The following is a 70,145-nucleotide window of genomic DNA, read 5'->3' on the forward strand; positions in this document are numbered from 1 at the left end:
CTGTGAGCCAACAGTGCTAACCACTGCACCACCGTACCACCCCGAGTTCATGACATTTCATAGTTTTATTTCTTTGTAGGTGCAGAAGTAGACGAATGTGGAAAGTATCAAGCTAATTTACAGTCATGTTGTATTAAGTTTTATGTTTTGAACCAAGTTTTAAGATGTGGTGATTGTCTGCATTTTGTGTCTGAGCAGTGGAAAGTGATCCACCGAGTCATCCACATTGACTGCTGTTGTGCTGACTATGTGAAGAGTCTTGAAAAATTGGACTCAGTGTAGAGAAATGTGAGTTAGCAACTGTAAGATACTGTGACAGTGTTTGACTCCCTCTAGTGGATGTTGTGGAGTATTCTGTTGTCTTTGCTCCAAAGGTTTTTGTACAGAGTTGTGCTGTTTCCTGTCACTGTGGGCCTCAGAGCACAGTAGTACACAGCAGAGTCAGACAGCTGAAGCTTCTGGATCTCCAGAGGAACTGATTTCTCGTTGGCCACAGCATCGATTCTCTCTTTCTGTTTTTCTGCAGGATTACCTGCTGTTGTTGAGACGCGCTGCAGCAGAAGCTTTGGAAAATCATTGGCTTCTTGTTTGTACCAGAACAGAGTTGGACCTGATCTGGTTGTTTCAAATGTACAGTTGAGTGTAACTGTCTCTCCTTCAGCAGCAATGACATCTCCTGTTTCCTGGATCACTTTGTCTTCTCCTTTACACTCTGGGGAAGAACAGAACATGCAGAGGAAGAGATCAATCAATAAAGATGATTGATTAAAGGAGATCATTCAGTAGCTTTACAAAGTTATGGAGCCACTGACTTTACAGTTCAGTAATATGTCAAAGTGTTTGAAGGCTGGCTGCAAAAGGAGAGTTATTCATGTCAGTTTGTTTGCAAGAGATTCAAACATGAAGAGACTCAACGGAGGTTGTTGACTTTTTCTTCACCATGTGATCATTCTGACATGGATTTAAGAACCAAGACAAACGTCCTGTTTTTCTATCATGGAAAGTGTAAAGTTCCACAGATAAACCTCTGCTTATGAAATGTAGAGCAAATATCTTGTTAAAGCAGCAGGTGAACTGAGACACTCATTAGTTGTGAAACTCACCTATGAAGTCAGATAAAAGCAAAAAGAGGTAAAGCAACATGTCTTTGGAGTTGTTGAAGCCAAACAGACAGCAGATGAACAATGTTCTTCCACTGCAGTAGAATCAAGCAACTAAACAGCCTCTCTGCTGCACAGCCCTTCTCCTCAACATCAAGCTGATTGTGCTTTTACTTCCTCAGACATTTCTGCTCTGGAGACACAAAGAATCTGATTGGCTGAGGAGGACTTTAGGGGCGGGGTCAGGTGATCATCTTTATGTCCTCTAATATTTTCTTCCAGCTGTTTGTAGGCTTCATTAATCTCTTTCGTTGCTGCTTGTACAGTTTTCTTTAGAATCCTTGTGAACCTTGAGCTTAAATTAATAAAGTGAGCAAATCAATCCTTTACCTGAGCAATGTTTAGATGAACTTTCTTCCCCTTCCTTATTTGTAGGAATTTCATAAAATCTTTACTTGCTAAATTAAATAGTTTCCAGATCTTGAAAGGACATTAGGTTTTCATTCCTGTCTAGAACTTCAATCTTTCTAATTCCTTCTTCTGAGCCACATTTGAAACCTTAGTCCAGCCTTCCAGGTTTAAATTCTTAATCATGGTTCCATGTGGTGACAGGTTAACAACAGCAATTGACAGAGTTCAGTTCTTCAGTACAAACTATTCAGGACTCTGGAAGTTCAGGTCTCAGTGGACCTATAGCGCCTCCCAGAGGGCAGCAGAGTGAACAGGTGGTGGCCTGGATCAGATGAGTCCTTGATGATGTTTGTGTTCCTCCTTCCTTTGATGACTTTCTGAAAAGTCTGCGACCCCAACGGACTCCAACAGGCAAACTGGTCTTGGTCTATGGTGGGTGGAAGGGAAGATTTGTTGTGCCTTAGGACCAGCCTCTGGAAACACTTCATTACAGTGGCAGTGACAGCCACAGGGCTGTAGTCATTAAGGCTGCTGACTGCTGCTGTCTCAGGGACAGGTACAAAGGTGGGAGGCTTCAATCATTTACTAGAACTTGTGCTAATGTGTCGTCTGATCTGCTCTAATGAATGAGTTCAATGTTCCCATCTACTGTTTGCAGAGGTCTCAGCAGAGTTCAGTAGAAAAACACGTGTAGTTGTTTCTCTGAATTCTGAAGAAGAAGGAGCAGGAAACAATGAGTTTGTTCAACTTTCAGAGCAGCTCTGTGTCTCTGACATTTACTGCTTCATTTTCTGTTGTTTGATTCTGATCAGTCCAAAGAATCTAGACTGGATCATAAGAAACCATTGAGGTTGAACAGTGTGTGACTCCCTCTAGTGGATGTTGTGGAGTATTCTGTTGTCTTTGCTCCAAAGGTTTTTGTACAGAGTTGTGCTGTTTCCTGTCACTGTGGGCTGCAGAGCACAGTAGTACACAGCAGAGTCAGACAGCTGAAGTATCTGGATCTCCAGAGGAACTGATGTCTTGTTGGCCACAGCATCGATTCTCTCTTTCTGTTTTTCTGCAGGATTACCTGCTGCTGTTGAGACGCGCTGCAGCAGAAGCTTTGGAAAATCATTTGTTTCTTGTTTGTACCAGAACAGAGTTGGAGTTGGGTTGCTGGTCTCAAATGTACAGGGGAGTGTAACTATCTCTCCTTCAGCAGCAATGACATCTCCTGTTTCCTGGATCACCTTGTCTTCTCCTTTACACTCTGGGGAAGAACAGAACATGCAGAGGAAGAGATCAGTCAATAAAGATGATTGATTCAAGGAGATCAATCAGTAGCTTTACAGAGTTATGGAGCCAGAGAGTCAGACACACAGACATGTAGAATAGATGTGATTTTCACTGATCATTGTCACTTTGAAGCATAGAAAGTGTTTTTACAAGCTAACAAATGTCAGCACAAATGATCTGCTGTGATTTTCTCTATCATAAACATTCAAAGCTCTGACTGTACAGCTCAGTAATATGTCAAAGTGTTTGAAGAGGAAACATGTTGTGCTTTGTATCTTACCAAAGAAAAGAGCAGCAAGAATCATCCACAGCCAATGTTCCATCTCTACAAGAAGGTTTAAAGCAACTGGAGAAAGTAGCTGATGTTCAACACTGAGTCTGACAATTCTTCTCTTCACAGCAGCAGTTATTATTGACACAATGCTTGAACAGAGAGCACAAGTAGTGCACCGCCTACTTCATAATGTCGCCCTCTAGTGGAGCTAAAAAGTTGAGTTCAGCACTTTGTTGGAAAAAAGGCTTCCAGCAGCTTGTCAGTGAGTCAGCTTGTGTTTTTGTACAGAGTTGTGCTGTTTCCTGTCACTGTGGGCCTCACAGCACAGTAGTACACAGCAGAGTCTGTCACTGCAGCAGAGGAGATCTGCAGATCCATTTGGGTTTGATCCCGACTCACAGTAACAGTCAGTCCAGAGACTGGACCTGATGATATTTCTTGTCCTTTCCCTGTGTGAGAGATGAGAAACTGTGGTTGTTTTCCTGGATGTTGTCGATACCAGTAAAACTCATCACCAGCAGCAGCTTTTTTGGAGTATGTGTAGGACAGAGTAACAGAGCTGCCTTCTGAACTGAACTCTTCATCCTTGACTGGAGTCAGTTGTTCACAGCTGACACCTGAAGAAAGAGAAATCTGTTTTTAATCTGTCACAAAACTCTCAAAAAGTGAGTCACATTTCGAAAATATTGGAATTAAACCTTGTTTTCAAATGCAGATTGTAACATACCTGTTAGAGTAGAGACAAACAGTAGAGACAGTAGATTATAGTCTAATGACAGCATGTTGAATAAAGGGAAAGTTTATGGTCTGTGTATTGAACTCTGCTGAATATGGAAGTTCCTCTCTCTTCTATAGTTCAGTAACAGCTCAGCTCCTCCCTGAATCTCTCCGTCTCCTCTTAGATCTGGATTTTCTCTTCTCTTGTGAGCTTCTCTAACTGATTGGTTTCCTCTGGCTTGGTTGAACAGTGTGTGACTCCCTCTAGTGGATGTTGTGGAGTATTCTGTTGTCTTTGCTCCAAAGGTTTTTGTACAGAGTTGTGCTGTTTCCTGTCATTGTGGGCGTCAGAGCACAGTAGTACACAGCAGAGTCTGTCACTTTAGCTGAGATGATCTTCAGATCTACACGTTTCTCTGTTTTGTCAATGTGAGCTGAGAAATCAGAAAGAGTTGGATGAGTCGATCCTGACTCTGTGATGGAGAGCAGGAACTCTGGTCTGGATCTGTGGTTCTGTCGGTACCACTGGATATTGTCGATAGAACCCTCATATTTACAGGTCAGGCTGATGGTTCTTCCCTCTTCAACAACTTCCTCTGTAGTTTCTGGCTTGATGCTGTTCATGGAGCCCACGGCTGCAAAATGAGAGTTATTCATGTCAGTTAGTCTGCAAGAGATTTAAACATGAAGAGACTCAACGGAGGTTGTTGACTTTTTCTTCACCATGTGATCATTCTGACATGGATTTAAGAACCAAGACAAACGTCCTGTTTTTCTATCATGGAAAGTGTAAAGTTCCACAGATAAACCTCTGCTTATGAAATGTAGAGCAAATATCTTGTTAAAGCAGCAGGTGAACTGAGACACTCATTAGTTGGGAAACTCACCTATGAAGTCAGATAAAAGCAAAAAGAGGTAAAGCAACATGTCTTTGGAGTTGTTGAAGCCAAACAGACAGCAGATGAACAATGTTCTTCCACTGCAGTAGAATCAAGCAACTAAACAGCCTCTCTGCTGCACAGCCCTTCTCCTCAACATCAAGCTGATTGTGCTTTTACTTCCTCAAACATTTCTTCTCTGGAGACACAAAGAATCTGATTGGCTGAGGAGGACTTCAGTGGGCGGGGCCAGAGAAAATCCTTTCTCTGTCTGTCTGATTCTCTGTCTTCCAAAGTTCAGTTCAGACAGTGAGATCATTTCTTCATCCAGAGCAGATTTTCCTCAGAGAAATGTTTGCTGAATATCCAGTCTCACTTCTTCACACAAAGAATCTTATTGGCTGAGGGGGACGTCAGGGGGCGGGGCAAGGTCATCACCTCCGTGTTTTGAACCAACAATGTTGAAGTTCTTTAAGTTCTTTACTGTGATGTACTGTCATCCTTTTTGTCCACTCTGGAGAATCATTGTACCTGTTGGAGGTGAAGTTATCAGAAATCAGTGACATCATCATTTATTGCATTTAGACAATAACTGGGAAACACAGTCAACATCCACACAAGTAAATTATGTTCATGGTTCAAGGTTTTCTTTACTGTCACACTGGTTGAAATTTGTTTTGCAGCAAGTGTTCACACAGAGACAGAATACAGAGGAACAGCATCAACAACAGCATCAACAGTAAATCACAAATTTAGAGCAAGAAAATGGAAATTCACACAAATTACAAATACACAAGTGAGCAGATGTGCCAGGGTCGTTCAAGGAATGCAACCAGAGTGTTAGTGTCCATGAAACAGTAGCATTTGGGATGAGAGAGACATGAAGCCTTTCAGTCCTCAGGTGTCCTGAAATGACGGCCTGAGGACAGCAGCACAAACTCCCTCTGAAGTGGATGGTCCTGACAGTCCAATATAACATAAGGCCTCCAAAGGACCTGCCTGTTATAAATTAACAGAAGCTTTGTCTGACTCCTCCCTGAGATCTTCCTGCTCATTTTACCAAGACTTCCAAGTCTTTTCTGATTGGACAAATTTAGGTTTCCAAACCAAGCAATAATTGAAATACCTTCATGTGAATACTACAATGGATCATGAGAAACCATTGAGGTTGAACAGTGTGCGACTCCCTCTAGTGGATGTTGTGGAGTATTCTGTTGTCTTTGCTCCAAAGGTTTTTGTACAGAGTTGTGCTGTTTCCTGTCACTGTGGGCGTCAGAGCACAGTAGTATTCAGCAGAGTCAGACAGATGAAGCTTCTGGATCTTCAGAGGAACTGATTTCTCTTTGAGCTCAGCATGAAATCTGTCTTTCTGAGAATCTTCAGGATCTTTTGTTCCAGAGAAACGTCGAAGTACAAACTTGGGAAAATCATTTGTTTCTTGTTTGTACCAGAACAAAGTTGGAGATGGGTCACTGCTCTCATATGTACAGGGTAGTGTAACTGTCTCTCCTTCAGCAGCAATGACATCTCCTGTTTCCTGGATCACTCTGTCTTCTCCTTTACACTCTGGGGAAGAACAGAACATGCAGAGGAAGAGATCAATCAATAAAGATGATTGATTCAAGGAGATCAATCAGTAGCTTTACAGAGTTACGGAGCCAGAGAGTCAGACACACAGACATGTAGAATAGATGTGATTTTCACTGATCATTGTCACTTTGAAGCATAGAAAGTGTTTTTACAAGCTAACAAATGTCAGCACAAATGATCTGCTGTGATTTTCTCTATCATAAACATTGAAAGCTCTGACTGTACAGCTCAGTAATATGTCAATGTGTTTGAAGAGGAAACATGTTGTGCTTTGTATCTTACCAAAGAAAAGAGCAGCAAGAATCATCCACAGCCAATGTTCCATCTCTACAAGAAGGTTTAAAGCAACAGGAGAAAGTAGCTGATGTTCAACACTGAGTCTAACAATTCTTCTCTTCACAGCAGCAGTTATTATTGACACAATGCTTGAACAGAGAGCACAAGTAGTGCACCGCCTACTTCATAATGTCGCCCTCTAGTGGAGCTAAAAAGTTGAGTTCAGCACTTTGTTGGAAAAAAGGCTTCCAGCAGCTTGTCAGTGAGTCAGCTTGTGTTTTTGTACAGAGTTGTGCTGTTTCCTGTCACTGTGGGCCTCACAGCACAGTAGTACACAGCAGAGTCTGTCACTGCAGCAGAGGAGATCTGCAGATCCATTTGGGTTTGATCCCGACTCACAGTAACATTCAGTCCAGAGACTGGATCTGATGATAGATCTCCTGATGCCAGATGAGAGATGAGGAACTGTGGTGGTTTTCCTGGATGTTGTCGATACCAGAAGAAATTTTCATTAGTTGCTTTTTTGGAGTATGTGTAGGACAGAGTAACAGAGCTGCCTTCTGAACTGAACTCTTCATCCTTGACTGGAGTCAGTTGTTCACAGCTGACACCTGAAGAAAGAGACAAATGTTGTTAAAGACCATGTTAAAGTGTGATTGGCTGTTCCAGTGGTTTCTAGCAAACAGATCCTCTAAAGTCATTTCTTCTTCCTGCTTTAACCTACCTTTTAGTATGATGAGAACCAAAGGAAACATTCCACAGTAAAGCAGTGAGAGCATCTTACACACAGTATCTGTGTTATGTATGCTTTAGATATTGAATGCATCTGACAGTGGGAGTTGTTGTCTGTCCTGCTCTTTGACAGTGTTGCTCCTCCCTCAGCCTGTTCCTCCTCTCATATCACTGTATGTTGTAGCAGCTGTAACCACAGTGACTCTGATAAAAGAGGAATTAGCAGAATCCATCTGATATGAAGCTGTGGTTTGAATACCACTTCCCTCCTCTTTGAAGAGGAGTCAGATATCTGTGCTCAGGTTTTTGTACAGTCTCTTCTACACTTTGTATCACTGTGTTTCTAGAGCACAGTAGTAGAGAGCTGTGTCTGCCAGGGTTAGTCTGCTTATGGTCAGTGTAGTTGATGTATCTGTTGTTTGGGACTGATATCGTTTATCAGGAATATGTTCACTATCACTGTAGTCTCTTGCTCCTTTCCAGAGAATGAACTGAGGAGCCTGAAAGTCAGAATGATGTTTGTACCAGTGAAGGTAAATATTCCTCAGGTTTGTCTCATATCGACATCTGAGTGTGACAGATTGTCCTTCTGTTCCACTGACTTCAGCTCGTTCAGGAGAGATTGTGTCTCCAGCTATTAGTCCTGGAAAAAGTGGAGAAAATGAAGCCATTAGAGCAACATTGTCCATGAGGCTGAGAGGAGAAGACAGTGGAAAATGTCAGTGTACAGTGTTACTCTGTGGACACAAACAGCTCAACTGGAGCTCACATCATAACTAGATTGTACAGGACGTCATGACAAAGACAGAGGATTGTGAGTTTTCAGCTGTCAAAGTCATAAAATGGCGGCTAAATATCTTGTTAAAGCAGCAGGTGAACTGAGACACTCATTAGTTGGGAAACTCACCTATGAAGTCAGATAAAAGCAAAAAGAGGTAAAGCAACATGTCTTTGGAGTTGTTGAAGCCAAACAGACAGCAGATGAACAATGTTCTTCCACTGCAGTAGAATCAAGCAACTAAACAGCCTCTCTGCTGCACAGCCCTTCTCCTCAACATCAAGCTGATTGTGCTTTTACTTCCTCAGACATTTCTGCTCTGGAGACACAAAGAATCTGATTGGCCGAGGGAGAATTCAGTGGGCGGGGCCAGAGAAAAACCTTAGAGATTCTCTGTCTTCCAAAGTTCAGTTCAGACAGTGAGATCATTTGTTCATCCAGAGCAGCTCTGCCTCAGAGAAATGTTTGCTGAATGTCCAGTCTCACTTCTTCACACCGTTGTTAGACCGAGGTCGGACACACCAGGAGGAAACTTGGTTACCTGAAGCTTTCGTCTTTATTCTGGGACCATGTGGAACATTTTATGGTTCTTTAATTACAGTGCTCATGATAATGTTGATAACATTTTATATCCATAGGCATTTTTCATAGTAGCAGAATTTTTTTTCCATTTAAAAAGAAATCAACGATCTGATGTTATATTTCTTTGTTTCTGAAGAAGATGTTTTTAACTGAGGAGAGGAAAACCAGTCTGAGAGCAAAGGGACTGTAGACTGGATCATCAGAAACCATTGAGGCTGAACAGTGTGTGACTCCCTCTAGTGGATGTTGTGGAGTATTCTGTTGTCTTTGCTCCAAAGGTTTTTGTACAGAGTTGTGCTGTTTCCTGTCACTGTGGGCCTCAGAGCACAGTAGTACACAGCAGAGTCAGACAGCTGAAGCTTCTGGATCTCCAGAGGAACTGATGTCTTGTTGGCCACAGCATCGATTCTTTCTTTCTGTTTTTCTGCAGGATTACCTGCTGTTGTTGAGACGCGCTGCAGCAGAAGTTTTGGAAAATCATTTGCTTCTTGTTTGTACCAGAATAAATAAGAACTTGTGCTACTGCTCTCATATGTACAGGGGAGTGTAACTGTCTCTCCTTCAGCAGCAATGACATCTCCTGTTTCCTGGATCACTCTGTCTTCTCCTTTACACTCTGAGGAAGAACAGAACATGCAGAGGAAGAGATCAATCAATAAAGATGATTGATGCAAGGAGATCAATCAGTAGCTTTACAGAGTTACGGAGCCAGAGAGTCAGACACACAGACATGTAGAATAGATGTGATTTTCACTGATCATTGTCACTTTGAAGCATAGAAAGTGTTTTTACAAGCTAACAAATGTCAGCACAAATGATCTGCTGTGATTTTCTCTATCATAAACATTGAAAGCTCTGACTGTACAGCTCAGTAATATGTCAAAGTGTTTGAAGAGGAAACATGTTGTGCTTTGTATCTTACCAAAGAAAAGAGCAGCAAGAATCATCCACAGCCAATGTTCCATCTCTACAAGAAGGTTTAAAGCAACAGGAGAAAGTAGCTGATGTTCAACACTGAGTCTGACAATTCTTCTCTTCACAGCAGCAGTTATTATTGACACAATGCTTGAACAGAGAGCACAAGTAGTGCACCGCCTACTTCATAATGTCGCCCTCTAGTGGAGCTAAAAAGTTGAGTTCAGCACTTTGTTGGAAAAAAGGCTTCCAGCAGCTTGTCAGTGAGTCAGCTTGTGTTTTTGTACAGAGTTGTGCTGTTTCCTGTCACTGTGGGCCTCACAGCACAGTAGTACACAGCAGAGTCTGTCACTGCAGCAGAGGAGATCTGCAGATCCATTTGGGTTTGATCCCGACTCACAGTAACATTCAGTCCAGAGACTGGATCTGATGATAGTTGTCCTTTCCCTGTGTGAGAGATGAGGAACTGTGGTGGTTTTCCTGGATGTTGTCGATACCAGTAAAACTCATCACCAGCAGCAGCTTTTTTGGAGTATGTGTAGGACAGAGTAACAGAGCTGCCTTCTGAACTGAACTCTTCATCCTTGACTGGAGTCAGTTGTTCACAGCTGACACCTGAAGAAAGAGACATCTGTTTTTAATCTGTCACAAAACTCTCAAAAAGTGAGTCACATTTCGAAAATATTGGAATTAAACCTTGTTTTCAAATGCAGATTGTAACATACCTGTTAGAGTAGAGACAAACAGTAGAGACAGTAGATTATAGTCTAATGACAGCATGTTGAATAAAAGTAAAGTTTATGATCTGTGTTTTGAACTGTGCTGAATATGGAAGTTCCTCTCTCTTCTATAGTTCAGTAACAGCTCAGCTCCTCCCTGAATCTCTCCGTCTCCTCTTAGATCTGGATTTTCTCTTCTCTTGTGAGCTTCTCTAACTGATTGGTTTCCTCTGGCTTGGTTGAACAGTGTGTGACTCCCTCTAGTGGATGTTGTGGAGTATTCTGTTGTCTTTGCTCCAAAGGTTTTTGTACAGAGTTGTGCTGTTTCCTGTCACTGTGGGCCTCACAGCACAGTAGTACACAGCAGAGTCTGTCACTGCAGCAGAGGAGATCTGCAGATCGACACCTTCATTCTCTCCAGAACCTTGTGTCTGACTTCAGAGACTCTTCTGAGGTCTGGTGGTTTTGGATGTAGGGAAACGATGCTGTCGTCTGAACTTTCCTCTCCTAATGACACCACAGCTGAGTAGATAGGATGTCCACACGGCGTCCATCAGCTCCATCAGCTCTGAAAAGCTTCACCCATGATCACGTCTACAAGCTGTGATTGGACAGTTCATATCTTTCATCTCTGCATGAACGATGCATCTACATCTGAAAAAAGAAAAAGCACCATTGTACCTGATGTCCTGCCACTTATTCTGCAACACGACATGGTCATCCATCGTGTTTGGAGGCAGAGGACAGGCACAGGGACAAACACAGGTCCTAGTCTTTGATGGCTGCTGGGGAAACTGAGATTGGTTTGAGGTTCCCTTTTACTCTCAGCTCAACCTGATGCTCTGATAATGAGTTCAGGTTTGATGAGTTTTCATGTTTGATGATGTTGTGAATGCTGCTCTCTGCTGGACAACACGAACACCTTCATGTCACAATGACTCTCAGTTGTTAGAGACAAAGAGATAAATGATTTTCCTTTTAATGAATGTGTTGCACTGAACTATGACACAAAATGCACAGAGAAGAAGGAATTACAAATAAAACGAAGTGTATTTCACATTTTTTCTGTCTTTGTTTTTCTTCACATTGATGCAACACACCTGTCAGTAAGTACCTGTCTAATAAAACCGCTCTGTATTTTGATCTTGTCTCTGTTTTAGGAGCTGACGGCGAATTCATGAAGTTTGAAACGGCTTCGTTTTTCTGATTTACAGTAAAGGAGACAGACACACCCTTCAACATGTTGTAGTGGCTGTGTGTTTGTAGATGATACTGAATTACACCTTTACCACAAAGCCACATGGGTTATCCAGCTGGAGCTGGGCTCAGATCAGAACCTGTGACCAGCTACTGACCGATCACATCACTGGACAGAGGATTTGATCAGGGCGAGATCAGTAAACCGGCATGAGGATCCCGGTTATCCGCAGAACCCCTGGTGTTAGTCTCGGGATCGGTGTTGTCCAGCAGGACCCCTGCTGTATGAGGCCGGGGCGTGGGACCTTTAATTCTTAGAACAAAGCAGCTCATTGGTCAGCAGACGCAGCTGTCTCCTGCCATCCAATCACAGGTCTCAACATTACGTCGCCGCTCTGACTTGCAGGAAGCCTGGCGTCTGTTCGTTTCCTGTCGGTGTAAACAGCGTCTTTAAGGTGTTTTTTCTTTTTTTTTTTATCAAAGTCAGGTCTAAATTAACCTGTTTATCACCGTGTTCCGCCCCAAGCTGCTGCCGGGAAACCGTTGACGGTCACCTGTGGTTCATGCGGGAGGCTGACGGAGGGGGAGCGATCCGGACAGCTAGCCGCTAACGTTAGCCATTAGGGGCTCGGTGCCGGTGACCGTCAGAGGTGAGCGCTGTATTAGCATTAGCTTTAGCATTCCTCCAGACCTTAGTCACAGGACCGGCGGAGCTGTCGGCTCACACAGCTGTTCTGACCCGAAATACACCGCCTGAGAGCCGGGCTGACCGGTGACAACACGCGCTCCTGTTAGCAGGTCCCCGGGTCTGCTGTCTGAGGACACGCCGGATTGCACGTTAACATCTGATGATTTAATCTGTTTGTGTTTACCAGAAAACCCACACACGCCCCAGAGATGTGGCAGAAGAGAGCAAGAACTGTGAGAGGTGTCTGGTGAATTCGGCATATGTGTCCTTCACTAATTATTCCTTTATTTCAGTAAAATAGTGTATAAAGTCCAAACAGCCAGCAGCCTCTGTGAGCTTTAGTGGGATGACTGAGACAACAGGTGGGTCCACATGCACAGGTCTGAGTTACTGAAGTGGATGAATGACTGTTCTTTGTGGTTTAAAAGCTCATCAGTTATTTAAACAGCATCAGACAATTTTTTGGTTTGAGTTCAGTGTGGCAGTGTTTTATGGACAAAGAGAAACCACAGTCAGCTGGATCCTGAGTGATGGGCCCTCTGAGAGCCCGAAGAGCAGCTGAAGCTCTGGAGAAGCACACCGTTTAACCCCATTTAAAGGAAAACACAGCTGCTGGTAGGATTCATTTATGTAACTGTCCCGACATCACAGTGGGGACAGAGATAAGTTCATGATGTCAGTTATGATAACAAACCAATACCTGAACAGAATGAACATAATGAGTTGTACTTAAACTGAATGTGATCTCTGCAGCGCTGCGATTAGCTCTCAGGTGGAGAGCTGAGTCGTGCTGGGTTTCCTGTCGGTGGCGTTTGGACTGGACTCCACATACTCATGTCATACACTGTCATTCTGAGCACAAAACTTTAGGGAGTGTCTGACGCCACGTCTGTGTGATTCATGGCTCTGTAGGTTGATGTTACTGAACAAGAACTACTAAGAATCTTTCCACCTTTTCTAACATGTTACTCACCTTGTCACGTTTCAGTACAGAGAAACGTACGAAACTACATCCTTGATAAAAGAGTTGTGTATGACTTCCTGTGTTGTTGGCGGCTGGTTGTCCTGGCTCCTTAGCTCCGGGGCCCCGAGTTGCAGGAAAAACAGTAGAAAGATTTTAGAGTTGTATTTGTGTTTGAGTCGATGTTTGCTGCTGCCGTCCTCAGTTCGTTTGTGCATGGGAGAGTGACCGTCAGCCATGAGCGCCGAGCCGGACGCCCTGGCCGTGGTCAACCAGCTGAGGGACCTGGCTGCTGACCCTATGAACCGCAGGGCAATTGTCCAGGACCAGGGCTGCCTGCCGGGACTCATCCTGTTTCTGGACCACCCAAACCCTCAGGTCGTCTACTCTGCGCTCCTGGTGAGCTCCGTTTGCCTGTCGACATTAGTTTACACCGACCCTCCCACAGACGCTGTCAGGATGCTGACTCATGTTTCAAGACGAAAATCCAGGTTCTTTTTGCCCTGAGCCTGTTGGTTGGTGTTACAGGCGATCCGTTACCTGGCAGAATGCCGAGCCAACCGGGAGAAGCTGAAGGGGGAGCTGGGGATGATGCTGAGCCTCCAGAATGTCGTGCAGAAGTGAGTCTCTGATGTTTACCTGAACAGGACTCTGACTGATTTAATGCTTTCGTTTGAATTTGTGTTTCTTAAGCTAAATGTTTTACTTCATATATCAGCCAGGTGTCCTCAGACTGTCCTCAGACTTCAGGGTGTAGAACAGGATGCTTCAGTCCACTACAAACACAGGCTCAGGTCTATGGTATCAGACATCAGGTCTCAGTTCTCCAGACCTTTTTCAGGTTGTACCATGTGGAACATCAGAACATATCACACAGTAACAGAACACCGTACATGTGAAACACAGGCTGGAAACATCGTACCTGTGAGAGAGGCTTGGAATTCAAGTTAAACTAAGAACTAATAAAACACGCAAAGTACCATAAATATTCGAAACTATCCACAACTGTAAAACATGTGCTGGCGGTTTAGCATTCAGCGGCTGAGGTGCCTGAATCGGACAGGTCTGGTTGTGCTCTGCCCTCTCTGTGGGGCCCAGCTGGTTCATTCTGAGCTTCATCTCGTTGTGTCGTCCAGATCGACCACCCCAGGAGAGACCAAGCTGCTGGCCTCAGAGATCTACGAGCTCCTGCAGGCGTCTTGCGGCGCTGACCCGGAGCCGGCTGAGGAGGCCGTCAGCAGCCGCCGCAAAGCCCAGTTCTTCCTGGGCTCCAGCAACAAGAGAGCCAAGACCGTCATCCTGCACATCGACGGCCTGGACGACTCGGTGAGCGGGACGCCCTGGCTGACCACATTCATTCATTCATTCATTCAGTCATTCTTTCACCATCAGTGAATGTGTCCACTCGAGTATCCTGGGTATGATCTGGTTTTTGGATAATCCCAGTTATGTCGTCTGATCCTGGAAACGGGTGTGATGAACCGGGTTTCTGTGTCCATGTGTCCTGGAACTGCTTTAGAAAGGATGATGAAATAAAGATGCTCAGGGTTTAGGATTAAACTTTGTGACGACCTCGAGATTCAAATGTGCACAAACAAAGCACCTGAGCATCGTTTGTGATTTTCAGGGTCGGAGGAGCCTGTGTGAGGAGGCTCTGCTGAAGATCAGAGGAGTCATCAGCTTCACCTTCCAGATGGCCGTGAAGAGATGCATCGTCCGCATCCGATCAGACCTGAAGGCCGAGGTGAGACGCGTCACCAGGAGCTTTACACCGTGAGCTGAGCATGAAAACAGGACGTCTGCGTCGCTTTAACGCTGCTGACGTGACCTCTGTTATTTCTGTACCATCACGTCACTCAGTTTATAGGAAAGTTACCAAAGTTTGATCAGATTTCTTTTTGTTGATTTCATAAAGATTTAAAACCAAAAAATGTCGGTAGTTTTAATCTGCTTTATCCAAATGTGCAGAATTTTCTGTGACTCAGAAACAAGACTCAGAGAAATTCTCCACAAACTCAAACTTGTCTAAAAAACTCCAGGAGTCCTGGAAAACCTGGAAGACAAGTCTGCTAAATATCCCAGAGAGGTGTCAGCTGTGCTCTGTGATTCTGTATGAACTCGATCGTGTGAACAAGCCTCAGTAAATGATGAAGGTGTTTTCCTCCTCAGGCTCTGGCGTCTGCCATCGCCTCCACTCAGGTGATGACGGCTCAGCAGGTGGTGAAAGGAGAGAACGGAGACGAGGTTAGTTTCACTCTGATTTCACTGCTCAGCACCTTTACATATCAATCGAGCTCACGTGTCATTAAAGAAAGACCTGACTCTTCTCAGCACGTGGATCAGGGTCAGGTATTTGCTGTGAGATGAGATAATCCTCCAGGTCAGGAGGGGGCAGCAGAGTCACACTCACCCTGATCCACATCTGCTACACATTCATCTACAGCCGTCAGCTCATGGTGTTCAAATCACACAGCTGTTATTAGGAATGAAGGATCCAGCTCCTCTGAACGTCACACCAGGTGTGGCGATGTCACACCAGGTGTGGTGATGTCACACCAGGTGTGGTGATGTCACACCAGGTGTGGTGATGTAGTGCTTTTACAGCTGTTATATCACAATACAGTTTCCAGGTAACCAGGCTTTTTCCTAACATGCTGAGTGATTAGTTGAATTTACCCTGTGGGACTCTACCTGCTGTGATTCAGAGTTCAGGTCCAGTTTATAGACTGGATTGCAGACTGGAGTGAGGGCGGTCTGTAGCTGGTTTACTGGACCCAGCAGATGTCTCTGCAGGTCGTCAACAGCAACGTCGAACCTGTATCTGTAGCCTGTTTTCCTGTTGGTGTCTCCAGGTTTTGATCCCTTTTGCGGAGGACGGTTCGGTGGAGGTGGAGGAGAATGTGGACCTGCCGGACTACCTGCCAGAAGACGACAGTCCGTCTCAGGAGCCCGACAAGGCGGTGAGCCGGGTGGGATCCGGCCAGGATGGGACCAGCTGGCTCGGTGCCGCCGCCAACTTCCTGTCCCGCTCCTTCTACTGGTGACCTGTGACCTTACGGGTCAGCCCCTCTCTGTCAGACCTCCTGTCTCCTCTCAGAACCAAAAAACCAAAAACCTACCAGCTGCCAAATCTTGGTGCTGTCAGGCTCAACCAGGGACACAAACTGAGACTGGACGTCCAACAGTGAGTTTAAAAACAGGCCCTGATCTGTCCCCGCACAGCTGATCACGGTTTAAAGTTTCTGTGAGACGTGTGGCGTCCCTCTCTGTAAATGGGTTCAGATGTTACAAACCAAATTGTCTTAACGGACAGGAAGTGTCCTGCAGGGACACGCCTCCTTTTACCTTTTTTTATTTATTTGACTGACAGACTGAGCGGCAGTTTTCTGTGTTTGAGAGGACGAGCGGCGTCAGAGTTCAGTCCGCTGTGCCTTCACCTCCTCTGATCCTCAGACCTGCTGCGTCTTCGCTGAAGCCTGAGGCTGCAGCTCCGTGCTGCTTCAGGCCCACGCTGCCAACAATGACAGCAAGTCCCCGGGACGAGGAGGAGGACACAACGATGTCCACACGGTTGTTACACGGTCATCACACGGTTTGAGAACAAAACTAAAACCTGATGGGAGACGATTTCCTGTGAACACAGCTGCCTGTCTGTCCCTGTCTTTCAGTCTGTCTGTCTATCTCTGTATCTGTCTGTCTGTTTCTGTCTTTGTCTGTCGGTCTGTTTGTCTGTCTGTCTGAAGACAAACCACATCAGGAGACGCTGGCGTTTGATTGGTCGGTTTTCCTCCTGATGGAGCTCAGATGTTATTTCCATTCGTTCCAGAGAAGGTTCAGAGTAAACCCTGAAGTCTGGTGTCCCTCGTGTCCTGCTGTGTGGACATGAGCTGATGGATGATGGACATAAACATGGAACCACGGACGAGGTGATGAGCTGAGTTCATCAGTCTGCTCAGTGTCTCACTCACCAACATCAAACTGAAACTGTGTGAAAACACATGGAGGGAAACTTGTCGTCTTCCTCTCTGTCCTGTCAGGTGACACAGATTAAACCTCTGTCATTGGTGCATGGCCTCAGGTGACCTCATGCTCCACACACCTTCCACCTGAGCAGGTGTCTAATCACCAGAGATCGATGGGAGCATCTGTAAAGAGGAGGAGGAGCTGCAGCCTTTTCTGCTGGAGGATCAGAGACCGGCCCGGTCCGGTCCTGGGATCGGGGACAGGATGGTGCTCTGTCTCTCTGACTCGTCTCTGTGATCGTTTCTGGACCCGTCGTCATGTTTACAGCCACGCCCCCGTACAGATGCCTTTTAAACTGAACTTTGGTTTGAACACTTCCTGTGGACCAGACGTGAACTCTGCCTCATTCCAACAGAGCAAAGTTACCGGACTTTTACTGTCTCTTCCTCCCGCTCGGTGACGCGTGACAGCTGGACGGTCGGCGGGAATCGGTTCTGTGACCATTTTGCACAGTTGAATCTGAGAATGATGTTTTTTAATAGAGTAGAAATCTGCGTTTTAAACACTGGAGCATGTGAAAGCAAACAGAAGCTGAGCCTCAGCGGCTGCACTCTGTCAGCGCTGAGGCTTTCACTTCCTGTCCTGCTGTGAACGAGTCATTCCACAAACACAAGGCAAGAACACAGAGACTCACTGAGTCGTTGACATCAGAGAAGAATCAGAACAAATCAGCTTCCAACCAGTTTCTGTTTCAGTGCTTCTCTCTGTGCTCTGAGGTCAGTGACCTTTAATGACCTTTAATGACCTTGTACAGATGTTTACTGTCCCGACATGATACTGTTGTTCTCATTCTGTGTGTTTGTGTACCTGCCAGATGTGCTCATAGCTCCGCCTACACCACCTCACTGTCCAATCAGATTCAGAGTAGCCTGTCAGCTGTTAGCATGATGCTTGAGTCTAAATGCAGCGACCAGTGAATAAAATGAGGGAGAGAACGTTTGGTGCTGTGACGAATGTTTCCTCCTTTCTTCTTCCTCAGCAAATGCTGGAAAAGTTGATTTCATGTATTTAACATGTTGAGACCTGTTTTATTTGCTGCTTCTCAGTCAGTCAGACTCAGTCAGAATCAGACTCAGTCAGACTCAGTCAGTCAGACTCAGTCAGTCAGAATCAGACTCAGTCAGAATCAGACTCAGTCGGTCAGTCAGACTCAGTCAGACTCAGTCAGTCAGACTCAGTCAGAGTCCTGGCGATGTGCTGCCTGCTGCTCTTTGTAGCTCAGAGTTTGATTTCCCAGACTCCCAGTCTCCTTCCTCAGGTTCTGCTGTTGGGACAGGATTGTCTCCGTCCACATTCTTCAGTCTGTCTGGACTTGTCCTCTTTCTCTATGATGCTGCATGAGACAGTTCATTGATGACTCAGATGGGTATCAGTCTGACAACATCAGCTTCTCTTATTCTCAGAAATCCTTCTTCTCTGTGGCAACACACTCCACCTTCAGTGTGTGGACGTGGACAAAGCGCACTCCTCAGGGCTGCAGCACACAGTCTGCACATGGACATGTAGGAACTGGTTATTATTGCAACATCCAGGTTGCACACAGCTGTGGTCTCAGGCTGCACGTTAGACGGAGGAACTCCACGAACTGTGACGCCTGAATCACTCGAGCTGTAGATCATGAGGACGTGAGACTTTGAAATCACTGAACGTGAAGACGCCTTTTAGACTAACAGCTGTTAGTTTTTCTTCAAAGGGAACATCTGCCATTTCATCTATAACCTCCAGGAAACAAATGTTACCTGTGTTTTTCCCAGAAGCCTTTTGTGATTAAAAGTCTCAGTATCCAGAGTCTGGAGAGACAGATCGTCTTCCTTCATCACTCAGCTTCAGCTTTACTGAAGAAACCAGTTCTGAGACGCAGCATCAAACCAAGTCCACATAAACTGAGTCCACGTCCCACCCGGCGTCTTCATCTGTCTCTGTTGACCCAGACTCTGTTAGATGTGCCCAGTTTCATGAACTTTCAGAAATGTTCTGAAGTGAAAGTGACAGAAAAACACGAGGGGAAGTTTGGAGACGTGAGAGCGAGAGCTCAGCGTCGGAGGAGGGAATGAAGCCAGTGATGTTCAGCTTTTCTTTTTGTTTACAGTGGGTGAGGCTCTCTGAGCATCTGCTGCTGAACTGCAGAGGCTGAAGGGAGGTTTTTGTCTGAAAGCAGAGCGGAGCTCAGGACACAGCAGCTGCTTTTGTTGTTGATGCATGAATGCAGCTGGTCACTGAGAGGTTACTGCAGTTCACTGAGAGGAGACGGGGGAAAACACGCAGGCCTCGAACGCCTCGTCCAGAGCTCAGCGAAAACTGAGTCTACGTTTCAGCTTCAGTGTGATGAACGTTAGTGTGTCTGTAAATGTTCTCAACACCATTCCTCTGTAACAGAGTGTCCGACCGAACTGTTTCCCTGTGCACACCACCTACGCTGCAGCTTCCATATCACACTCAGGAGACACCAAGGATACGACTGCTGTTCCTGAGCTGAGTCCTTCTGGGAAATAACAGGCACAGGTACAACCTGCCGGCTGAGCCATAGCACGAGTTCTTCACAAGCTGGGAACAACTGCGCTTCATCCTCGGTCTCCACCATTTTAGTCTCCTCCGAATTTGACAGCAGTTTTATTGGAACCTGGGTGATCACACTGGGAGGCGGAGCATCAGCCCACAGCCCGCCACATCATTCCCCAGAATCACAGCCACCCCTTCAGTCAGTAGGGCCGGGCGCACACCTACTGCGACTTCTCCAGCAACCGACCCACAGACCAAGGTCATTTTATGCACAGGTACTGGAGTAACGGACGTGTCCAGTGTCAGACTCTGAGGACAAAGGAAGGATGGACACAGAGGTATGTAGTGCACCAGCGTCCCTCTGAATTTTAACAGGCACTTCCTTCTTTCCAGGCAGAGACACATCACCATCACTGTCGACCCCACTCCCAGGAGGATCCAGCACATCACCAGCATGCTGCGTAGAAACAGCAGCTGAGCTGGGGCCACGGGGGCCGGCGGGGCCACAGGGGCCGGCAGTGTGAGCTGAAAAGGCATTCTGCTGCAGATTAACGCTGGATTCACCAAAAATACATTATGAGCTAAACTATACTCACCCACCAATCCTGCTGTAGCAACAGTATGAGGCACACAGTTTTCAAATTGCTCCAGTGTTATCAGAGAAACTACAACCATGTCTCGCACAAATTCAGCATGAGTTCAGTTTTCCCTCTTTCTCATATTCCTGCAGCTTTAACCGGCATCATCACTGGTACTCTGCTGCCTCCTCATCGGTCCAGCTCCGGGACTCCACCCGCTCAGTCAAAGAGGAAAACAGGTCTGGATCTTTCTCTTCGTGCCAACATCAGAACGAGCTTCCCCTCTTTAATCAGCTGCAGTTTAGAATGTTCCAGTTCCAGGTGTTTGTACTGCAGCGTTTCTCCATGTTCCAGTCTAATCATTAACAACTCTGTGGTTCAAAGGTTAGAGTGTCAGGGATCGCTGCAGGTAAACTGCCTTCATGTTCAGATCCTCAGACAAAATTCCATCTTCCACCAATTTATTCTTCAAAACAGTTTTTAGATTTTCTTTGAAATGTTTGTAATCTCGGCACCAAACGCTCGGCAACCCTGAACAACTGGCCCTTATCACACTGATTCAGCAACTCACCTGAAGGAGACTGAATGAATCCTCCACATCAGAGGCCATCGCTCCTCCCAGGTCACAGAGCGACCTGAGGTGTCCATGAACTGGCTCCAAATTCACAACAAAACAAGAGGAGACCACACCGACGTTTAGGTTCTTACTCAATACATTTATTTATTGGATAAACTGAAAATTCAGTACTTAGCTCAGGTTCTGGTTAGTCCTCCTCAGCCTGTGGACTGGGAGACCAGCGGTAAACAGGGTCCAGTCTGTGTGACAAACTGGAGTGTAGGACCTGGTCTTTGTGGGACAGGGTCTCTGGATGCTGCTTTCAGTCTGGATCCACTTCAGCCCACAGACGTTCACAATTCCCAGTCGACCCGACACCTGAGACGCTCCGGACTCTCCCATGAGCCTCGGCTCTTCCTGCTGATCAGCTCCTCCAGTTCTGCTGAGCAGTGCATTGTGGGAGGACAGCGTACCTCAGCTGCGTGTGGTGCTGTGTGAGACCTGAGTACTGTCTGCAGGGCTGGGCCAGTGTGTGATGGTGAACATGGTCAAACCACCAGAGTCCATTCAGGGACCATCAGGACCATCAGGGACCATCAGAAGTCCGTAAGAAAAAAAAAAAAACCTCATGAGGAAATTTGATGCTGGCTCATGTGTTACTCAGCTTTACTCAGGTGATTAATGATGATTAATGATTAATGAATTAACGATAGAGGTGGATGATGATTTTCTTAAAGTTGCCTCATTTCTACGTTTACAGAAACTTTCCACAGACTAAACAAAAAAAATCATACGAGCCAGCGGGATCATGGAACCGGAAAGAAGACGGCTTTAATTTCAAAATTAAAGCCCCCTAATCCAGGCCAATTCAAAGTCTGTGTGGAAAACTGTGACCACGCTGAAGGAACGTTTGAAGGACGTGGACAGAGCTGAGTTCAACAAAGTCTGGACATGAAAACATCTGAGCTACATGTGTCACAGCGAGAGTGAGAGCATGAATTATTCACGCTAACATTAGTTTAACCTAAGAAACATCAGGTTTTCTCTGAGGTCAGTGAACGCATCAGGTTTCTCAAACATCCTGCTGAGTTTCAAGTTGCTGAGTAAATTCATTCATTCATACATGTTTCAGCTCTGTGGCGGAAACAGAACCTTTTATGGTTGTGAGGACTCTCAGTCCTCCAGGACCCAGGACAGCTGGACATGGTCCTGGTCTTCAGGTCTTCCTCCGCCCTCGGTTTGAATCAGAAGGTGAAGTTTCTTTATCCGGTTAAAACTCAGTTAAAAAGTAAATAAATGTTCATTAATGTCCCGACACAACCCTGAACACGCGGGCAGAGGGACTTTATTTTGAAAGTCACCAGCGGAAACAGTATGTGTGCTCTTTATTAACTTGACCGAGTTGTGTCGTGTTTCAGTGGAGGTTTGTCTGTCGGAGAGTGTGTGTGTGTCTGTGTGTGAGAGCGTGTGTGTCGGTGCTCGTCGCTCTCCCCGGACACTAACGGAATCATGTCCCCGCTGCTGCTGCTGCTGCTCGGCTTCCTGTCCCTGCTCCTCTGCGTCCTCCGCCGGAGGAACAGGTCAGTGTGAAACACTGCGAGTCTGTGTGCGTGCGTGTGTGTGTGTGTGTGTGTGTGCGTGCGTGCGTGCGTGTGTGTGTGTGTGCGTGCGTGCGTGCGTGTGTGTGTGTGTGCTTGCGTGCGTGCGTAATTAACACAGGAAAAAAAGCCTTACAACAATAGACACTACAGAAGTTCAGGTCTGAGACCTGGATGTGACAGAGTCTCTGTCCAGGACTGAGCCTGTCTAACATTAATCAGATCACACAGACCCAGAGGAGTAAACCTGAGGGTCACAGCACTGAGAGTGAACACATGAACCAGAGGCAGCAAGCGTCGGGTCTGTCTTCTGTCTGTCTTCTGTCTTCGGCTCCACTCTCTTCCTGCCTGCATCGTCTCTTTGGGGATTTTCCTGATTTCTCATCAGCTGAGTTTCTCAGAGGAACAGAACAGAGTAGAATGCCTTTTATTGTCTCTGTGTTTGTACATGTACAATGAGATGAGAAGCGACTCCTTCAGTGCAAACACGTCTGTAGAACAGAACGAGTACAGTGCAAAGAGAATATAGAAAATAAAAAGGGGAGGGGTTAGGCTGAAGTCCAGACAGACGGCGTAAAGTCAGGACGCTGTTGTTGTTTGAGTTTGGATGAGGTTCAGTGACTCGTCTGGGGAAACACAGCAGCAGGATCATGTTCAGTCTGTGTGTGTGCGCTTCTGTCTTTGTGAGGACCAGCCTGAGGACCAGGTGTCCCGTCCTCACACCTTCAGCAGGCTGTTTGTGGGTTTAAACCTGGTTTCAGGTCTCGTGTTAGACTCAGGTTTATGCTGGGTTTGGCTCAGGAGCTAGAGAATGTGTTAGGTCAGTGAGTGTCGTGAGAAAGTGGGTCAGCAGTGGGACGTCCTGTCTCTGCTCTGAGGACCGACCATGAGCTCTCAGGAGGAACCAGCCGGAGGACCGCTGTCCTTTGAGCTGAATACAAAGACTGGAAGCAGCAGGGACGTGTTAGCGAGGCTCCGTCCACCTTCAGCAGGTCAGTCACCGTGATCCACCACCATGAGCTGAGAGGTCACTCACAACCGAGACCTGCATCCAGCACGGACACGTCAACATGTCCACGGACAGAAAATCACAGTGGAGACAAATCCTGCTGCCTCGAACGGGAGACACGTCAGGGTTTGAGCTCAGTCTTTACAGTCAGGACAGAGACATCAGAATGAGAATCAGCGAGTCCAGGAGACAGGTGGAGACAGGGACGCACCTGGACAGGTTCCAGAACCGACAGCAGGATCACAGGGGCTATTCATGTGTTCATCCACCTTCAATGAGGTTAATTGAAGGTTAGCTGCAGGTTAGCTGTAGGTTAGTCTCTGTCCTCAGTGTGTTGTGGACAGAAGCAGCTGGGTGCAGGACGGACTCTGACCTGCTGCTCTGATGCTGATTAGAGGAATTAGAGAAAATGAACTGGCAGCTGTTTTGGAAACACACGAATCGTTTCAGCCTCTTTCCAAGAAGAAACAGTCCAACGTTGGACATTTTGTGCGGATGTTGGACTGATGGACAGACTGATGAGGGAAATAATGGTTAGTTGTGGCTTTAATCGAGATCATTGCAGATTCAACTCAATTCAATTTATATCAAATCATAACAGAAGAACTGGTCCAAGCTCTGAACCTTGTGGAACTTCATGTCTAACGTCTGTGTTCATGGACGACTCGTTGACGTGTACCGACTGAAATCGATCTGATTGGTCAGACCTAAACCAGCTGGGCGCGGCTCCTTTGATACCAGTTAAATGTTCCAGTCTCTGTAACAGGACGTGATGGTTGATGGTATCAGAGCTTTAAAGCTTCTAAACTTTATTCGTCCTTGAAAACATTTGGGGCCGAACTTGCTGTAGAACAAAGTCAAATGAAAATGTGCTCAGCAGGAATACACAGTATGAACAGCATAACGTCTCATCACAGATTATCAGTGACAGAGACACTTTGTCCTCTGTCATATGAACCTTCTAAAAGGTTTTTATCGGAGTGACGTGAGACGCTGACATTTACAGACACGGACTCTTTCAGCCTGTAAAACGAATCTAAACCATTGATCAGTTATCAGAGGAGCTGCTGATAAGTCGGTGATCGACTAACCAACGTGTCTCCGTCACAAAACAAAGTGTGTGTAAGTTAAATGAAACGTCTGGATGAACTGTGGGAACAGAAAACTTGGCTTCAGCCTGAGATTGTGCAAAACACTGCAGATATTTGTCGACTTGTGTAAGAGGACAGGAGTGATTACTGTGAGCTGTGCAGGACACACACAGACACACACACACAGACACACACACAGGGAAAAGCAGTGAAACCTCAGCCCTGGTGTGAACTGAGCTAACAGCTGATTGGCTTCTGTTCTGTCGGCGTAGAACAATAAAGATCTACTGATCTTGAATTTACAGAGTAAACATAGGTTTGGTATTTTCATTATCAGCAGCTGCAGAGAGGAAGAGGAAGGGCGGCGTCTCTGTTTTAAGTTAAGAGACGGAGCGGGGACAGACTGCTGTCTCACTGTCTCACTTCACTCTGTGTAGATTTCACCACATCAGGTCTGCAGCACCTGAAGTCCAGAGTCCAGGATGACTCAGTGAGGTGAACACATGAGGTGAAAACATGAGCCCCAGAGGAAGCAACAAGAAGGGAGAAGGATGAAGTGATGTGGGCGAATAAATACAAACCCGGTCCGTCTCTGCTCTGTCTCTTCCAGGAGAGACGGCGAGCCTCCTCTGATCAGAGGCTGGATCCCGTTCGTCGGAAAAGCTCTGCAGTTCGGAAAAGACGCACATGCGTTTCTGGAAGAACACAAGAAGAAATTTGGAGACGTTTTTACAGTGTACATAGCTGGTTGGTACACACACACACACGCACACACACACACACTACCCCACCTCTGATAAGCATGGAGCCTCTGTACAAAGTTAATGTTTGACAGAGCTCAAACAACAAAAATGACCACAAAGAGACACACAACAGCCACAGACACACAAAGAGACACAGACAGAAAACAGTGTGACTGTTAAAGACACTGGTCTCCGTGCTGTGATCATCAGAGCTCTGGGCTCGTTTACACGTTCTGACCATCCTGTCATTGGCTGCTCTGTTGACTCAGGTGTGCTTTTCTCTGCAGGTAAGTACATGACCTTCATCATGGACCCTTTAGTGTATCCGAGCATCATCAAACATGGCCGACAGCTGGACTTCCACGAGTTCTCCAACAGGGTGGCTCCCTACACCTTCGGCTACCCTTCCGTCAACAGTGGGAAGTTCCCCGGCCTGAAGGAGGAGATCAGCCGCTCCTTCCACCTCCTCCAGGGAGACGGTCTCTCGTCCCTGACAGAGAGTATGATGGGTAACCTCATGCTGGTGTTTCGTCAGGACCACTTGGGGGAGGTGCCGGAGGAGGAGGGCGGCTGGAAGAGCGGCAGCTTGTACCAGTTCTGTTACGCAGTCATGTTCGAAGCCACCTTCCTCACCATGTACGGCAGGCCGCAGTTCGCCCGCCGCCACGGCGGGATGGGGGCACTGAGGGAGGACTTCATCAAGTTTGACACCATGTTTCCCCTCCTCATCGCTCAGATCCCCCTCTGGCTGCTGGGACGGACCAAGGCAATCCGCGAGAAGCTCATCAACTACTTCCTGCCGCAGAGGATGTCGCTCTGGTCAAACGCCTCGCAGTTCATCAAGAGACGATCTGAGCTGTTTGACCAGCATGACACGCTGAGGGACTTCGATAAAGCAGGTAGACCAGTAGGAGTTTCCTGTTTCCTGTCAGAACATGGTTCTGCTGCTCCCTGAAAGATTAACAAGTCCTCTAACGTAGACCAGACACTGAACAGCTCAGGTGATGTGCCACCTCTTCAGGTGTGCTCCAGGATTGGTTAAGATCCAGGGAGGATTGCCATCATAGTTAAAAGACTTTACAGGTGTTCAGACCACACAGAGACGAAAATGTCTTTAAGGAGACACAGAAACACAGAATGAACTGTATGTACATTCTAGTTATTCCACTTTTAAACAAAGACAGATCCTTGTTTGGCGTCTCTGACATCTGTCTCTGGAGGAGCGACTCTGCTGCAGCTTCTCAGAGCTGTTTCTGCTTTTAGTCAGAAATCTGTTTTTTCTTACTGTTTCCCAGAATCTCACAGAGCAGATGTTTGGACGTGAGTCAGCTTTGCTGGGTTCTCCTGTGGTTTTCTGTCTGCTTCTGATTCAGGGTTTCAGGTTCCAGCACAGCTTTCTCATGACTGACTGACAGTACACCACGACTTGGTCTCCACACAGGCACATTTATGGAGGCAGGAAAAAGGAGCTGGATCTTTTGGAATCGTCTGAGTTTCTGTAGAAATGTAAAACATGTTCAGATCTTCATCTGAGTTACAGTCACAAACAAACACAATCTGTGTTAACAGTAAGATTGTTCTGCTGTTCTCATCCACGTTGAACATCATCCCAGAGGTGAAGGGCGATGGAGGGAGCATCAGGATCTGGGGCTCTGCTACACCTAGACCTGGTTTCAGGGAGTCTGTGACCAGCCAGAGCCCAGACCTGAGCTCAGAGAACAGGTCTGAGCTGAAGCAGCTCTGCAGGCTGACTGGTCCAGAACTACTCCTGAGCGCGGTATAGGTCCGATCCTCAGGTACTGAACACCTGGTCTGAGGTTCCATCAGTTATTAAATCTAAGAGTTTACCTACTTTTCCCTCCAGGACTGTTTAATGACTGTGTTCAGTCCAGACCTGACAGATCCTGTCTGTGGTTTCATCTCAACAGTTTGTCTGAACTTGTGACTCAGATGAAGAGCAGATCAGATTAAAACCAGCTCAGTCACAGGTTCACTGACTGTTTCCTGCCTCTCTGGGTGAGGTGTGGGTGACGTGTGTCCCCTCAGCACCCTGACTCACCCCCTGTTCCTCCTTCCCCGTCTTAACTTGCAGCTCATCACTTCGCCATCCTCTGGGCAGCTGTGGGTAACACTGTCCCCGCCACCTTCTGGGCCATGTACCACCTGGTGAGCCACCCTGAGGCCCTGGAGATGGTCCGACAGGAGATCCACGAGGTCCTGAGACTCAGCAGAGTGGAGTTCAGCCCCAACAGAGACGTGTCGCTCAGCAGAGAGCAGCTGGAGAAACTCCTCTACCTGGGTACTCTGGTTTCTGTGGTTCTGGGAGGGTTCAGAACTGCAGATGTTGACATCTGGTTATTTCGACTTGTCACTGCTCCAGTGAAAAAGCCTCATTTGTCCCTGGAGCTTCTTTTTAGTGACACTCAGCTGATGTTCCTCACACCGAGAGAACACCACAGATCGAGTCTGTCAGTTCTCAAAGTTTCATTCACTGAGACAAACTACAGACATGAGAACAGTCCATCTCTGCGTCTTCACAAAATACAAATGAATTTACCTCAGAGCACAGTAAACAGACTGAAGCATAGTTAGAAACAATGGGACATGAGACAACAAACAATAGATAAAATGTATGTTATTATTAATAATACAGATAGACGTGGTGGACTTTGGACCTGCCACAGAGCGTTCTTCGTCTCCGTGGCTGCAGCCTGGTTACAGGGTTCAGTTTCTGTGGACCATCAGCTGAATCTGCACACAGATCAGATGTTCCAGACTTTAATGTTTTCATGTTCACACGGTAACAGTGTCGCCTCGAGCCTCTCGGGCCTCATGGACTGGGCAAGACTCTGTCCCTGTCAGTCATTCAGACACGTTTTCAGTGGGTGTTGGTCTAAGCCTTTGTTTCTGGTCCACTGAACACCGCTGTCCTCCGGCCTCTCAGGGCTACAGCCACAATCCAAAACGCAGCACGGTAACCACAATCTGACCTCCCTCCACAGAGAGCTCCATCAACGAGAGCCTGCGCCTGTCCTCAGCTTCCATGAACATCCGGGTGGCTCAGGAAGACTTCAGTCTGCGGCTGGACAGCGAGCGCTCAGTGGCCGTCAGGAAAGGAGACATCATCGCTTTGTACCCTCAGAGTATGCACCTGGACCCCGAGATCTACGAGGAGCCTCAGGTACTGATCCCTTATCCGCTAACTTCAGTACGTTGTCACTGTGTTGACTGTAAAACTCCAGAGTCCAGTTCTTTATCTTAAAACTTTCACTTTACTTTTAATGGATTCTCTGGATGATTTAATAAGACGATGCAACCAGCCTGAGCCTGGCGGCCTGTTGAAGGGCGGCTCGAGTTTCCTGTGAATTTAAAATGTCCTCGTATACAAAGTTCTTAGGTTTTGTTCCCAAAGGTTGATGAATAATAATATTGATAATCACGAGCTCAATACTGAGGAAAAATAACTGAAGGAACACTGATGAACGTGTTCAATGAGCCACACGAGGCAGAGGCAACCCCAGAAACGCACTCTCCAGTCAGGGGGCGCCATCTCTGAGTCTGGGTTCTGGTCCTTGGCAGAGACACGGTGGCTTCAGGCTGCAGGTCGCGAAGCTGTTAACAGACTTTCTTCTTCCTGTTTGTGTACGGTCAGACGTTCAGGTTTGACCGCTACGTGCAGGACGGCAAAGAGAAGACGAACTTCTACAAAGACAGTCAGAAGCTGAAGTATTACCTCATGCCATTTGGCTCCGGCTCCTCCATGTGTCCGGGACGATACTTCGCCATCAACGAGATCAAACAGTTCCTGTGTCTCCTGCTGCTCTACTTCGACCTTCAGCTGGAGGAAGGTCAGACCAGAGCCACTCTGGACTCGAGCAGAGCCGGACTGGGAATCCTGCTGCCGGCCACCGACGTACGCTTCCGCTACAGACTACGGACGGTTTAACCAGGATGGTGTGTGTGTGTGTGTGTGTGTTGGCTCGACACACAGGAGGTGACGTCTTCTCTGCTGCCTCCATGTCCAGTCGGACAGCTGATGACAGAGAATCATCGGCTGCATCGACTCGACTTTTATTCACTGTAGAAAAACACAGCAGCATCGTCAGCGAGTAAAATCAGATTCTCTGTGATTTCAGAAGTTTAGATAGATAGATATACTTTATTCATCCCTCAGAGGGAAATTGTTAAATTGTTTATGGCGTCGTGTTTTCCCAGGAACAGTGAAACTACCGGCTTTATCTCCACCAGCCTGTCTCTGTGAAAACACAGAGGATACTCCAATGGAAGAACGGTCTTCCTCTGCTGTGTGAGTGCTGCTGTGTAATGAGTCATTTACCTGTTGGGATAAAGTTACAGGTGTGTTCAGAATCATTCCCTGTTTCCTACCTACTGCACCTTCTTTACTGTCGGACATTTTATTTGAGCCTCTGGATTCTGTGTCTTTAGCCACCTGCTGTGTTTCGAGTCCTGTGAATATACTGTAAATACTGAGCACTGACGTAGGCCTGAACAGAGGCAGCTCTCAATGAGCCACACACTAAAGTGAACTTAACATTAGCTGTACACTGTGTTGTATGACAGCGCTTTAATATGACTTTTGTAACCCTTTGTTTAGTTTTACAGGTCTGAAGTTAAAGGAACAGTCCAACATGTCAGTAAATCCTCCTGCTTTCTGTCCTCTGCTTCTTCCAGAGTCAGTGTCATCTCTATGTTTCAAAGATGCTTCTAGCCTAGCTTAGCACAAAGACTGGAAGCAGGTGGAAATGGTTAGCCTAGCTCAGTGAAAAGAGAAAACACTCCCCCTCCAGCAGTCGGAGGTCTGTCGGGTTTGTGGTTTGCTAAAATGTGGGATTGTTCCTTTAGTTTCACTGCCATGAAATAATAACTACTCTAACTGTTTAACTGTGAGATGCAGAACACGAGGAAATGTTATTTGAGAATGTTTTTTTTTTTTAATCTTAGAGTGTGAGTAATATGCAGTGAACTGCTTCCATGTCACAAACAACAAGCACTAATTGTACTTTAATGTGAGTTTGTCCACAAGTTTAAATGAACTGGGATGTAAAACATGTAGTGTGTCATTAAACTCATTTCTCTGGTGAGAAAAGCCTGATGTGTTGTTCTTTGCTGAGAAGATCAGTGTCGTCAGTGTGTGTCTGTAAAAGCTTGTTCACACTTTGTTCGTTTGATTGCTACAAGAAGGACTGATTTCCTGTGTCGCTCTGTTGTGCAGCGTGGAACAATGAGTCTGAATTGTGATCCAGGTACACCTCTAGGTACCTGTCCTCCTCTACAATGTCAACATTGACTTCTTGAGTAGCAACAGGGGTCATCTTAGCCTTGGTCCTCCTCAAGTCCACCACCAGTTCCTTTGTCTTTGTCACATTGAGCCGAAGTCTTTTCAGAAAAACATGAACAAAAGTCATGGTTTACTAAGGCTTCAAAAAATCAAAAACGCTTTGTGCTGTCTTTAAAGGTTAAAGATAAAATTAAAATTCAGAAGTTAAAGTGTAAAAATGTAAAAGATGTATTTTTCTTTAGTTCATGAAAATTGTGTCAGAGTGAGTGTTCAGTTCCTTTCTTTGGTTTTGGAAATGCGACAGAGTGAGCGCTCTTCTTGTCAGTATTGTAAGTCGCATCTTTGCCGCACTGCTCAGAGACGTAACAGACGGTGACGGAGAGTCACCCTCTCTGCACACGCTATGGTCTGTGAATGTTGTATGTGTGTAGTTTTCTGAGTGGTGTGTTTAGCGTCTTGTGTTTTTAGCATTTCTTGTTAGCGGCTACTACTTGAACGAGCTAACTTGCATATAGTTTAGCTTGTTTGCTAGCTCCATTATGCTTTGCTTAGTGGATACTGGTTTGTGTTATGTTATCTGTTTTATTTCAGTTTAACAATGAATGAGAGTGTGTGTTTGTGACTAAGTTCTTCATCAAAAGTCATGCCTCGCATTCATCACTGGATGTTATCTGGTTGTCTAGCCTCGCAAGGGTACGCTTAGTAAGGGCAGTAAAGGCTTATACATATATTTATTTAAATATAAATATATATATATATGAAGCCTAAAAAAGATGAAAAAGAGTAAGGCTTCAAAATATGACAAAAATGTATAATATAAAAATTTATACTTTAGTAAGGCCTCAAAATGTCAAACACGTCATAGTATAGTAAGGCGTTAAAAGATGGCAAAAAAAGTCCAAATTTTTTTCGACCTCAAAATGTCATAAAAAACGCCATAGTATAATAAGGCGTCAAAATTGGACAAAGAAAGTCAAAATTTTTTTCGGCCTCACAATGTCATAAAAAACGTCATAGTATAGTATGCCATTTTTTTCGGGCAAAAAAAGTCAAACTTTTTTTCGACCTCAAAATGTCATAAAAAACGTCATAGTCTAGTATGGCATTTTTTTCGGCCTCAAAATGTCATAAAGAACGTCATACTATAATAAGGCGTCAACATTGGACAAAAAAAGTCAAAAATTTTTTCGGCCTCAAATTGTCATAAAACACGTCATAGTATAGTATGCCGTTTTTTTCGGACAAAAAAGGTCAAAATTTTTTTCGGCCTCAAAATGTCATAAAAAACGTCATAGTATAGTAAGGCGTCAAAATCGGGCAAAAAAAGTCAAAAATTTTTTCGACCTCAAAATGTCATTAAAAACGTCATAGTATAGTATGGCGTTTTTTTCGGACAAAAAAAGTCAAAAAATTTTTCGGCCTCAAAATGTCATAAAAAACGTCATAGTATAGTATGGCGTTTTTTTCGGCCATAAAAAGTCAAAAAATTTTTCGGCCTCAAAATGTCATAAAAAACGTCATAGTATAGTATGGCGTCAAAATCGGGCAAAAAAAGTCAACATTTTTTTCGGCCTCAAAATGTCATAAAAAACGTCATAGTATAATAAGGTGTCAAAATCGGGCAAAAAATGTCAACATTTTTTTCGGCCTCAAAATGTCATAAAAAACGTCATAGTATAGTATGCCGTTTTTTTCCGACAAAAAAAGTCAAAATTTTTTTCGGCCTCAAAATGTCATAAAAAACGTCATAGTATAGTATGGCGTTTTTTTCGGACAAAAAAAGTCAAAAATTTTTTCGGCCTCAAAATGTCATAAAAAAACATCATAGTATAGTAAGGCGTCAAAATCGGGCAAAAAAAGTCAAAATTTTTTTCGGCCTCAAAATGTCATAAAAAACGTCATAGTATAGTAAGGCGTCAAAATCGGGCAAAAAAAGTCAAAATTTTTTTCGGCCTCAAAATGTCATAAAAAACGTCATAGTATAGTATGGCGTTTTTTTCGGACAAAAAAAGTCAACATTTTTTTCGGCCTCAAAATGTCATAAAAAACGTCATAGTATAGTATGGCGTTTTTTTCGGACAAAAAAAGTCAAAAATTTTTTCGGCCTCAAAATGTCATAAAAAACGTCATAGTATAGTAAGGCGTCAAAATCGGGCAAAAAAAGTCAAAATTTTTTTCGACCTCAAAATGTCATAAAAAACGTCATAGTATAGTATGGCGTTTTTTTCGGACAAAAAAAGTCAAAATTTTTTTCGGCCTCAAAATGTCATAAAAAACGTCATAGTATAGTAAGGCGTCAAAATCGGGCAAAAAAAGTCAAAATTTTTTTCGACCTCAAAATGTCATAAAAAACGTCATAGTATAGCATGGCGTTTTTTTCGGACAAAAAAAGTCAAAATTTTTTTCGGCCTCAAAATGTCATAAAAAACGTCATAGTATAGCATGGCGTTTTTTTCGGACAAAAAAAGTCAAAATTTTTTTCGGCCTCAAAATGTCATAAAAAACGTCATAGTATAGTATGGCGTCAAAATCGGGCAAAAAAAGTCAAAATTTTTTTCGACCTCAAAATGTCATAAAAAACGTCATAGTATAGTATGGCGTTTTTTTTCGGACAAAAAAAGTCAAAATTTTTTTCGGCCTCAAAATGTCATAAAAAACGTCATAGTATAGTAAGGCGTCAAAATCGGACAAAAAAAGTCAACATTTTTTTCGACCTCAAAATGTCATAAAAAACGTCATAGTATAGTAAGGCGTCAAAATCGGGCAAAAAAAGTCAAAAAAATTTTCGGCCTCAAAATGTCATAAAAAACGTCATAGTATAGTAAGGCGTCAAAATCGGGCAAAAACAGTCAAAAAATTTTTCGGCCTCAAAATGTCATAAAAAACGTCATAGTATAGTAAGGCGTCAAAATCGGGCAAAAACAGTCAAAAAATTTTTCGGCCTCAAAATGTCATAAAAAAACGTCATAGTATAGTATGGCGCTTTTTTCGGACAAAAAAAGTCAAAATTTTTTTCGGCCTCAAAATGTCATAAAAAACGTCATAGTATAGTATGGCGTCAAAATCGGGCAAAAAAAGTCAAAATTTTTTTCGACCTCAAAATGTCATAAAAAACGTCATAGTATAGTATGGCGTTTTTTTCGGACAAAAAAAGTCAAAATTTTTTTCGGCCTCAAAATGTCATAAAAAACGTCATAGTATAGTAAGGCGTCAAAATCGGACAAAAAAAGTCAACATTTTTTTCGACCTCAAAATGTCATAAAAAACGTCATAGTATAGTATGGCGTTTTTTTCGGACAAAAAAAGTCAAAATTTTTTTCGGCCTCAAAATGTCATAAAAAACGTCATAGTATAGTATGGCGTTTTTTTCGGACAAAAAAAGTCAACATTTTTTTCGGCCTCAAAATGTCATAAAAAACGTCATAGTATAGTATGGCGTTTTTTTCGGACAAAAAAAGTCAAAAATTTTTTCGGCCTCAAAATGTCATAAAAAACGTCATAGTATAGTAAGGCGTCAAAATCGGGCAAAAAAAGTCAAAATTTTTTTCGACCTCAAAATGTCATAAAAAACGTCATAGTATAGTATGGCGTTTTTTTCGGACAAAAAAAGTCAAAATTTTTTTCGGCCTCAAAATGTCATAAAAAACGTCATAGTATAGTAAGGCGTCAAAATCGGGCAAAAAAAGTCAAAATTTTTTTCGACCTCAAAATGTCATAAAAAACGTCATAGTATAGTATGGCGTTTTTTTCGGACAAAAAAAGTCAAAATTTTTTTCGGCCTCAAAATGTCATAAAAAACGTCATAGTATAGTATGGCGTTTTTTTCGGACAAAAAAAGTCAAAATTTTTTTCGGCCTCAAAATGTCATAAAAAACGTCATAGTATAGTATGGCGTCAAAATCGGGCAAAAAAAGTCAAAATTTTTTTCGGCCTCAAAATGTCATAAAAAACGTCATAGTATAGTAAGGCGTCAAAATCGGACAAAAAAAGTCAACATTTTTTTCGACCTCAAAATGTCATAAAAAACGTCATAGTATAGTAAGGCGTCAAAATCGGGCAAAAAAAGTCAAAAAAATTTTCGGCCTCAAAATGTCATAAAAAACGTCATAGTATAGTAAGGCGTCAAAATCGGGCAAAAACAGTCAAAAAATTTTTCGGCCTCAAAATGTCATAAAAAAACGTCATAGTATAGTATGGCGCTTTTTTCGGACAAAAAAAGTCAAAATTTTTTTCGGCCTCAAAATGTCATAAAAAACGTCATAGTATAGTATGGCGTCAAAATCGGGCAAAAAAAGTCAAAATTTTTTTCGACCTCAAAATGTCATAAAAAACGTCATAGTATAGTATGCCGTTTTTTTCGGACAAAAAAAGTCAAAATTTTTTTCGGCCTCAAAATGTCATAAAAAACGTCATAGTATAGTAAGGCGTCAAAATCGGACAAAAAAAGTCAACATTTTTTTCGACCTCAAAATGTCATAAAAAACGTCATAGTATAGTATGGCGTTTTTTTCGGACAAAAAAAGTCAAAAATTTTTTCGGCCTCAAAATGTCATAAAAAACGTCATAGTATAGTATGGCGTTTTTTTCGGACAAAAAAAGTCAACATTTTTTTCGGCCTCAAAATGTCATAAAAAACGTCATAGTATAGTATGGCGTTTTTTTCGGACAAAAAAAGTCAACATTTTTTTCCGCCTCAAAATGTCATAAAAAACGTCATAGTATAGTAAGGCGTCAAAATCGTGCAAAAAATATCAAAAAATTTTTCGGCCTCAAAATGTCATAAAAAACGTCATAGTATAGTATGGCGTTTTTTTCGGACAAAAAAAGTCAACATTTTTTTCGGCCTCAAAATGTCATAAAAAACGTCATAGTATAGTATGCCGTTTTTTTCGGACAAAAAAAGTCAACATTTTTTTCGGCCTCAAAATGTCATAAAAAACGTCATAGTATAGTAAGGCGTCAAAATCGGACAAAAAAAGTCAACATTTTTTTCGGCCTCAAAATATCATAAAAAACGTCATAGTATAGTATGGCGTTTTTTTCGGACAAAAAAAGTCAACATTTTTTTCCGCCTCAAAATGTCATAAAAAACGTCATAGTATAGTAAGGCGTCAAAATCAGGCAAAAAAAGTCAAAAAATTTTTCTGCCTCAAAATGTCATAAAAAACGTCATAGTATAGTAAGGCGTCAAAATCGTGCAAAAAATATCAAAAAATTTTTCGGCCTCAAAATGTCATAAAAAACGTCATAGTATAGTATGGCGTTTTTTTCGGACAAAAAAAGTCAACATTTTTTTCGGCCTCAAAATGTCATAAAAAACGTCATAGTATAGTATGGCGTTTTTTTCGGACAAAAAAAGTCAACATTTTTTTCGGCCTCAAAATGTCATAAAAAACGTCATAGTATAGTATGGCGTTTTTTTCGGACAAAAAAAGTCAAAAATTTTTTCGGCCTCAAAATGTCATAAAAAACGTCATAGTATAGTAAGGCGTCAAAATCGGGCAAAAAAAGTCAAAATTTTTTTCGACCTCAAAATGTCATAAAAAACGTCATAGTATAGTATGGCGTTTTTTTCGGACAAAAAAAGTCAACATTTTTTTCGGCCTCAAAATGTCATAAAAAACGTCATAGTATAGTAAGGCGTCAAAATCGGGCAAAAAAAGTCAAAATTTTTTTCGACCTCAAAATGTCATAAAAAACGTCATAGTATAGTATGGCGTTTTTTTCGGACAAAAAAAGTCAAAATTTTTTTCGGCCTCAAAATGTCATAAAAAACGTCATAGTATAGTATGGCGTTTTTTTCGGACAAAAAAAGTCAAAATTTTTTTCGGCCTCAAAATGTCATAAAAAACGTCATAGTATAGTATGGCGTCAAAATCGGGCAAAAAAAGTCAAAATTTTTTTCGACCTCAAAATGTCATAAAAAACGTCATAGTATAGTATGGCGTTTTTTTCGGACAAAAAAAGTCAAAATTTTTTTCGGCCTCAAAATGTCATAAAAAACGTCATAGTATAGTAAGGCGTCAAAATCGGACAAAAAAAGTCAACATTTTTTTCGACCTCAAAATGTCATAAAAAACGTCATAGTATAGTAAGGCGTCAAAATCGGGCAAAAAAAGTCAAAAAATTTTTCGGCCTCAAAATGTCATAAAAAACGTCATAGTATAGTAAGGCGTCAAAATCGGGCAAAAACAGTCAAAAAATTTTTCGGCCTCAAAATGTCATAAAAAAACGTCATAGTATAGTATGGCGTTTTTTTCGGACAAAAAAAGTCAACATTTTTTTCGGCCTCAAAATGTCATAAAAAACGTCATAGTATAGTAAGGCGTCAAAATCGGGCAAAAAAAGTCAAAATTTTTTTCGACCTCAAAATGTCATAAAAAACGTCATAGTATAGTATGGCGTTTTTTTCGGACAAAAAAAGTCAAAATTTTTTTCGGCCTCAAAATGTCATAAAAAACGTCATAGTATAGTAAGGCGTCAAAATCGGGCAAAAAAAGTCAAAATTTTTTTCGACCTCAAAATGTCATAAAAAACGTCATAGTATAGTATGGCGTTTTTTTCGGACAAAAAAAGTCAACATTTTTTTCCGCCTCAAAATGTCATAAAAAACGTCATAGTATAGTAAGGCGTCAAAATCGTGCAAAAAATATCAAAAAATTTTTCGGCCTCAAAATGTCATAAAAAACGTCATAGTATAGTATGGCGTTTTTTTCGGACAAAAAAAGTCAACATTTTTTTCGGCCTCAAAATGTCATAAAAAACGTCATAGTATAGTATGCCGTTTTTTTCGGACAAAAAAAGTCAACATTTTTTTCGGCCTCAAAATGTCATAAAAAACGTCATAGTATAGTAAGGCGTCAAAATCGGACAAAAAAAGTCAACATTTTTTTCGGCCTCAAAATATCATAAAAAACGTCATAGTATAGTATGGCGTTTTTTTCGGACAAAAAAAGTCAACATTTTTTTCCGCCTCAAAATGTCATAAAAAACGTCATAGTATAGTAAGGCGTCAAAATCAGGCAAAAAAAGTCAAAAAATTTTTCTGCCTCAAAATGTCATAAAAAACGTCATAGTATAGTAAGGCGTCAAAATCGGGCAAAAAATATCAAAAAATTTTTCGGCCTCAAAATGTCATAAAAAACGTCATAGTATAGTATGGCGTTTTTTTCGGACAAAAAAAGTCAACATTTTTTTCGGCCTCAAAATGTCATAAAAAACGTCATAGTATAGTAAGGTGTCAAAATCGGGCAAAAAAAGTCAAAATTTTTTTCGACCTCAAAATGTCATAAAAAACGTCATAGTATAGTATGGCGTTTTTTTCGGACAAAAAAAGTCAAAATTTTTTTCGGCCTTAAAATGTCATAAAAAACGTCATAGTATAGTAAGGCGTCAAAATCGGGCAAAAAAAGTCAAAAAATTTTTCGACCTCAAAATGTCATAAAAAACGTCATAGTATAGTATGGCGTTTTTTTCGGACAAAAAAAGTCAAAATTTTTTTCGGCCTCAAAATGTCATAAAAAACGTCATAGTATAGTAAGGCGTCAAAATCGGACAAAAAAAGTCAACATTTTTTTCGACCTCAAAATGTCATAAAAAACGTCATAGTATAGTAAGGCGTCAAAATCGGGCAAAAAAAGTCAAAAAAATTTTCGGCCTCAAAATGTCATAAAAAACGTCATAGTATAGTAAGGCGTCAAAATCGGGCAAAAACAGTCAAAAAATTTTTCGGCCTCAAAATGTCATAAAAAAACGTCATAGTATAGTATGGCGCTTTTTTCGGACAAAAAAAGTCAAAATTTTTTTCGGCCTCAAAATGTCATAAAAAACGTCATAGTATAGTATGGCGTCAAAATCGGGCAAAAAAAGTCAACATTTTTTTCGACCTCAAAATGTCATAAAAAACGTCATAGTATAGTATGGCGTTTTTTTCGGACAAAAAAAGTCAACATTTTTTTCGGCCTCAAAATGTCATAAAAAACGTCATAGTATAGTATGGCGTTTTTTTCGGACAAAAAAAGTCAACAATTTTTTCGGCCTCAAAATGTCATAAAAAACGTCATAGTATAGTATGGCGTTTTTTTCGGACAAAAAAAGTCAAAATTTTTTTCGGCCTCAAAATGTCATAAAAAACGTCATAGTATAGTAAGGCGTCAAAATCGGGCAAAAAAAGTCAAAATTTTTTTCGACCTCAAAATGTCATAAAAAACGTCATAGTATAGTATGGCGTTTTTTTCGGACAAAAAAAGTCAAAATTTTTTTCGGCCTCAAAATGTCATAAAAAACGTCATAGTATAGTAAGGCGTCAAAATCGGGCAAAAAAAGTCAAAATTTTTTTCGACCTCAAAATGTCATAAAAAACGTCATAGTATAGTATGGCGTTTTTTTCGGACAAAAAAAGTCAAAATTTTTTTCGGCCTCAAAATGTCATAAAAAACGTCATAGTATAGTAAGGCGTCAAAATCGGGCAAAAAAAGTCAAAATTTTTTTCGACCTCAAAATGTCATAAAAAACGTCATAGTATAGTATGGCGTTTTTTTCGGACAAAAAAAGTCAACATTTTTTTCCGCCTCAAAATGTCATAAAAAACGTCATAGTATAGTAAGGCGTCAAAATCGTGCAAAAAATATCAAAAAATTTTTCGGCCTCAAAATGTCATAAAAAACGTCATAGTATAGTATGGCGTTTTTTTCGGACAAAAAAAGTCAACATTTTTTTCGGCCTCAAAATGTCATAAAAAACGTCATAGTATAGTATGCCGTTTTTTTCGGACAAAAAAAGTCAACATTTTTTTCGGCCTCAAAATGTCATAAAAAACGTCATAGTATAGTAAGGCGTCAAAATCGGACAAAAAAAGTCAACATTTTTTTCGGCCTCAAAATATCATAAAAAACGTCATAGTATAGTATGGCGTTTTTTTCGGACAAAAAAAGTCAACATTTTTTTCCGCCTCAAAATGTCATAAAAAACGTCATAGTATAGTAAGGCGTCAAAATCAGGCAAAAAAAGTCAAAAAATTTTTCTGCCTCAAAATGTCATAAAAAACGTCATAGTATAGTAAGGCGTCAAAATCGTGCAAAAAATATCAAAAAATTTTTCGGCCTCAAAATGTCATAAAAAACGTCATAGTATAGTATGGCGTTTTTTTCGGACAAAAAAAGTCAACATTTTTTTCGGCCTCAAAATGTCATAAAAAACGTCATAGTATAGTAAGGTGTCAAAATCGGGCAAAAAAAGTCAAAATTTTTTTCGACCTCAAAATGTCATAAAAAACGTCATAGTATAGTATGGCGTTTTTTTCGGACAAAAAAAGTCAAAAATTTTTTCGGCCTCAAAATGTCATAAAAAACGTCATAGTATAGTATGCCGTTTTTTTCGGACAAAAAAAGTCAACATTTTTTTCGGCCTCAAAATGTCATAAAAAACGTCATAGTATAGTAAGGCGTCAAAATCGGGCAAAAACAGTCAAAAAATTTTTCGGCCTCAAAATGTCATAAAAAACGTCATAGTATAGTATGGCGTTTTTTTCGGACAAAAAAAGTCAAAAAAATTTTCGGCCTCAAAATGTCATAAAAAACGTCATAGTATAGTATGGCGTTTTTTTCGGACAAAAAGTCAAAATTTTTTTCGGCCTCAAAATGTCATAAAAAACGTCATAGTATAGTATGGCGTTTTTTTCGGACAAAAAAAGTCAACATTTTTTTCGGCCTCAAAATGTCATAAAAAACGTCATAGTATAGTAAGGCGTCAAAATCGGGCAAAAAAAGTCAAAATTTTTTTCGACCTCAAAATGTCATAAAAAACGTCATAGTATAGTATGCCGTTTTTTTCGGACAAAAAAAGTCAACATTTTTTTCGGCCTCAAAATGTCATAAAAAACGTCATAGTATAGTAAGGCGTCAAAATCGGGCAAAAAAAGTCAAAAAATTTTTCGGCCTCAAAATGTCATAAAAAACGTCATAGTATAGTATGGCGTTTTTTTCGGACAAAAAAAGTCAAAAAAATTTTCGGCCTCAAAATGTCATAAAAAACGTCATAGTATAGTAAGGCGTCAAAATCGGGCAAAAAAAGTCAAAAAATTTTTCGGCCTCAAAATGTCATAAAAAACGTCATAGTATAGTATGGCGTTTTTTTCGGACAAAAAAAGTCAAAAAAATTTTCGGCCTCAAAATGTCATAAAAAAACGTCATAGTATAGTATGGCGTTTTTTTCGGACAAAAAAAGTCAACATTTTTTTCGGCCTCAAAATGTCATAAAAAACGTCATAGTATAGTAAGGCGTCAAAATCGTGCAAAAAATATCAAAAAATTTTTCGGCCTCAAAATGTCATAAAAAACGTCATAGTATAGTAAGGCGTCAAAATCGGGCAAAAAAAGTCAAAAAATTTTTCGGCCTCAAAATGTCATAAAAAACGTCATAGTATAGTATGGCGTTTTTTTCGGACAAAAAAAGTCAACATTTTTTTCGGCCTCAAAATGTCATAAAAAACGTCATAGTATAGTAAGGTGTCAAAATCGGGCAAAAAAAGTCAAAATTTTTTTCGACCTCAAAATGTCATAAAAAACGTCATAGTATAGTATGGCGTTTTTTTCGGACAAAAAAAGTCAAAATTTTTTTCGGCCTCAAAATGTCATAAAAAACGTCATAGTATAGTATGGCGTTTTTTTCGGACAAAAAAAGTCAACATTTTTTTCGGCCTCAAAATGTCATAAAAAACGTCATAGTATAGTAAGGCGTCAAAATCGTGCAAAAAATATCAAAAAATTTTTCGGCCTCAAAATGTCATAAAAAACGTCATAGTATAGTAAGGCGTCAAAATCGGGCAAAAACAGTCAAAAAATTTTTCGGCCTCAAAATGTCATAAAAAACGTCATAGTATAGTATGCCGTTTTTTTCGGACGAAAAAAGTCAACATTTTTTTCGGCCTCAAAATGTCATAAAAAACGTCATAGTATAGTATGGCGTTTTTTTCGGACAAAAAAAGTCAACATTTTTTTCCGCCTCAAAATGTCATAAAAAACGTCATAGTATAGTATGCCGTTTTTTTCGGACAAAAAAAGTCAAAAAATTTTCGGCCTCAAAATGTTATAAAAAACGTCATAGTATAGTATGCCGTTTTTTTCGGACAAAAAAAGTCAAAAATTTTTTCGGCCTCAAAATGTCATAAAAAACGTCATAGTATAGTATGCCGTTTTTTTCGGACAAAAAAAGTCAAAAATTTTTTCGGCCTCAAAATGTCATAAAAAAACGTCATAGTATAGTATGCCGTTTTTTTCGGACAAAAAAAGTCAAAAATTTTTTCGGCCTCAAAATGTCATAAAAAACGTCATAGTATAGTATGCCGTTTTTTTCGGACAAAAAAAGTCAAAAATTTTTTCGGCCTCAAAATGTCATAAAAAAACGTCATAGTATAGTATGCCGTTTTTTTCGGACAAAAAAAGTCAACATTTTTTTCGGCCTCAAAATGTCATAAAAAACGTCATAGTATAGTAAGGCGTCAAAATCGGGCAAAAACAGTCAAAAAATTTTTCGGCCTCAAAATGTCATAAAAAACGTCATAGTATAGTATGCCGTTTTTTTCGGACAAAAAAAGTCAACATTTTTTTCGGCCTCAAAATGTCATAAAAAACGTCATAGTATAGTACGGCGTTTTTTTCGGACAAAAAAAGTCAACATTTTTTTCCGCCTCAAAATGTCATAAAAAACGTCATAGTATAGTATGCCGTTTTTTTCGGACAAAAAAAGTCAAAAAATTTTCGGCCTCAAAATGTTATAAAAAACGTCATAGTATAGTATGCCGTTTTTTTCGGACAAAAAAAGTCAAAAATTTTTTCGGCCTCAAAATGTCATAAAAAACGTCATAGTATAGTATGGCGTCTTTTTCGGACAAAAAAAGTCAACATTTTTTTCGGCCTCAAAATGTCATAAAAAACGTCATAGTATAGTATGGCGTTTTTTTCGGACAAAAAAAGTCAAAAATTTTTTCGGCCTCAAAATGTCATAAAAAACGTCATAGTATAGTATGGCGTTTTTTTCGGACAAAAAAAGTCAACATTTTTTTCGGCCTCAAAATGTCATAAAAAACGTCATAGTATAGTAAGGCGTCAAAATCGGGCAAAAAAAGTCAACATTTTTTTCGACCTCAAAATGTCATAAAAAATGTCATAGTATAGTATGGCGTTTTTTTCGGACAAAAAAAGTCAAAATTTTTTTCGGCCTTAAAATGTCATAAAAAAACGTCATAGTATAGTAAGGCGTCAAAATCGGGCAAAAAAAGTCAAAAAATTTTTCGACCTCAAAATGTCATAAAAAACGTCATAGTATAGTATGCCGTTTTTTTCGGACAAAAAAAGTCAACATTTTTTTCGGCCTCAAAATGTCATAAAAAACGTCATAGTATAGTATGGCGTTTTTTTCGGACAAAAAAAGTCAACATTTTTTTCGGCCTCAAAATGTCATAAAAAACGTCATAGTATAGTAAGGCGTCAAAATCGGGCAAAAACAGTCAAAAAATTTTTCGGCCTCAAAATGTCATAAAAAACGTCATAGTATAGTATGCCGTTTTTTTCGGACAAAAAAAGTCAACATTTTTTTCGGCCTCAAAATGTCATAAAAAACGTCATAGTATAGTAAGGCGTCAAAATCGGGCAAAAAAAGTCAAAATTTTTTTCGACCTCAAAATGTCATAAAAAACGTCATAGTATAGTATGGCGTTTTTTTCGGACAAAAAAAGTCAAAATTTTTTTCGGCCTTAAAATGTCATAAAAAACGTCATAGTATAGTAAGGCGTCAAAATCGGGCAAAAAAAGTCAAAAAATTTTTCGACCTCAAAATGTCATAAAAAACGTCATAGTATAGTATGGCGTTTTTTTCGGACAAAAAAAGTCAACATTTTTTTCGGCCTCAAAATGTCATAAAAAACGTCATAGTATAGTAAGGTGTCAAATTCGGACAAAAAAAGTCAACATTTTTTTCGGCCTCAAAATGTCATAAAAAACGTCATAGTATAGTAAGGCGTCAAAATCGGGCAAAAACAGTCAAAAAATTTTTCGGCCTCAAAATGTCATAAAAAACGTCATAGTATAGTATGCCGTTTTTTTCGGACAAAAAAAGTCAACATTTTTTTCGGCCTCAAAATGTCATAAAAAACGTCATAGTATAGTAAGGCGTCAAAATCGGGCAAAAAAAGTCAAAATTTTTTTCGACCTCAAAATGTCATAAAAAACGTCATAGTATAGTATGGCGTTTTTTTCGGACAAAAAAAGTCAAAATTTTTTTCGGCCTTAAAATGTCATAAAAAACGTCATAGTATAGTAAGGCGTCAAAATCGGGCAAAAAAAGTCAAAAAATTTTTCGACCTCAAAATGTCATAAAAAACGTCATAGTATAGTATGGCGTTTTTTTCGGACAAAAAAAGTCAAAATTTTTTTCGGCCTCAAAATGTCATAAAAAACGTCATAGTATAGTATGGCGTCAAAATCGGGCAAAAAAAGTCAAAATTTTTTTCGACCTCAAAATGTCATAAAAAACGTCATAGTATAGTATGGCGTTTTTTTCGGACAAAAAAAGTCAAAATTTTTTTCGGCCTCAAAATGTCATAAAAAACGTCATAGTATAGTAAGGCGTCAAAATCGGGCAAAAAAAGTCAAAATTTTTTTCGACCTCAAAATGTCATAAAAAACGTCATAGTATAGTATGGCGTTTTTTTCGGACAAAAAAAGTCAACATTTTTTTCGGCCTCAAAATGTCATAAAAAACGTCATAGTATAGTATGGCGTTTTTTTCGGACAAAAACAGTCAAAATTTTTTTCGGCCTCAAAATGTCATAAAAAACGTCATAGTATAGTATGGCGTTTTTTTCGGACAAAAAAAGTCAACATTTTTTTCGGCCTCAAAATGTCATAAAAAACGTCATAGTATAGTAAGGCGTCAAAATCGGGCAAAAAAAGTCAAAAATTTTTTCGACCTCAAAATGTCATAAAAAACGTCATAGTATAGTATGGCGTTTTTTTCGGACAAAAAAAGTCAACATTTTTTTCCGCCTCAAAATGTCATAAAAAACGTCATAGTATAGTAAGGCGTCAAAATCGGGCAAAAAAAGTCAAAAAATTTTTCGGCCTCAAAATGTCATAAAAAACGTCATAGTATAGTATGGCGTTTTTTTCGGACAAAAAAAGTCAAAAAAATTTTCGGCCTCAAAATGTCATAAAAAACGTCATAGTATAGTAAGGCGTCAAAATCGGGCAAAAAAAGTCAAAAAATTTTTCGGCCTCAAAATGTCATAAAAAACGTCATAGTATAGTATGGCGTTTTTTTCGGACAAAAAAAGTCAAAAAAATTTTCGGCCTCAAAATGTCATAAAAAACGTCATAGTATAGTATGCCGTTTTTTTCGGACAAAAAAAGTCAAAAATTTTTTCGGCCTCAAAATGTCATAAAAAAACGTCATAGTATAGTATGGCGTTTTTTTTCGGACAAAAAAAGTCAACATTTTTTTCCGCCTCAAAATGTCATAAAAAACGTCATAGTATAGTAAGGCGTCAAAATCAGGCAAAAAAAGTCAAAAAATTTTTCTGCCTCAAAATGTCATAAAAAACGTCATAGTATAGTAAGGCGTCAAAATCGTGCAAAAAATATCAAAAAATTTTTCGGCCTCAAAATGTCATAAAAAACGTCATAGTATAGTATGGCGTTTTTTTCGGACAAAAAAAGTCAAAATTTTTTTCCGCCTCAAAATGTCATAAAAAACGTCATAGTATAGTAAGGCGTCAAAATCGGGCAAAAAAAGTCAAAATTTTTTTCGACCTCAAAATGTCATAAAAAACGTCATAGTATAGTATGGCGTTTTTTTCGGACAAAAAAAGTCAAAATTTTTTTCGGCCTCAAAATGTCATAAAAAACGTCATAGTATAGTAAGGCGTCAAAATCGGGCAAAAAAAGTCAAAATTTTTTTCGACCTCAAAATGTCATAAAAAACGTCATAGTATAGTATGGCGTTTTTTTCGGACAAAAAAAGTCAACATTTTTTTCCGCCTCAAAATGTCATAAAAAACGTCATAGTATAGTAAGGCGTCAAAATCGTGCAAAAAATATCAAAAAATTTTTCGGCCTCAAAATGTCATAAAAAACGTCATAGTATAGTATGGCGTTTTTTTCGGACAAAAAAAGTCAACATTTTTTTCGGCCTCAAAATGTCATAAAAAACGTCATAGTATAGTATGCCGTTTTTTTCGGACAAAAAAAGTCAACATTTTTTTCGGCCTCAAAATGTCATAAAAAACGTCATAGTATAGTAAGGCGTCAAAATCGGGCAAAAAAAGTCAAAATTTTTTTCGACCTCAAAATGTCATAAAAAACGTCATAGTATAGTATGGCGTTTTTTTCGGACAAAAAAAGTCAACATTTTTTTCCGCCTCAAAATGTCATAAAAAACGTCATAGTATAGTAAGGCGTCAAAATCGTGCAAAAAATATCAAAAAATTTTTCGGCCTCAAAATGTCATAAAAAACGTCATAGTATAGTATGGCGTTTTTTTCGGACAAAAAAAGTCAACATTTTTTTCGGCCTCAAAATGTCATAAAAAACGTCATAGTATAGTATGCCGTTTTTTTCGGACAAAAAAAGTCAACATTTTTTTCGGCCTCAAAATGTCATAAAAAACGTCATAGTATAGTAAGGCGTCAAAATCGGACAAAAAAAGTCAACATTTTTTTCGGCCTCAAAATGTCATAAAAAACGTCATAGTATAGTAAGGCGTCAAAATCAGGCAAAAAAAGTCAAAAAATTTTTCTGCCTCAAAATGTCATAAAAAACGTCATAGTATAGTAAGGCGTCAAAATCGTGCAAAAAATATCAAAAAATTTTTCGGCCTCAAAATGTCATAAAAAACGTCATAGTATAGTATGGCGTTTTTTTCGGACAAAAAAAGTCAACATTTTTTTCGGCCTCAAAATGTCATAAAAAACGTCATAGTATAGTAAGGTGTCAAAATCGGGCAAAAAAAGTCATAATTTTTTTCGACCTCAAAATGTCATAAAAAACGTCATAGTATAGTATGGCGTTTTTTTCGGACAAAAAAAGTCAAAATTTTTTTCGGCCTTAAAATGTCATAAAAAACGTCATAGTATAGTAAGGCGTCAAAATCGGGCAAAAAAAGTCAAAAAATTTTTCGACCTCAAAATGTCATAAAAAACGTCATAGTATAGTATGGCGTTTTTTTCGGACAAAAAAAGTCAAAATTTTTTTCGGCCTTAAAATGTCATAAAAAACGTCATAGTATAGTAAGGCGTCAAAATCGGGCAAAAAAAGTCAAAAAATTTTTCGACCTCAAAATGTCATAAAAAACGTCATAGAATAGTATGGCGTTTTTTCCGGACAAAAAAAATCAACATTTTTTTTGGCCTCAAAATGTCATAAAAAACGTCATAGTATAGTAAGGCGTCAAAATCGGGCAAAAAAAGTCAAAATTTTTTTCGACCTCAAAATGTCATAAAAAACGTCATAGTATAGTATGGCGTTTTTTTCGGACAAAAAAAGTCAAAATTTTTTTCCGCCTCAAAATGTCATAAAAAACGTCATAGTATAGTAAGGCGTCAAAATCGGGCAAAAAAAGTCAAAATTTTTTTCGACCTCAAAATGTCATAAAAAACGTCATAGTATAGTATGGCGTTTTTTTCGGACAAAAAAAGTCAACATTTTTTTCGGCCTCAAAATGTCATAAAAAACGTCATAGTATAGTATGGCGTTTTTTTCGGACAAAAACAGTCAAAATTTTTTTCGGCCTCAAAATGTCATAAAAAACGTCATAGTATAGTATGGCGTTTTTTTCGGACAAAAAAAGTCAACATTTTTTTCGGCCTCAAAATGTCATAAAAAACGTCATAGTATAGTAAGGCGTCAAAATCGGGCAAAAAAAGTCAAAATTTTTTTCGACCTCAAAATGTCATAAAAAACGTCATAGTATAGTATGCCGTTTTTTTCGGACAAAAAAAGTCAACATTTTTTTCGGCCTCAAAATGTCATAAAAAACGTCATAGTATAGTAAGGCGTCAAAATCGGGCAAAAAAAGTCAAAAAATTTTTCGGCCTCAAAATGTCATAAAAAACGTCATAGTATAGTATGCCGTTTTTTTCGGACAAAAAAAGTCAAAAAAATTTTCGGCCTCAAAATGTCATAAAAAACGTCATAGTATAGTAAGGCGTCAAAATCGGGCAAAAAAAGTCAAAAAATTTTTCGGCCTCAAAATGTCATAAAAAACGTCATAGTATAGTATGGCGTTTTTTTCGGACAAAAAAAGTCAAAAAAATTTTCGGCCTCAAAATGTCATAAAAAACGTCATAGTATAGTATGGCGTTTTTTTCGGACAAAAAAAGTCAACATTTTTTTCGGCCTCAAAATGTCATAAAAAACGTCATAGTATAGTAAGGCGTCAAAATCGGGCAAAAACAGTCAAAAAATTTTTCGGCCTCAAAATGTCATAAAAAAACGTCATAGTATAGTATGGCGCTTTTTTCGGACAAAAAAAGTCAAAATTTTTTTCGGCCTCAAAATGTCATAAAAAACGTCATAGTATAGTATGGCGTCAAAATCGGGCAAAAAAAGTCAAAATTTTTTTCGACCTCAAAATGTCATAAAAAACGTCATAGTATAGTATGGCGTTTTTTTCGGACAAAAAAAGTCAAAATTTTTTTCGGCCTCAAAATGTCATAAAAAACGTCATAGTATAGTAAGGCGTCAAAATCGGACAAAAAAAGTCAACATTTTTTTCGACCTCAAAATGTCATAAAAAACGTCATAGTATAGTATGGCGTTTTTTTCGGACAAAAAAAGTCAAAATTTTTTTCGGCCTCAAAATGTCATAAAAAACGTCATAGTATAGTATGGCGTTTTTTTCGGACAAAAAAAGTCAACATTTTTTTCGGCCTCAAAATGTCATAAAAAACGTCATAGTATAGTATGGCGTTTTTTTCGGACAAAAAAAGTCAAAAATTTTTTCGGCCTCAAAATGTCATAAAAAACGTCATAGTATAGTAAGGCGTCAAAATCGGGCAAAAAAAGTCAAAATTTTTTTCGACCTCAAAATGTCATAAAAAACGTCATAGTATAGTATGGCGTTTTTTTCGGACAAAAAAAGTCAAAATTTTTTTCGGCCTCAAAATGTCATAAAAAACGTCATAGTATAGTAAGGCGTCAAAATCGGGCAAAAAAAGTCAAAATTTTTTTCGACCTCAAAATGTCATAAAAAACGTCATAGTATAGTATGGCGTCAAAATCGGGCAAAAAAAGTCAAAATTTTTTTCGACCTCAAAATGTCATAAAAAACGTCATAGTATAGTATGGCGTTTTTTTCGGACAAAAAAAGTCAACATTTTTTTCGGCCTCAAAATGTCATAAAAAACGTCATAGTATAGTAAGGCGTCAAAATCGGACAAAAAAAGTCAACATTTTTTTCGACCTCAAAATGTCATAAAAAACGTCATAGTATAGTAAGGCGTCAAAATCGGGCAAAAAAAGTCAAAAAAATTTTCGGCCTCAAAATGTCATAAAAAACGTCATAGTATAGTAAGGCGTCAAAATCGGGCAAAAACAGTCAAAAAATTTTTCGGCCTCAAAATGTCATAAAAAAACGTCATAGTATAGTATGGCGCTTTTTTCGGACAAAAAAAGTCAAAATTTTTTTCGGCCTCAAAATGTCATAAAAAACGTCATAGTATAGTAAGGCGTCAAAATCGGACAAAAAAAGTCAACATTTTTTTCGACCTCAAAATGTCATAAAAAACGTCATAGTATAGTATGGCGTTTTTTTCGGACAAAAAAAGTCAACATTTTTTTCGGCCTCAAAATGTCATAAAAAACGTCATAGTATAGTATGGCGTTTTTTTCGGACAAAAAAAGTCAACATTTTTTTCGGCCTCAAAATGTCATAAAAAACGTCATAGTATAGTATGGCGTTTTTTTCGGACAAAAAAAGTCAAAAATTTTTTCGGCCTCAAAATGTCATAAAAAACGTCATAGTATAGTAAGGCGTCAAAATCGGGCAAAAAAAGTCAAAATTTTTTTCGACCTCAAAATGTCATAAAAAACGTCATAGTATAGTATGGCGTTTTTTTCGGACAAAAAAAGTCAAAATTTTTTTCGGCCTCAAAATGTCATAAAAAACGTCATAGTATAGTAAGGCGTCAAAATCGGGCAAAAAAAGTCAAAAAATTTTTCGGCCTCAAAATGTCATAAAAAACGTCATAGTATAGTATGGCGTTTTTTTCGGACAAAAAAAGTCAAAAAAATTTTCGGCCTCAAAATGTCATAAAAAACGTCATAGTATAGTATGCCGTTTTTTTCGGACAAAAAAAGTCAAAAATTTTTTCGGCCTCAAAATGTCATAAAAAAACGTCATAGTATAGTATGGCGTTTTTTTTCGGACAAAAAAAGTCAACATTTTTTTCCGCCTCAAAATGTCATAAAAAACGTCATAGTATAGTAAGGCGTCAAAATCAGGCAAAAAAAGTCAAAAAATTTTTCTGCCTCAAAATGTCATAAAAAACGTCATAGTATAGTAAGGCGTCAAAATCGTGCAAAAAATATCAAAAAATTTTTCGGCCTCAAAATGTCATAAAAAACGTCATAGTATAGTATGGCGTTTTTTTCGGACAAAAAAAGTCAAAATTTTTTTCGGCCTCAAAATGTCATAAAAAACGTCATAGTATAGTAAGGCGTCAAAATCGGGCAAAAAAAGTCAAAATTTTTTTCGACCTCAAAATGTCATAAAAAACGTCATAGTATAGTATGGCGTTTTTTTCGGACAAAAAAAGTCAAAATTTTTTTCGGCCTCAAAATGTCATAAAAAACGTCATAGTATAGTATGGCGTTTTTTTCGGACAAAAAAAGTCAAAATTTTTTTCGGCCTCAAAATGTCATAAAAAACGTCATAGTATAGTATGGCGTCAAAATCGGGCAAAAAAAGTCAAAATTTTTTTCGACCTCAAAATGTCATAAAAAACGTCATAGTATAGTATGGCGTTTTTTTCGGACAAAAAAAGTCAAAATTTTTTTCGGCCTCAAAATGTCATAAAAAACGTCATAGTATAGTAAGGCGTCAAAATCGGACAAAAAAAGTCAACATTTTTTTCGACCTCAAAATGTCATAAAAAACGTCATAGTATAGTATGGCGTTTTTTTCGGACAAAAAAAGTCAACATTTTTTTCGGCCTCAAAATGTCATAAAAAGCGTCATAGTATAGTATGGCGTTTTTTTCGGACAAAAAAAGTCAACAATTTTTTCGGCCTCAAAATGTCATAAAAAACGTCATAGTATAGTATGGCGTTTTTTTCGGACAAAAAAAGTCAAAATTTTTTTCGGCCTCAAAATGTCATAAAAAACGTCATAGTATAGTAAGGCGTCAAAATCGGGCAAAAAAAGTCAAAATTTTTTTCGACCTCAAAATGTCATAAAAAACGTCATAGTATAGTATGGCGTTTTTTTCGGACAAAAAAAGTCAAAATTTTTTTCGGCCTCAAAATGTCATAAAAAACGTCATAGTATAGTAAGGCGTCAAAATCGGGCAAAAAAAGTCAAAATTTTTTTCGACCTCAAAATGTCATAAAAAACGTCATAGTATAGTATGGCGTTTTTTTCGGACAAAAAAAGTCAAAATTTTTTTCGGCCTCAAAATGTCATAAAAAACGTCATAGTATAGTAAGGCGTCAAAATCGGGCAAAAAAAGTCAAAATTTTTTTCGACCTCAAAATGTCATAAAAAACGTCATAGTATAGTATGGCGTTTTTTTCGGACAAAAAAAGTCAACATTTTTTTCCGCCTCAAAATGTCATAAAAAACGTCATAGTATAGTAAGGCGTCAAAATCGTGCAAAAAATATCAAAAAATTTTTCGGCCTCAAAATATCATAAAAAACGTCATAGTATAGTATGGCGTTTTTTTCGGACAAAAAAAGTCAACATTTTTTTCCGCCTCAAAATGTCATAAAAAACGTCATAGTATAGTAAGGCGTCAAAATCAGGCAAAAAAAGTCAAAAAATTTTTCTGCCTCAAAATGTCATAAAAAACGTCATAGTATAGTAAGGCGTCAAAATCGTGCAAAAAATATCAAAAAATTTTTCGGCCTCAAAATGTCATAAAAAACGTCATAGTATAGTATGGCGTTTTTTTCGGACAAAAAAAGTCAACATTTTTTTCGGCCTCAAAATGTCATAAAAAACGTCATAGTATAGTAAGGTGTCAAAATCGGGCAAAAAAAGTCAAAATTTTTTTCGACCTCAAAATGTCATAAAAAACGTCATAGTATAGTATGGCGTTTTTTTCGGACAAAAAAAGTCAAAAATTTTTTCGGCCTCAAAATGTCATAAAAAACGTCATAGTATAGTATGCCGTTTTTTTCGGACAAAAAAAGTCAACATTTTTTTCGGCCTCAAAATGTCATAAAAAACGTCATAGTATAGTAAGGCGTCAAAATCGGGCAAAAACAGTCAAAAAATTTTTCGGCCTCAAAATGTCATAAAAAACGTCATAGTATAGTATGGCGTTTTTTTCGGACAAAAAAAGTCAAAAAAATTTTCGGCCTCAAAATGTCATAAAAAACGTCATAGTATAGTATGGCGTTTTTTTCGGACAAAAAAAGTCAACATTTTTTTCCGCCTCAAAATGTCATAAAAAACGTCATAGTATAGTAAGGCGTCAAAATCGTGCAAAAAATATCAAAAAATTTTTCGGCCTCAAAATATCATAAAAAACGTCATAGTATAGTATGGCGTTTTTTTCGGACAAAAAAAGTCAACATTTTTTTCCGCCTCAAAATGTCATAAAAAACGTCATAGTATAGTAAGGCGTCAAAATCAGGCAAAAAAAGTCAAAAAATTTTTCTGCCTCAAAATGTCATAAAAAACGTCATTGTATAGTAAGGCGTCAAAATCGTGCAAAAAATATCAAAAAATTTTTCGGCCTCAAAATGTCATAAAAAACGTCATAGTATAGTATGGCGTTTTTTTCGGACAAAAAAAGTCAACATTTTTTTCGGCCTCAAAATGTCATAAAAAACGTCATAGTATAGTAAGGTGTCAAAATCGGGCAAAAAAAGTCAAAATTTTTTTCGACCTCAAAATGTCATAAAAAACGTCATAGTATAGTATGGCGTTTTTTTCGGACAAAAAAAGTCAAAAATTTTTTCGGCCTCAAAATGTCATAAAAAACGTCATAGTATAGTATGCCGTTTTTTTCGGACAAAAAAAGTCAACATTTTTTTCGGCCTCAAAATGTCATAAAAAACGTCATAGTATAGTAAGGCGTCAAAATCGGGCAAAAACAGTCAAAAAATTTTTCGGCCTCAAAATGTCATAAAAAACGTCATAGTATAGTATGGCGTTTTTTTCGGACAAAAAAAGTCAAAATTTTTTTCGGCCTCAAAATGTCATAAAAAACGTCATAGTATAGTATGGCGTCAAAATCGGGCAAAAAAAGTCAAAATTTTTTTCGACCTCAAAATGTCATAAAAAACGTCATAGTATAGTATGGCGTTTTTTTCGGACAAAAAAAGTCAAAAATTTTTTCCGCCTCAAAATGTCATAAAAAACGTCATAGTATAGTAAGGCGTCAAAATCGGGCAAAAAAAGTCAAAATTTTTTTCGACCTCAAAATGTCATAAAAAACGTCATAGTATAGTATGGCGTTTTTTTCGGACAAAAAAAGTCAACATTTTTTTCGGCCTCAAAATGTCATAAAAAACGTCATAGTATAGTATGGCGTTTTTTTCGGACAAAAACAGTCAAAATTTTTTTCGGCCTCAAAATGTCATAAAAAACGTCATAGTATAGTAAGGCGTCAAAATCGGGCAAAAAAAGTCAAAATTTTTTTCGACCTCAAAATGTCATAAAAAACGTCATAGTATAGTATGGCGTTTTTTTCGGACAAAAAAAGTCAAAATTTTTTTCGGCCTCAAAATGTCATAAAAAACGTCATAGTATAGTAAGGCGTCAAAATCGGGCAAAAAAAGTCAAAAAATTTTTCGGCCTCAAAATGTCATAAAAAACGTCATAGTATAGTATGGCGTTTTTTTCGGACAAAAAAAGTCAACATTTTTTTCGGCCTCAAAATGTCATAAAAAACGTCATAGTATAGTAAGGTGTCAAAATCGGGCAAAAAAAGTCAAAATTTTTTTCGACCTCAAAATGTCATAAAAAACGTCATAGTATAGTATGGCGTTTTTTTCGGACAAAAAAAGTCAAAAATTTTTTCGGCCTCAAAATGTCATAAAAAACGTCATAGTATAGTATGCCGTTTTTTTCGGACAAAAAAAGTCAACATTTTTTTCGGCCTCAAAATGTCATAAAAAACGTCATAGTATAGTAAGGCGTCAAAATCGGGCAAAAACAGTCAAAAAATTTTTCGGCCTCAAAATGTCATAAAAAACGTCATAGTATAGTATGGCGTTTTTTTCGGACAAAAAAAGTCAAAATTTTTTTCGGCCTCAAAATGTCATAAAAAACGTCATAGTATAGTATGGCGTCAAAATCGGGCAAAAAAAGTCAAAATTTTTTTCGACCTCAAAATGTCATAAAAAACGTCATAGTATAGTATGGCGTTTTTTTCGGACAAAAAAAGTCAAAATTTTTTTCGGCCTCAAAATGTCATAAAAAACGTCATAGTATAGTAAGGTGTCAAAATCGGGCAAAAAAAGTCAAAATTTTTTTCGACCTCAAAATGTCATAAAAAACGTCATAGTATAGTATGGCGTTTTTTTCGGACAAAAAAAGTCAAAAATTTTTTCGGCCTCAAAATGTCATAAAAAACGTCATAGTATAGTATGCCGTTTTTTTCGGACAAAAAAAGTCAACATTTTTTTCGGCCTCAAAATGTCATAAAAAACGTCATAGTATAGTAAGGCGTCAAAATCGGGCAAAAACAGTCAAAAAATTTTTCGGCCTCAAAATGTCATAAAAAACGTCATAGTATAGTATGGCGTTTTTTTCGGACAAAAAAAGTCAAAATTTTTTTCGGCCTCAAAATGTCATAAAAAACGTCATAGTATAGTATGGCGTCAAAATCGGGCAAAAAAAGTCAAAATTTTTTTCGACCTCAAAATGTCATAAAAAACGTCATAGTATAGTATGGCGTTTTTTTCGGACAAAAAAAGTCAAAAATTTTTTCCGCCTCAAAATGTCATAAAAAACGTCATAGTATAGTAAGGCGTCAAAATCGGGCAAAAAAAGTCAAAATTTTTTTCGACCTCAAAATGTCATAAAAAACGTCATAGTATAGTATGGCGTTTTTTTCGGACAAAAAAAGTCAACATTTTTTTCGGCCTCAAAATGTCATAAAAAACGTCATAGTATAGTATGGCGTTTTTTTCGGACAAAAAAAGTCAACATTTTTTTCGGCCTCAAAATGTCATAAAAAACGTCATAGTATAGTAAGGCGTCAAAATCGGGCAAAAAAAGTCAAAATTTTTTTCGACCTCAAAATGTCATAAAAAACGTCATAGTATAGTATGCCGTTTTTTTCGGACAAAAAAAGTCAACATTTTTTTCGGCCTCAAAATGTCATAAAAAACGTCATAGTATAGTAAGGCGTCAAAATCGGGCAAAAAAAGTCAAAAAATTTTTCGGCCTCAAAATGTCATAAAAAACGTCATAGTATAGTATGGCGTTTTTTTCGGACAAAAAAAGTCAAAAAAATTTTCGGCCTCAAAATGTCATAAAAAACGTCATAGTATAGTAAGGCGTCAAAATCGGGCAAAAAAAGTCAAAAAATTTTTCGGCCTCAAAATGTCATAAAAAACGTCATAGTATAGTATGGCGTTTTTTTCGGACAAAAAAAGTCAAAAAAATTTTCGGCCTCAAAATGTCATAAAAAACGTCATAGTATAGTATGGCGTTTTTTTCGGACAAAAAAAGTCAACATTTTTTTCGGCCTCAAAATGTCATAAAAAACGTCATAGTATAGTAAGGCGTCAAAATCGTGCAAAAAATATCAAAAAATTTTTCGGCCTCAAAATGTCATAAAAAACGTCATAGTATAGTAAGGCGTCAAAATCGGGCAAAAAAAGTCAAAAAATTTTTCGGCCTCAAAATGTCATAAAAAACGTCATAGTATAGTATGGCGTTTTTTTCGGACAAAAAAAGTCAACATTTTTTTCGGCCTCAAAATGTCATAAAAAACGTCATAGTATAGTAAGGTGTCAAAATCGGGCAAAAAAAGTCAAAATTTTTTTCGACCTCAAAATGTCATAAAAAACGTCATAGTATAGTATGGCGTTTTTTTCGGACAAAAAAAGTCAAAATTTTTTTCGGCCTCAAAATGTCATAAAAAACGTCATAGTATAGTATGGCGTTTTTTTCGGACAAAAAAAGTCAACATTTTTTTCGGCCTCAAAATGTCATAAAAAACGTCATAGTATAGTAAGGCGTCAAAATCGTGCAAAAAATATCAAAAAATTTTTCGGCCTCAAAATGTCATAAAAAACGTCATAGTATAGTAAGGCGTCAAAATCGGGCAAAAACAGTCAAAAAATTTTTCGGCCTCAAAATGTCATAAAAAACGTCATAGTATAGTATGCCGTTTTTTTCGGACAAAAAAAGTCAACATTTTTTTCGGCCTCAAAATGTCATAAAAAACGTCATAGTATAGTATGGCGTTTTTTTCGGACAAAAAAAGTCAACATTTTTTTCCGCCTCAAAATGTCATAAAAAACGTCATAGTATAGTATGCCGTTTTTTTCGGACAAAAAAAGTCAAAAAATTTTCGGCCTCAAAATGTTATAAAAAACGTCATAGTATAGTATGCCGTTTTTTTCGGACAAAAAAAGTCAAAAATTTTTTCGGCCTCAAAATGTCATAAAAAACGTCATAGTATAGTATGCCGTTTTTTTCGGACAAAAAAAGTCAAAAATTTTTTCGGCCTCAAAATGTCATAAAAAAACGTCATAGTATAGTATGGCGTTTTTTTCGGACAAAAAAAGTCAACATTTTTTTCGGCCTCAAAATGTCATAAAAAACGTCATAGTATAGTAAGGCGTCAAAATCGGGCAAAAACAGTCAAAAAATTTTTCGGCCTCAAAATGTCATAAAAAAACGTCATAGTATAGTATGGCGCTTTTTTCGGACAAAAAAAGTCAAAATTTTTTTCGGCCTCAAAATGTCATAAAAAACGTCATAGTATAGTATGGCGTCAAAATCGGGCAAAAAAAGTCAAAATTTTTTTCGACCTCAAAATGTCATAAAAAACGTCATAGTATAGTATGGCGTTTTTTTCGGACAAAAAAAGTCAAAATTTTTTTCGGCCTCAAAATGTCATAAAAAACGTCATAGTATAGTAAGGCGTCAAAATCGGACAAAAAAAGTCAACATTTTTTTCGACCTCAAAATGTCATAAAAAACGTCATAGTATAGTATGGCGTTTTTTTCGGACAAAAAAAGTCAAAATTTTTTTCGGCCTCAAAATGTCATAAAAAACGTCATAGTATAGTATGGCGTTTTTTTCGGACAAAAAAAGTCAACATTTTTTTCGGCCTCAAAATGTCATAAAAAACGTCATAGTATAGTATGGCGTTTTTTTCGGACAAAAAAAGTCAAAAATTTTTTCGGCCTCAAAATGTCATAAAAAACGTCATAGTATAGTAAGGCGTCAAAATCGGGCAAAAAAAGTCAAAATTTTTTTCGACCTCAAAATGTCATAAAAAACGTCATAGTATAGTATGGCGTTTTTTTCGGACAAAAAAAGTCAAAATTTTTTTCGGCCTCAAAATGTCATAAAAAACGTCATAGTATAGTAAGGCGTCAAAATCGGGCAAAAAAAGTCAAAATTTTTTTCGACCTCAAAATGTCATAAAAAACGTCATAGTATAGTATGGCGTCAAAATCGGGCAAAAAAAGTCAAAATTTTTTTCGACCTCAAAATGTCATAAAAAACGTCATAGTATAGTATGGCGTTTTTTTCGGACAAAAAAAGTCAACATTTTTTTCGGCCTCAAAATGTCATAAAAAACGTCATAGTATAGTAAGGCGTCAAAATCGGACAAAAAAAGTCAACATTTTTTTCGACCTCAAAATGTCATAAAAAACGTCATAGTATAGTAAGGCGTCAAAATCGGGCAAAAAAAGTCAAAAAAATTTTCGGCCTCAAAATGTCATAAAAAACGTCATAGTATAGTAAGGCGTCAAAATCGGGCAAAAACAGTCAAAAAATTTTTCGGCCTCAAAATGTCATAAAAAAACGTCATAGTATAGTATGGCGCTTTTTTCGGACAAAAAAAGTCAAAATTTTTTTCGGCCTCAAAATGTCATAAAAAACGTCATAGTATAGTAAGGCGTCAAAATCGGACAAAAAAAGTCAACATTTTTTTCGACCTCAAAATGTCATAAAAAACGTCATAGTATAGTATGGCGTTTTTTTCGGACAAAAAAAGTCAACATTTTTTTCGGCCTCAAAATGTCATAAAAAACGTCATAGTATAGTATGGCGTTTTTTTCGGACAAAAAAAGTCAACATTTTTTTCGGCCTCAAAATGTCATAAAAAACGTCATAGTATAGTATGGCGTTTTTTTCGGACAAAAAAAGTCAAAAATTTTTTCGGCCTCAAAATGTCATAAAAAACGTCATAGTATAGTAAGGCGTCAAAATCGGGCAAAAAAAGTCAAAATTTTTTTCGACCTCAAAATGTCATAAAAAACGTCATAGTATAGTATGGCGTTTTTTTCGGACAAAAAAAGTCAAAATTTTTTTCGGCCTCAAAATGTCATAAAAAACGTCATAGTATAGTAAGGCGTCAAAATCGGGCAAAAAAAGTCAAAAAATTTTTCGGCCTCAAAATGTCATAAAAAACGTCATAGTATAGTATGGCGTTTTTTTCGGACAAAAAAAGTCAAAAAAATTTTCGGCCTCAAAATGTCATAAAAAACGTCATAGTATAGTATGCCGTTTTTTTCGGACAAAAAAAGTCAAAAATTTTTTCGGCCTCAAAATGTCATAAAAAAACGTCATAGTATAGTATGGCGTTTTTTTTCGGACAAAAAAAGTCAACATTTTTTTCCGCCTCAAAATGTCATAAAAAACGTCATAGTATAGTAAGGCGTCAAAATCAGGCAAAAAAAGTCAAAAAATTTTTCTGCCTCAAAATGTCATAAAAAACGTCATAGTATAGTAAGGCGTCAAAATCGTGCAAAAAATATCAAAAAATTTTTCGGCCTCAAAATGTCATAAAAAACGTCATAGTATAGTATGGCGTTTTTTTCGGACAAAAAAAGTCAAAATTTTTTTCGGCCTCAAAATGTCATAAAAAACGTCATAGTATAGTAAGGCGTCAAAATCGGGCAAAAAAAGTCAAAATTTTTTTCGACCTCAAAATGTCATAAAAAACGTCATAGTATAGTATGGCGTTTTTTTCGGACAAAAAAAGTCAAAATTTTTTTCGGCCTCAAAATGTCATAAAAAACGTCATAGTATAGTATGGCGTTTTTTTCGGACAAAAAAAGTCAAAATTTTTTTCGGCCTCAAAATGTCATAAAAAACGTCATAGTATAGTATGGCGTCAAAATCGGGCAAAAAAAGTCAAAATTTTTTTCGACCTCAAAATGTCATAAAAAACGTCATAGTATAGTATGGCGTTTTTTTCGGACAAAAAAAGTCAAAATTTTTTTCGGCCTCAAAATGTCATAAAAAACGTCATAGTATAGTAAGGCGTCAAAATCGGACAAAAAAAGTCAACATTTTTTTCGACCTCAAAATGTCATAAAAAACGTCATAGTATAGTATGGCGTTTTTTTCGGACAAAAAAAGTCAACATTTTTTTCCGCCTCAAAATGTCATAAAAAGCGTCATAGTATAGTATGGCGTTTTTTTCGGACAAAAAAAGTCAACAATTTTTTCGGCCTCAAAATGTCATAAAAAACGTCATAGTATAGTATGGCGTTTTTTTCGGACAAAAAAAGTCAAAATTTTTTTCGGCCTCAAAATGTCATAAAAAACGTCATAGTATAGTAAGGCGTCAAAATCGGGCAAAAAAAGTCAAAATTTTTTTCGACCTCAAAATGTCATAAAAAACGTCATAGTATAGTATGGCGTTTTTTTCGGACAAAAAAAGTCAAAATTTTTTTCGGCCTCAAAATGTCATAAAAAACGTCATAGTATAGTAAGGCGTCAAAATCGGGCAAAAAAAGTCAAAATTTTTTTCGACCTCAAAATGTCATAAAAAACGTCATAGTATAGTATGGCGTTTTTTTCGGACAAAAAAAGTCAAAATTTTTTTCGGCCTCAAAATGTCATAAAAAACGTCATAGTATAGTAAGGCGTCAAAATCGGGCAAAAAAAGTCAAAATTTTTTTCGACCTCAAAATGTCATAAAAAACGTCATAGTATAGTATGGCGTTTTTTTCGGACAAAAAAAGTCAACATTTTTTTCCGCCTCAAAATGTCATAAAAAACGTCATAGTATAGTAAGGCGTCAAAATCGTGCAAAAAATATCAAAAAATTTTTCGGCCTCAAAATATCATAAAAAACGTCATAGTATAGTATGGCGTTTTTTTCGGACAAAAAAAGTCAACATTTTTTTCCGCCTCAAAATGTCATAAAAAACGTCATAGTATAGTAAGGCGTCAAAATCAGGCAAAAAAAGTCAAAAAATTTTTCTGCCTCAAAATGTCATAAAAAACGTCATAGTATAGTAAGGCGTCAAAATCGTGCAAAAAATATCAAAAAATTTTTCGGCCTCAAAATGTCATAAAAAACGTCATAGTATAGTATGGCGTTTTTTTCGGACAAAAAAAGTCAACATTTTTTTCGGCCTCAAAATGTCATAAAAAACGTCATAGTATAGTAAGGTGTCAAAATCGGGCAAAAAAAGTCAAAATTTTTTTCGACCTCAAAATGTCATAAAAAACGTCATAGTATAGTATGGCGTTTTTTTCGGACAAAAAAAGTCAAAAATTTTTTCGGCCTCAAAATGTCATAAAAAACGTCATAGTATAGTATGCCGTTTTTTTCGGACAAAAAAAGTCAACATTTTTTTCGGCCTCAAAATGTCATAAAAAACGTCATAGTATAGTAAGGCGTCAAAATCGGGCAAAAACAGTCAAAAAATTTTTCGGCCTCAAAATGTCATAAAAAACGTCATAGTATAGTATGGCGTTTTTTTCGGACAAAAAAAGTCAAAAAAATTTTCGGCCTCAAAATGTCATAAAAAACGTCATAGTATAGTATGGCGTTTTTTTCGGACAAAAAAAGTCAACATTTTTTTCCGCCTCAAAATGTCATAAAAAACGTCATAGTATAGTAAGGCGTCAAAATCGTGCAAAAAATATCAAAAAATTTTTCGGCCTCAAAATATCATAAAAAACGTCATAGTATAGTATGGCGTTTTTTTCGGACAAAAAAAGTCAACATTTTTTTCCGCCTCAAAATGTCATAAAAAACGTCATAGTATAGTAAGGCGTCAAAATCAGGCAAAAAAAGTCAAAAAATTTTTCTGCCTCAAAATGTCATAAAAAACGTCATTGTATAGTAAGGCGTCAAAATCGTGCAAAAAATATCAAAAAATTTTTCGGCCTCAAAATGTCATAAAAAACGTCATAGTATAGTATGGCGTTTTTTTCGGACAAAAAAAGTCAACATTTTTTTCGGCCTCAAAATGTCATAAAAAACGTCATAGTATAGTAAGGTGTCAAAATCGGGCAAAAAAAGTCAAAATTTTTTTCGACCTCAAAATGTCATAAAAAACGTCATAGTATAGTATGGCGTTTTTTTCGGACAAAAAAAGTCAAAAATTTTTTCGGCCTCAAAATGTCATAAAAAACGTCATAGTATAGTATGCCGTTTTTTTCGGACAAAAAAAGTCAACATTTTTTTCGGCCTCAAAATGTCATAAAAAACGTCATAGTATAGTAAGGCGTCAAAATCGGGCAAAAACAGTCAAAAAATTTTTCGGCCTCAAAATGTCATAAAAAACGTCATAGTATAGTATGGCGTTTTTTTCGGACAAAAAAAGTCAACATTTTTTTCGGCCTCAAAATGTCATAAAAAACGTCATAGTATAGTATGGCGTCAAAATCGGGCAAAAAAAGTCAAAATTTTTTTCGACCTCAAAATGTCATAAAAAACGTCATAGTATAGTATGGCGTTTTTTTCGGACAAAAAAAGTCAAAAATTTTTTCCGCCTCAAAATGTCATAAAAAACGTCATAGTATAGTAAGGCGTCAAAATCGGGCAAAAAAAGTCAAAATTTTTTTCGACCTCAAAATGTCATAAAAAACGTCATAGTATAGTATGGCGTTTTTTTCGGACAAAAAAAGTCAACATTTTTTTCGGCCTCAAAATGTCATAAAAAACGTCATAGTATAGTATGGCGTTTTTTTCGGACAAAAACAGTCAAAATTTTTTTCGGCCTCAAAATGTCATAAAAAACGTCATAGTATAGTATGGCGTTTTTTTCGGACAAAAAAAGTCAACATTTTTTTCGGCCTCAAAATGTCATAAAAAACGTCATAGTATAGTAAGGCGTCAAAATCGGGCAAAAAAAGTCAAAATTTTTTTCGACCTCAAAATGTCATAAAAAACGTCATAGTATAGTATGCCGTTTTTTTCGGACAAAAAAAGTCAACATTTTTTTCGGCCTCAAAATGTCATAAAAAACGTCATAGTATAGTAAGGCGTCAAAATCGGGCAAAAAAAGTCAAAAAATTTTTCGGCCTCAAAATGTCATAAAAAACGTCATAGTATAGTATGGCGTTTTTTTCGGACAAAAAAAGTCAAAAAAATTTTCGGCCTCAAAATGTCATAAAAAACGTCATAGTATAGTAAGGCGTCAAAATCGGGCAAAAAAAGTCAAAAAATTTTTCGGCCTCAAAATGTCATAAAAAACGTCATAGTATAGTAAGGTGTCAAAATCGGGCAAAAAAAGTCAAAATTTTTTTCGACCTCAAAATGTCATAAAAAACGTCATAGTATAGTATGGCGTTTTTTTCGGACAAAAAAAGTCAAAATTTTTTTCGGCCTCAAAATGTCATAAAAAACGTCATAGTATAGTAAGGCGTCAAAATCGTGCAAAAAATATCAAAAAATTTTTCGGCCTCAAAATGTCATAAAAAACGTCATAGTATAGTAAGGCGTCAAAATCGGGCAAAAAAAGTCAAAAAATTTTTCGGCCTCAAAATGTCATAAAAAACGTCATAGTATAGTATGGCGTTTTTTTCGGACAAAAAAAGTCAACATTTTTTTCGGCCTCAAAATGTCATAAAAAACGTCATAGTATAGTAAGGTGTCAAAATCGGGCAAAAAAAGTCAAAATTTTTTTCGACCTCAAAATGTCATAAAAAACGTCATAGTATAGTATGGCGTTTTTTTCGGACAAAAAAAGTCAACATTTTTTTCGGCCTCAAAATGTCATAAAAAACGTCATAGTATAGTAAGGCGTCAAAATCGTGCAAAAAATATCAAAAAATTTTTCGGCCTCAAAATGTCATAAAAAACGTCATAGTATAGTAAGGCGTCAAAATCGGGCAAAAACAGTCAAAAAATTTTTCGGCCTCAAAATGTCATAAAAAACGTCATAGTATAGTATGCCGTTTTTTTCGGACAAAAAAAGTCAACATTTTTTTCGGCCTCAAAATGTCATAAAAAACGTCATAGTATAGTATGGCGTTTTTTTCGGACAAAAAAAGTCAACATTTTTTTCCGCCTCAAAATGTCATAAAAAACGTCATAGTATAGTATGCCGTTTTTTTCGGACAAAAAAAGTCAAAAAATTTTCGGCCTCAAAATGTTATAAAAAACGTCATAGTATAGTATGCCGTTTTTTTCGGACAAAAAAAGTCAACATTTTTTTCGGCCTCAAAATGTCATAAAAAACGTCATAGTATAGTAAGGTGTCAAAATCGGGCAAAAAAAGTCAAAATTTTTTTCGACCTCAAAATGTCATAAAAAACGTCATAGTATAGTATGGCGTTTTTTTCGGACAAAAAAAGTCAAAAATTTTTTCGGCCTCAAAATGTCATAAAAAACGTCATAGTATAGTATGCCGTTTTTTTCGGACAAAAAAAGTCAACATTTTTTTCGGCCTCAAAATGTCATAAAAAACGTCATAGTATAGTAAGGCGTCAAAATCGGGCAAAAACAGTCAAAAAATTTTTCGGCCTCAAAATGTCATAAAAAACGTCATAGTATAGTATGGCGTTTTTTTCGGACAAAAAAAGTCAAAATTTTTTTCGGCCTCAAAATGTCATAAAAAACGTCATAGTATAGTATGGCGTCAAAATCGGGCAAAAAAAGTCAAAATTTTTTTCGACCTCAAAATGTCATAAAAAACGTCATAGTATAGTATGGCGTTTTTTTCGGACAAAAAAAGTCAAAAATTTTTTCCGCCTCAAAATGTCATAAAAAACGTCATAGTATAGTAAGGCGTCAAAATCGGGCAAAAAAAGTCAAAATTTTTTTCGACCTCAAAATGTCATAAAAAACGTCATAGTATAGTATGGCGTTTTTTTCGGACAAAAAAAGTCAACATTTTTTTCGGCCTCAAAATGTCATAAAAAACGTCATAGTATAGTATGGCGTTTTTTTCGGACAAAAACAGTCAAAATTTTTTTCGGCCTCAAAATGTCATAAAAAACGTCATAGTATAGTATGGCGTTTTTTTCGGACAAAAAAAGTCAACATTTTTTTCGGCCTCAAAATGTCATAAAAAACGTCATAGTATAGTAAGGCGTCAAAATCGGGCAAAAAAAGTCAACATTTTTTTCGACCTCAAAATGTCATAAAAAACGTCATAGTATAGTATGCCGTTTTTTTCGGACAAAAAAAGTCAACATTTTTTTCGGCCTCAAAATGTCATAAAAAACGTCATAGTATAGTAAGGCGTCAAAATCGGGCAAAAAAAGTCAAAAAATTTTTCGGCCTCAAAATGTCATAAAAAACGTCATAGTATAGTATGGCGTTTTTTTCGGACAAAAAAAGTCAAAAAAATTTTCGGCCTCAAAATGTCATAAAAAACGTCATAGTATAGTAAGGCGTCAAAATCGGGCAAAAAAAGTCAAAAAATTTTTCGGCCTCAAAATGTCATAAAAAACGTCATAGTATAGTATGGCGTTTTTTTCGGACAAAAAAAGTCAAAAAAATTTTCGGCCTCAAAATGTCATAAAAAACGTCATAGTATAGTATGGCGTTTTTTTCGGACAAAAAAAGTCAACATTTTTTTCGGCCTCAAAATGTCATAAAAAACGTCATAGTATAGTAAGGCGTCAAAATCGTGCAAAAAATATCAAAAAATTTTTCGGCCTCAAAATGTCATAAAAAACGTCATAGTATAGTAAGGCGTCAAAATCGGGCAAAAAAAGTCAAAAAATTTTTCGGCCTCAAAATGTCATAAAAAACGTCATAGTATAGTATGGCGTTTTTTTCGGACAAAAAAAGTCAACATTTTTTTCGGCCTCAAAATGTCATAAAAAACGTCATAGTATAGTAAGGTGTCAAAATCGGGCAAAAAAAGTCAAAATTTTTTTCGACCTCAAAATGTCATAAAAAACGTCATAGTATAGTATGGCGTTTTTTTCGGACAAAAAAAGTCAAAATTTTTTTCGGCCTCAAAATGTCATAAAAAACGTCATAGTATAGTATGGCGTTTTTTTCGGACAAAAAAAGTCAACATTTTTTTCGGCCTCAAAATGTCATAAAAAACGTCATAGTATAGTAAGGCGTCAAAATCGTGCAAAAAATATCAAAAAATTTTTCGGCCTCAAAATGTCATAAAAAACGTCATAGTATAGTAAGGCGTCAAAATCGGGCAAAAACAGTCAAAAAATTTTTCGGCCTCAAAATGTCATAAAAAACGTCATAGTATAGTATGCCGTTTTTTTCGGACAAAAAAAGTCAACATTTTTTTCGGCCTCAAAATGTCATAAAAAACGTCATAGTATAGTATGGCGTTTTTTTCGGACAAAAAAAGTCAACATTTTTTTCCGCCTCAAAATGTCATAAAAAACGTCATAGTATAGTATGCCGTTTTTTTCGGACAAAAAAAGTCAAAAAATTTTCGGCCTCAAAATGTTATAAAAAACGTCATAGTATAGTATGCCGTTTTTTTCGGACAAAAAAAGTCAAAAATTTTTTCGGCCTCAAAATGTCATAAAAAACGTCATAGTATAGTATGCCGTTTTTTTCGGACAAAAAAAGTCAAAAATTTTTTCGGCCTCAAAATGTCATAAAAAAACGTCATAGTATAGTATGCCGTTTTTTTCGGACAAAAAAAGTCAACATTTTTTTCGGCCTCAAAATGTCATAAAAAACGTCATAGTATAGTAAGGCGTCAAAATCGGGCAAAAACAGTCAAAAAATTTTTCGGCCTCAAAATGTCATAAAAAACGTCATAGTATAGTATGCCGTTTTTTTCGGACAAAAAAAGTCAACATTTTTTTCGGCCTCAAAATGTCATAAAAAACGTCATAGTATAGTACGGCGTTTTTTTCGGACAAAAAAAGTCAACATTTTTTTCCGCCTCAAAATGTCATAAAAAACGTCATAGTATAGTATGCCGTTTTTTTCGGACAAAAAAAGTCAAAAAATTTTCGGCCTCAAAATGTTATAAAAAACGTCATAGTATAGTATGCCGTTTTTTTCGGACAAAAAAAGTCAAAAATTTTTTCGGCCTCAAAATGTCATAAAAAACGTCATAGTATAGTATGGCGTCTTTTTCGGACAAAAAAAGTCAACATTTTTTTCGGCCTCAAAATGTCATAAAAAACGTCATAGTATAGTATGGCGTTTTTTTCGGACAAAAAAAGTCAAAAATTTTTTCGGCCTCAAAATGTCATAAAAAACGTCATAGTATAGTATGGCGTTTTTTTCGGACAAAAAAAGTCAACATTTTTTTCGGCCTCAAAATGTCATAAAAAACGTCATAGTATAGTAAGGCGTCAAAATCGGGCAAAAAAAGTCAACATTTTTTTCGACCTCAAAATGTCATAAAAAATGTCATAGTATAGTATGGCGTTTTTTTCGGACAAAAAAAGTCAACATTTTTTTCGGCCTTAAAATGTCATAAAAAAACGTCATAGTATAGTAAGGCGTCAAAATCGGGCAAAAAAAGTCAAAAAATTTTTCGACCTCAAAATGTCATAAAAAACGTCATAGTATAGTATGCCGTTTTTTTCGGACAAAAAAAGTCAACATTTTTTTCGGCCTCAAAATGTCATAAAAAACGTCATAGTATAGTATGGCGTTTTTTTCGGACAAAAAAAGTCAACATTTTTTTCGGCCTCAAAATGTCATAAAAAACGTCATAGTATAGTAAGGCGTCAAAATCGGGCAAAAACAGTCAAAAAATTTTTCGGCCTCAAAATGTCATAAAAAACGTCATAGTATAGTATGCCGTTTTTTTCGGACAAAAAAAGTCAACATTTTTTTCGGCCTCAAAATGTCATAAAAAACGTCATAGTATAGTAAGGCGTCAAAATCGGGCAAAAAAAGTCAAAATTTTTTTCGACCTCAAAATGTCATAAAAAACGTCATAGTATAGTATGGCGTTTTTTTCGGACAAAAAAAGTCAAAATTTTTTTCGGCCTTAAAATGTCATAAAAAACGTCATAGTATAGTAAGGCGTCAAAATCGGGCAAAAAAAGTCAAAAAATTTTTCGACCTCAAAATGTCATAAAAAACGTCATAGTATAGTATGGCGTTTTTTTCGGACAAAAAAAGTCAACATTTTTTTCGGCCTCAAAATGTCATAAAAAACGTCATAGTATAGTAAGGTGTCAAATTCGGACAAAAAAAGTCAACATTTTTTTCGGCCTCAAAATGTCATAAAAAACGTCATAGTATAGTAAGGCGTCAAAATCGGGCAAAAACAGTCAAAAAATTTTTCGGCCTCAAAATGTCATAAAAAACGTCATAGTATAGTATGCCGTTTTTTTCGGACAAAAAAAGTCAACATTTTTTTCGGCCTCAAAATGTCATAAAAAACGTCATAGTATAGTAAGGCGTCAAAATCGGGCAAAAAAAGTCAAAATTTTTTTCGACCTCAAAATGTCATAAAAAACGTCATAGTATAGTATGGCGTTTTTTTCGGACAAAAAAAGTCAAAATTTTTTTCGGCCTTAAAATGTCATAAAAAACGTCATAGTATAGTAAGGCGTCAAAATCGGACAAAAAAAGTCAACATTTTTTTCGACCTCAAAATGTCATAAAAAACGTCATAGTATAGTATGGCGTTTTTTTCGGACAAAAAAAGTCAACATTTTTTTCGGCCTCAAAATGTCATAAAAAGCGTCATAGTATAGTATGGCGTTTTTTTCGGACAAAAAAAGTCAACAATTTTTTCGGCCTCAAAATGTCATAAAAAACGTCATAGTATAGTATGGCGTTTTTTTCGGACAAAAAAAGTCAAAATTTTTTTCGGCCTCAAAATGTCATAAAAAACGTCATAGTATAGTAAGGCGTCAAAATCGGGCAAAAAAAGTCAAAATTTTTTTCGACCTCAAAATGTCATAAAAAACGTCATAGTATAGTATGGCGTTTTTTTCGGACAAAAAAAGTCAAAATTTTTTTCGGCCTCAAAATGTCATAAAAAACGTCATAGTATAGTATGGCGTTTTTTTCGGACAAAAACAGTCAAAATTTTTTTCGGCCTCAAAATGTCATAAAAAACGTCATAGTATAGTATGGCGTTTTTTTCGGACAAAAAAAGTCAACATTTTTTTCGGCCTCAAAATGTCATAAAAAACGTCATAGTATAGTATGGCGTTTTTTTCGGACAAAAACAGTCAAAATTTTTTTCGGCCTCAAAATGTCATAAAAAACGTCATAGTATAGTATGGCGTTTTTTTCGGACAAAAAAAGTCAACATTTTTTTCGGCCTCAAAATGTCATAAAAAACGTCATAGTATAGTAAGGCGTCAAAATCGGGCAAAAAAAGTCAAAAATTTTTTCGACCTCAAAATGTCATAAAAAACGTCATAGTATAGTATGGCATTTTTTTCGGACAAAAAAAGTCAACATTTTTTTCCGCCTCAAAATGTCATAAAAAACGTCATAGTATAGTAAGGCGTCAAAATCGGGCAAAAAAAGTCAAAAAATTTTTCGGCCTCAAAATGTCATAAAAAACGTCATAGTATAGTATGGCGTTTTTTTCGGACAAAAAAAGTCAAAAAAATTTTCGGCCTCAAAATGTCATAAAAAACGTCATAGTATAGTATGCCGTTTTTTTCGGACAAAAAAAGTCAAAAATTTTTTCGGCCTCAAAATGTCATAAAAAAACGTCATAGTATAGTATGGCGTTTTTTTTCGGACAAAAAAAGTCAACATTTTTTTCGGCCTCAAAATGTCATAAAAAACGTCATAGTATAGTAAGGCGTCAAAATCGTGCAAAAAATATCAAAAAATTTTTCGGCCTCAAAATGTCATAAAAAACGTCATAGTATAGTATGGCGTTTTTTTCAGACAAAAAAAGTCAAAAAAATTTTCGGCCTCAAAGTGTCATAAAAAACGTCATAGTATAGTATGCCGTTTTTTTCGGACAAAAAAAGTCAAAAATTTTTTCGGCCTCAAAATGTCATAAAAAACGTCATAGTATAGTATGCCGTTTTTTTCGGACAAAAAAAGTCAACATTTTTTTCGGCCTCAAAATGTCATAAAAAACGTCATAGTATAGTATGCCGTTTTTTTCGGACAAAAAAAGTCAAAAAATTTTTTCGGCCTCAAAATGTCATAAAAAACGTCATAGTATAGTAAGGCGTCAAAATCGGACAAAAAAAGTCAACATTTTTTTCGGCCTCAAAATATCATAAAAAACGTCATAGTATAGTATGGCGTTTTTTTCGGACAAAAAAAGTCAACATTTTTTTCGGCCTCAAAATGTCATAAAAAACGTCATAGTATAGTAAGGCGTCAAAATCAGGCAAAAAAAGTCAAAAAATTTTTCTGCCTCAAAATGTCATAAAAAACGTCATAGTATAGTAAGGCGTCAAAATCGTGCAAAAAATATCAAAAAATTTTTCGGCCTCAAAATGTCATAAAAAACGTCATAGTATAGTATGCCGTTTTTTTCGGACAAAAAAAGTCAAAAAAATTTTCGGCCTCAAAATGTCATAAAAAACGTCATAGTATAGTATGGCGTTTTTTTCGGACAAAAAAAGTCAACATTTTTTTCGGCCTCAAAATGTCATAAAAAACGTCATAGTATAGTATGGCGTTTTTTTCGGACAAAAAAAGTCAAAAAATTTTTCGGCCTCAAAATGTCATAAAAAACGTCATAGTATAGTATGGCGTTTTTTTCGGACAAAAAAAGTCAACATTTTTTTCCGCCTCAAAATGTCATAAAAAACGTCATAGTATAGTATGGCGTTTTTTTCGGACAAAAAAAGTCAAAAATTTTTTCCGCCTCAAAATGTCATAAAAAACGTCATAGTATAGTAAGGCGTCAAAATCGGGCAAAAAAAGTCAAAATTTTTTTCGACCTCAAAATGTCATAAAAAACGTCATAGTATAGTATGGCGTTTTTTTCGGACAAAAAAAGTCAACATTTTTTTCGGCCTCAAAATGTCATAAAAAACGTCATAGTATAGTATGGCGTTTTTTTCGGACAAAAACAGTCAAAATTTTTTTCGGCCTCAAAATGTCATAAAAAACGTCATAGTATAGTATGGCGTTTTTTTCGGACAAAAAAAGTCAA

At 37.9% G+C, this 70,145-nt stretch overlaps 2 protein-coding genes, 1 long non-coding RNA gene and 4 gene segments (V, D, J or C); 2 read left to right on the forward strand and 5 right to left on the reverse strand.

Moving 5' to 3' along the window:
- Positions 1-237: 237 nt before the first annotated feature.
- LOC121193489 lies at positions 238-4,046 on the reverse strand. The segment is given in 3 exon segments: positions 238-712; positions 3,070-3,680; positions 3,791-4,046. Coding segments are annotated over 2 exon segments (423 nt in total).
- On the reverse strand, positions 2,254-4,832 carry LOC121193495. The segment is given in 2 exon segments: positions 2,254-2,763; positions 4,668-4,832. Coding segments are annotated over 2 exon segments (420 nt in total).
- Positions 4,833-5,713: 881 nt separating this feature from the next.
- On the reverse strand, positions 5,714-6,790 carry LOC121193492. The segment is given in 2 exon segments: positions 5,714-6,224; positions 6,531-6,790. Coding segments are annotated over 2 exon segments (420 nt in total).
- Positions 6,791-6,993: 203 nt separating this feature from the next.
- LOC121193523 lies at positions 6,994-8,417 on the reverse strand. The gene is made up of 3 exons (XR_005895294.1): positions 8,164-8,417; positions 7,249-7,899; positions 6,994-7,135 (listed from the first exon to the last, which is right to left on the reverse strand). It is a non-coding gene; the product is annotated as an uncharacterized LOC121193523 (long non-coding RNA).
- An 88-nt stretch (positions 8,418-8,505) lies between these two features.
- On the reverse strand, positions 8,506-9,801 carry LOC121193486. The segment is given in 2 exon segments: positions 8,506-9,232; positions 9,539-9,801. Coding segments are annotated over 2 exon segments (423 nt in total).
- A 2,065-nt stretch (positions 9,802-11,866) lies between these two features.
- Positions 11,867-18,069, forward strand: LOC121193465 (armadillo repeat-containing protein 1-like). 2 transcript variants are annotated; one of them, XM_041055840.1, is made up of 7 exons: positions 11,867-11,902; positions 13,302-13,495; positions 13,625-13,716; positions 14,233-14,422; positions 14,724-14,840; positions 15,266-15,340; positions 15,949-18,069. In XM_041055840.1, exons 2-7 carry the CDS (start codon positions 13,334-13,336, stop codon positions 16,138-16,140), a joined length of 828 nt encoding a protein of 275 aa, XP_040911774.1. In that variant the 5' UTR covers positions 11,867-11,902; positions 13,302-13,333; the 3' UTR covers positions 16,141-18,069. The 2 variants fall into 2 exon arrangements, with proteins under 2 accessions (XP_040911774.1, XP_040911773.1); XM_041055839.1 differs by lacking the exon at positions 11,867-11,902 and adding an exon at positions 11,911-12,097.
- A 3,235-nt stretch (positions 18,070-21,304) lies between these two features.
- LOC121193435 (cytochrome P450 7B1) lies at positions 21,305-30,295 on the forward strand. 2 transcript variants are annotated; one of them, XM_041055789.1, is made up of 8 exons: positions 21,305-21,426; positions 21,513-21,802; positions 21,885-22,332; positions 25,061-25,197; positions 25,481-26,092; positions 27,286-27,492; positions 28,196-28,374; positions 28,846-30,295. In XM_041055789.1, exons 3-8 carry the CDS (start codon positions 22,262-22,264, stop codon positions 29,137-29,139), a joined length of 1,500 nt encoding a protein of 499 aa, XP_040911723.1. In that variant the 5' UTR covers positions 21,305-21,426; positions 21,513-21,802; positions 21,885-22,261; the 3' UTR covers positions 29,140-30,295. The 2 variants fall into 2 exon arrangements, with proteins under 2 accessions (XP_040911723.1, XP_040911722.1); XM_041055788.1 differs by having other exon boundaries at positions 21,513-22,332.
- The last annotated feature ends 39,850 nt before the right edge of the window (positions 30,296-70,145 follow it).

This window comes from Toxotes jaculatrix, chromosome 14 (assembly GCF_017976425.1).
Source record: "Toxotes jaculatrix isolate fToxJac2 chromosome 14, fToxJac2.pri, whole genome shotgun sequence".
NCBI classification, from domain to species: Eukaryota; Metazoa; Chordata; class Actinopteri; family Toxotidae; genus Toxotes; species Toxotes jaculatrix.

Bases quoted from the DNA above. Each gene is read 5' to 3' on its own strand.
- LOC121193465 (XM_041055840.1), top strand. From the start codon at position 13,334: ATGAGCGCCGAGCCGGACGCCCTGGCCGTGGTCAACCAGCTGAGGGAC. The intron at 14,423-14,723 runs GTGAGCGGGACG...TGTGATTTTCAG, and splicing joins TCGACGGCCTGGACGACTCG to GGTCGGAGGAGCCTGTGTGA. The intron at 14,841-15,265 runs GTGAGACGCGTC...TTTCCTCCTCAG, and splicing joins GATCAGACCTGAAGGCCGAG to GCTCTGGCGTCTGCCATCGC.
- LOC121193435 (XM_041055788.1), top strand. From the start codon at position 22,262: ATGTCCCCGCTGCTGCTGCTGCTGCTCGGCTTCCTGTCCCTGCTCCTC. The intron at 26,093-27,285 runs GTAGACCAGTAG...CTTAACTTGCAG, and splicing joins GAGGGACTTCGATAAAGCAG to CTCATCACTTCGCCATCCTC. The intron at 28,375-28,845 runs GTACTGATCCCT...GTGTACGGTCAG, and splicing joins AGATCTACGAGGAGCCTCAG to ACGTTCAGGTTTGACCGCTA.